Consider the following 72,089-nt stretch of genomic DNA (forward strand, 5'->3'; position numbering starts at 1 on the left):
GGGATCTTCTTCTCTCTTGTCCAGCCTGCCCACAGCAATAACAACAACAAAAAAAAAAGGACTTTCTGGGCCGAAGCCCAATAACAAAATAGGCTGCCGCAGCAGTCCAAAATGGACTGTTCCATTTGCTCTTCTTTCCTTCTATCTTATTTTTTGTTATGTATTTCTTATTTACCTTGTATGATTAACACTTTATTTTTGCCCTTTTAGTTTATACGAATTATAGAGAATTAGTACGGGTAGTTGTAGAAACAATAAGAAGTCATCTTAAGGAAGAATTATTAATAATTCCATCAGTTTCTTTTTCTTTTTATCTATTTCTAAGATTATTTATACTACTTATAGTATTCACTTATATTACACAATTGATCTTCAAAGACGCAAAGTCGCGAACATCTATTTTGAATTAAGGGTACGTACTATTCTTATTATCTTAGAAAATTTTGAAATGTCACTAAGATGTAAGTATGAACACATGTATACTTTATCAACAACTCTTCAAGTTTGAATCAATCATGCGCATTGAGAAGGAAAAAATCCCTCTTATCTTTACTTTTAAAACAAAATAAGTTAATGTCTTCCCTTTTGAGTTATTTTCAAACATGTTTAAAATATTACACCATCCCACGTTTTTCTTCAATTTATTTTCTTTTATTCAAATTATTATTTTCTACAAGTCTTATTTTAAATAATCATTCTTACACGGCTATTTACCACTTTAGGTATATTTAAAAAATTATTTTTTCTTTTCTATAACATTACATTTACACTTAGCCTAATTAATTATAAGTCCGGTCGGTTAACCATTGTTAATGGGTCTTAAAGGATGCCTAGTACCTTCCCTTTAGACTAATTAAACCCTTACCTAGAATCTTAAGTTTCGCAGACCTTAAACAGAGTTAACTTTAAACATAACTTTAATAAACTCTAGGTGTCCTAATTCACCATAAATAATTAGGTGACGACTCCTTAAAAACAACAAAAAACAGGAATCTCCAATACGTCATACTTCTAACTTTAACCTCCGGGTTAAAATGGGGTGTGACACATGAGTTGTTTTGATTTGTTGAATTTTTGGTACTTTTAAGTAATAAATCACTGACTTTTATGTACATGAGTTGTTTGATTTGTTGAATTCTTGATAATTCTAAGTAACGAATCAGTAACTTTTATGTACATGAGTTGTTTTTATTGGTTGAATTCTAGATAATTCTAAGTAATAAATCAGTGATTTTTATGTACATGAGTTGTTTAGATTTGTTAAGCTTTTGGTAATAAGTAATAAATCAATGATTCTCATATACATGAGTTGTTTTGATTTGTTCAGTTCTTGATAATTCTAAGTATTAAATCAATGATTTTTATGTACATGAGTTGTTTTGATTTGTTTAGCTTTTGGTAATAAGTAATAAATCAATGATTCTCATATACATGAGTTGTTTTGATTTGTTCAGTTCTTGATAATTCTAAGTATTAAATCAATGATTTTTATGTACATGAGTTGTTTTGATTTGTTTAGCTTTTGGTTATAAGTAATAAATCAATGATTCTCATATACATGAGTTGTTTTGATTTGTTCAGTTCTTGATAATTCTAAGTATTAAATCAATGATTTTTATGTACATGGGTTGTTTTGATTCGTTGAAATTCTTGGTATTTCTATAAGTAATAAATCAAATTTTTATGTACATCAGTTGTTTTGATTTGTTGAATTCTCGATAATTCTAAGTAATAGATCAATGATTTTTATGTACATGAGTTGTTTTGATTTGTTAAATTCTTGGTAATTCTAAGTAACAGATAAGTGATTTTTGTGTACATGAGTTATTTTGATTTGTCGGATTCTTGGTAAATCTAAGTAATAAATCAGTGATTTTTTATGTACATGAATTGTTTTTATTTGTCGAATTATTGGTAATTCTAAGTAATAAATCAACGATTTTTGTGTACATGAGTTGTTTTGATTTGTTGAATTCTTGATAATTCTAAGTAATAAATATGTGATTTTTATGTACATGAGTTGTTTTTATTTGTTGAATTCTTGGTAATTCTAAGTAATAAATCAGTGATATTTAGGGTAAAAACAATAGATCAATTGTTTTAATTAACAGTTTCACCAATTTTGAATGCACTAGTCAAAATTTTCACTTTTAGCTCAAACTAAGCATTGGTTTAAGGTGGATGAGAATGTAGCTAATCACACTCATCCACCTAACCCCTACTTATATGTATGTATGTATGTATAAATGTAATAGCATTACTAATGTTGTAACTCTAGTTACCTAAATTTAGTAACATGTGAAGAAATTACTGGTCTTTATTGGAATTTAAGCTCTGATCTCCCATAATTTCATCCACTTCATATACTGTTAGACTACACCCTTCTTTACGCAGCAATGTTATCTGAGTGGCTACTTATGACTGTGGTTATGATGTATATGACTTTTTTCCTCTTGGATGAATCAGTAATGGTCAATCACAAGTTCCTAAAAGTGGTTTGGACAGAGGAGGTGGCAGCCGCAGCCGAAGTCGTAGTCGTAGTGCTGGTAGAGATAGAGCTGGTGCTAGTGATAGTACCCAAAGCTTCCAAGTAGTGATGCATGGTCTTATTTAAAAGAAGTTAAGGACACGTTTTTAAACCAAATGGAGAAGTATCACATGTTTCTTGAGGTTATGACAGACTTTAAGAATCAAAGGTTTGCTACTTTTCCCAGTGGCATCCTTATTACGTTTATACTGATTTGGTGATTTATGTGAGACTTAAATGCACATTTTTTCACAGAATTGATGCTGGTGGTGTCATAGCAAGAGTGAAAGACTTGTTTAAAGGGTATCCTAATTTGATCCTTGGATTCAACACTTTCTTGCCCAATGGCAATAAAATAACCTTCAATGATGATGATGATGATCCTCTGACGAAATCAATTGAGTTTGAACAATCTGTCAGTTTAGTGAAAAAAATAAAGGTTAGATTTATGTTACCTTATATGATTTTAATAACAAAGGTCTACTTTTTTCTTCTTTTTCTTCAGAAAAAAAAAACTTTAGCCCTAACATACTGGCTTATCACTTCTTGCAGAAACGTTTCAGAAATGCTGACCATGTGTATAAATCCTTCATAAACATTTTAGGCATGTTTAGGAAGGAGAATAAGGACATCAAAGAGGTGTACGATGAGGTGATAAAACATTTTTAGTTTGGATACGTAGATATTGTAGACGACCATCATGTTTTTGTTTCTTACTATTTTTCTATATGTGTAGATTGTTGTACTTCTCAATGGCCATTCAGATTTGCTAGATGAGTTGAGTAAATTCTTTCCAGATTCAGCTACTGTCAATCCGTTTCCGCTAAAGTGCTTCCCTCTGGGTAGCACTATTGGTCCTCATGCAGAAATAGACCGTAACATGCACCATCACACCGATGAAAAAAAATCTGTTCATATGGTTAAAGAATTTGGAGGTCCTCATGAAGGTAAAGATGCCCTAAAGTGTGAGTCCATGATTATTATTTTCTGAATACCTATATATGATGTGTTGCATTAGAATCTTCCACCATTAGCCCTATATGGTTTATCACTGATTTGAAGGCCATTTATTAGTTAGTATGTGTTGATTCATGGTAAATTAAAAGCGCTCAATTTTAGATTTCATTCATGCGATGAAACCTAAAGGGTGAGTATTAGTATTATTCTTCGCTAGAAGTTGCTAAATGTTTACGGAATTTCTTAGTAAAGCTCTTGATATATGCCTTAATTTTTAGCATAGTGTTGATGAGGGTTAATAACCTTGTTAATATGTTTTGCTTGATCTTTCCAGATATGTATAACACTTTTTGTGAAAAGGTAAAGGAAAGACTACGAAGTCCAGGTGATTATCGGTCATTCTTAAAATGTCTTCATATTTACAACAAAGGAAAAATTACAAGGAAGGAGTTACAAAGTTTGGTACGTGTCTCATGCATCTAATATATCTTTTTTGCTCCTATAAACAGTAATCTTTGTTTACAACTTTTGGTATCTGTGGTTTGGTTGATGTTCATGCAAAGCATGGCCCATACAAGGGGTACACTGAACGCCAATCCAATTGTGAGAAAAAACTTCTTACAACTACGAACAATACAACAATCTCCGTGAATAGTTGCTTAGTCAGTTCATTTATTATATAGCTTCAATTCAATAATTAAGTAAAGAAAGTTAAAAGACTGAAAAAGCACCATTGGTGTGGGTTCCGCTGGGATAGAGCTTCAATTCTTTTGGTCGATGCTGCAAAATGGTAATGGCGCCTGGGATAGAGCCATTTATGCTAAATATATCCTCACTGAATCATATTTTTACAGAATTTTGTGGTACTAATGTATTTGAAATGATATAGAAGTCGGTCCGGTGGTTTTTGTTTAAGCATCATAGATTTGAAAGCATGCTACTCATATCAGGTTGCTAATATACTTGGACAATATCCTGATCTTATGGAGGGCTTCAATGACTTTATAGATCGTTATGAACGAGTTGGTATGTCCTGAAATTTCATTATGGTAATTGTTGTGTCACATATATATATTTGATTCCATTATGATCGGTTTCTACTTTGCAGTTGTACTTCTTGCAGATGAGAGTAAGGAAGTACGGAATGAGAAGAAGTGTAAAACTGAGGCTCCAACAAAAGAAGCTATCAGCTTTCTGAAGAAAGTAAAGGTTATTCTCTTGCCTTCTTATTTCATGATAAACTTCTACACTTTTTTATTTTTCTTTTGCTAGTTACTATCTAAATGCATTGCAAGTTTATCTCATAAGCGTCTGTCTTATAAAAAGTTAATATAAAGACTAAAAACAAGAAAATGTGTATTTCAAAATGTTACTCCTTTCGAATGTGAACTTAGAGTATTGGAATAAAAATTTGGATACTTTAAAAAGAAATTCATTGCTGCTATTATGTCATCATACGAGTAAATAGTGAAGTTCTTATTAATTAAAAGCTTACCGGATCCAAGGGAATACTGAGGTTCTTTAATTAATTGAAAATGGTTAAATAATGGGCATGTTGTTGGCTTATTAATGAATAAAAGGAAATTATGAACTTTTTAAGCAATATGTAATTATTACGATTTTATCCAACATGAAATGCACTTATGAAGAACAAAAATTTGATCAACATTTCTATTGGAGTCTCGTGCATTTATAATAGTATAGATATAGATAGATAAACCTAAGTAGTAATTTAATTGTTGGGGTTATCACTTCATGCAGGAACATTTCCAAAACGATGATCATGCTTACCAATCCTTCCTAGACATCATAAAGACGTACAAGGAGCCCAGAAGCATCTATGAAGTCTACCGTGAGGTGATTAAATATATTTTAATTTGTATACACACACACATATATATGATCTTCATATTTTTAATTTATCATTATTTCTTTTATTTTATGTGTAGGTTGCCAAACTTCTCAATGACCATCCAGATTTGCTTTCCGAGTTCACTAAATTCTTGCCAGATTCTTAAGTTATTTCCATGCTTAGGCAATATCTTGATCAGTAAACCATCCTCTTTAGTTCCTTATAATGCTATTGCCATGATTAAATCTTGCTAATTATGAGTTGTACTTTATATTCTCAAAGAACTCTCAGGGAGATTGGTTGGTTGCTTTGGAATTCCTTGTCCCGTTTTTTATGAATAGAGATTTTGTATTATTAGCGTTAGTTATTGCTAAATGGTTTATTTAATCATATCATAATATCATATTCCCTTCTAGCAAATCAAGAAAATTTTCATTCATCCTTTTATTTATTTATATTATGTGTGTGTGTGGGTGGGTGGGTGGGGGGGGGGGGGGGGGGAGAGCCATAGAGGGTCCTTATGTAATTAAAAGAGGATAAATTTGTGTTTCCAAATCTTGTACCTGTGGGATAAAACTTGTTCAAAGCAAAGTTGTGACATTTGCCTAACATTTAATAATTTTGCTATAAAAAAAAGTGATAGGCATCGATCTACCTCTTTGATGATGCTCGAATGAGATAATATTTAGTTAGCTATCGAAATAACTAAGAGAATTTTCCTTACTTTGTTAGTTATTGCATTATAGACATGTTTATCATACCGTATTACTTGCGTTTAATCGTATGGGTCTCAAATATCAATTTATTAGAGCGAGATATTCTCTGCTGTTAGCCAAAAACAATCATAAAGTGAAACAACTAATTTGTTTTCGTGTAGATAACAACATAAGAAAATAATTTGCGACTCAAATAGTCCACGTATCATGCAGTATCATGCACTATATACTAGTCTAATATATATTTACACATAATCATTTTAACCTTATAAATAATTTAGTTTTCTAGGGAAGCAATTCGGATTAACCCTTTTGCATCCTCTAATTTCCGCTAATGTGTGTGAGTTTCTGGATGAGATTGAATAAAAGGAATTCAACTTATATAAATGTAACAACCCTCCCGGTCGTTATGGGAAAATCTAGGATCACCCTACCAAATAGAACCTTCCCAAGGGTAGAATGAGCTAATAGAAACTCGAATGTATAAGTCTAAAAACTGAAAACTTGCTTTGTGTGTGATTATTGTTTGATTGTGTTGAGTCCATTGGGGGTGACGTAGGAAATTAGACCTCCGTTGGGAATTCAGAGGCCATGGTGAGTCCGTATGGTTTTTTTATATCAATGTGCATGTTTTGTTTGTGTTTGTGAGGCCACGGATGAAGTGTTGGGTGGTAGAGTTGAAAAATTATGAAATTAGCGAGCCTACTGGCTCAAGGGTACCGCTGCGGCGGGCTTCTCCCCACCGCGGTAATCTGGGATTTGGAGCGGGCACTGGAACGCTGCAGCAGGACCGCTGCAGCGGGACCAGGCTCGCCACAGCGGAGGGTTGGTTTTGGTTTGGTTCGAATAGCGAGACCGCTACAGCGACGGCTGGACCGCCGCAGCGGTCAATGGGGATAGAATCTCGATTTTTAAACACTTAGTTCCGAATTCTTTGTTCATAAAACTCTAAAACAGTTTCCCAGAAGTACCTAGGGCGAAATTCTAAGCTAGGGCATGAATATCCTTGAGAGGTAAGTCTCAACCATTCCTTCCATCATTACGCTTTCATCTCTATTATTATCATCCCTTTTATGGGTCTACAATGGTGAATTGGGAATAGTAACCCTAGAACTTAATAGATTTTCAATAGTTGGTGGGTTATGAATATTATTGTGTATTATTCATGTAATATCTTGGGTTATCACTTTCTAGTCAAGAATTGAACCATTAGAGACATGAACTAAGTGAATTGAGACTTAGGGTTTCATAAAAATGGTAGCTTGACCAAAGAAACTATTTGTAAGAGGTAATTTGATTAAATAGCCTTGTAAATTGATAGTTCGTGGTTGTAAGGCCAATGTTAGATTGATTTACACCTAGTAATAATCCAACCATTAGACGGGGGTAAGGTGGAAGGGTGTTCATTGAATTGATATTATTGACTAGAGTAATTGTGACTTATTTAGCATCTTAATTGCTAGACTTTGAGCGTTCCGAGGCTTTACGGAAGGGAAAAGCTATAGCGGAGTAATCTACATTGTTCCAGTTCTACAGTTGAGGTAGGTTACGGTCTACTTGAGTTAGACTTTGATTAGTTGATTGTATACGTTGTGAAATTGATAGAAGAAAGCATGTCTTGTCTTCAAGCATAATGTGTGTGGTTGAAATTCCTATATGCTATTGATTAGTGATTATGTGGGCTTAGTGGCACCATTTGATATGTTGGGACCTACAGGTTGATGATGTTGTGGTGAGAAGTGATCTTCTTGGTGAAATTGAGATACAAAATGATAAATCGATTATTGAAAGCGATGTGACAATAAATATGTATACATATGAAAAGGCTTATTTGATTGGGGGTGAGGATGAGACCTAGATATGAACAGGCACATTTGATCGGGGGTGAGGATGTGGCCTAGTTGTAAGCTCGGGTCCGACGAGTGAATCTGGAACTGGTGGTACGTGGACACCATGGGTCCTCTACAGGTCATGACTACCGGGCAATGACTCCAGTTAGCATGTGTTTACAGCGTGTATTTGGTCGTTGTTGGTAGACTTATTTCTGTTAGTTTGCTTCCGTTGACTTGATTTGATATCATTGGGTGACTTGCTTGTTACTATCATTGGTTGACTTGTTGTTGGGCTATTTGATTATGTGTTGTTGATTGGTCTGTCTATTTTATTGATTTTATGATTTATGCATGAAACTAATCTTAATCAGCCTATGACATCTACCGGTATATAGTGTTTGTACAGATACTACCTTGCTGCATTTTTTCGAGTGCAAATTGTGATCCAGAGACTGCTACCCGACCTCATATTTAGCGTTGAGGCCACTTGCTGATAGATTGAGGGTGATCTTTTATCCATGCCAAGCCCCCCGAAGATCTTCTTTTTCTAATGTCTATTTCCATTCCAGACATTGATGGTTAATTATTTCAGACAATATACATTCCTTAGACATGTTTTGGATTAGAATCCTTGTACGGTGACTTTCGGATTTTGGGGTTGTAATAGTTAGGACTTCCGCATTTACGTTATTATTTTATGGCATGACTAAATTTTGATTTATCTGGTGCTTGAATGGCTATAAACTGATTGAATTGGTTAATATAAAAAATGAACTTGAATGAGTAGATGGTTAGGATTATTGGCTCGCCCACTAGGGGTTAGTGTGGGAGCCTGTCATGGTGGATTGGGTCGTGACAATAAACCAAATAACCAATAGTTGCCCGATGTATCACCGGTCAAATTATTGTATGAATATATTATTTATTTTATTTTATTTTATACAAATTCTATTATAAGTATATTACACTAAGAAACAAGATAACAAGTGAAATCTCGTTAAAATAATCTCTAACAAGACATATTGGAATTCATCATAATTAATATTCTTTAACATAGTTCACGTATCGCGCGAGTGCTAGTCATAACTAATAGAGTCCGGAACCAAAATGCCCCCAAAAACATTTTGAACCAAAATACCCCAATAAAAAAAAGTTATCAAAGTACCCATAGCGCAGTATTTTACTGCGCTATAGCACTAATGGAGACGGAGCGGTTAAGTGCTATAGCGCAGTATTTTACTGTGTTATAGAATTTTTTTTTCCCAATAACGCAGTAAAATACTGCGTTATATAAACAGTACAAAAACAAAAATTGGCCAACTTTATTTTTTGCAACACTTAGTGTTATTTTCCATACTTTGACCAATAATTAGTCGTGTGTCAAGACTCCGAAACGTCAATATTTTATATAGAACCTGATATTTTTTTCTGCTTACAATAATGTAGGCCCAATACATCAAGGATACGTAGACGTTCGGATCGTCATTTTAGGGGTTGAAAAGGTGCCCCAAGTAAGTTTTGTTTGATAAAACTTAGTGTTTTTTATAACGCAGTAAAAAAAAATCTATAACGCAGTAAAATACTGCGCTATGGGTACTTTGGTAACTTTTTTTTTGTTGGGGTATTTTGGTTCAAAATGTTTTTTTTGGGGGCATTTTGGTTCTTGACTCTAACTAATATGAGGTAACTTTTTTTTTTTTTGCGCTACCATGAATAGTCATTAAGAAATTTAAAATATCTACGAGAAAACTAAAAAAAAAAAAAAGAAATAAAAGACAATTTTATCAAGGCATAGGAGTTATAGCCAGACAAAACAGATGAATTTATGGTCATGTATTGTGTTTGCTTGGGGGTATAACGTATTAATTATAGTTTTCATTAAAATTGTTGGTTTTGTATACGGTAAAAACCGGATATGAGTCAATCCGGAGAAACTATGGATCGGAGGAAGAAAAGGGCCGGGAGTTCGCACGAGGGGCATCACACCTTTCCGGATAAGCGCTTTAGTCGAAGCTGAGCAGAGGCGCCATTTGGCCCGGTCTCTATGCCACCGATGGTTCGGGGACTCTTCCCGAGGGTTCATCACCGTTGATCCGGACAGCCGTTTGTCCGTGTATCCGTTGGTCTGTTATGACCGTTGTTGAAGCGCATCAGTGGTGTCACATCATGGTCAGCTACCAACTATGCGTGTGTCAGACGACGCCGTTAGTCCAATCCCACCAAATCCGTGCAGGGGCTGTCCTTTTTATTGCTATTTTATTAATTCATATTGTATGAGGCCCACGGGCTCACTGCTATAAATAGGGTATATCCTCCTCCCTTAAGGGGGTTGACTCTTCTTACTTTCCAAGAACATTTGTAGTAGAAGAATTCTTATATACAAATTCTTTCATCATTTAATTCGGCCAAGGCCGCCTGTTATTGTTATTATTGCATTTCATCCATCAAGTATCATACATTGCTCACAAACCTTTGTATCGCTAGCCAACTGTCGTCATTAGCCGTTCTACCCAGGAACCTTCAAATATTTTGTTTTCTTTGTCTAGCACACATCAAGAACAGAGCACATATCCTATACCCACCTATAAATTTAATTGATTACCCGAATCCGGGGTAAACAATTTGGCGCCCACCGTGGGGCGAGGATAATAGTGGTCTTTGGCCTTGATTTCTACCATATTCATCAAAGCCAAAAGCGTCCGTACCCATCTCTGTGAAAACGGTCCAAATGGCTGACGTCGAACAATCCGGTCATGTCAATAATACCGAGATTGTGGCGGAAAACGAAGGGAGCGGACTGCGGGCATTGCCGAACCCCGTTGATTCAAGGGAAGGACTCAACCGGCAAAATGCCGTAGATCAAGAGAACGCCGTCCCACCGGCCACCGATCCCCTAAACACTCACCATTCCGTTACATTGTCCCGGGATAGGGGCCGGAGAGAACCGGACGCACCAAATGATGGCATTAACTTGCGTTTAATCTTTGAAATGTTGCAGGAACAAAGGGCGGCAATCGCCGAGCAAAGATTAGCAATTGCCCAACTGCAGAGCGGAAAGGGTGAAGCTGGGCCTGAAAAGGCTAAGGGTACAGTGGAAATCGGAAGGAACGAGCCACGGGCGGTCGAGAGTAATGATTCTGGAGCCGGTTCCTCCACCGAGGTTCTGAAGATGCTCGAAACTTTGGCGTAGCGAGTGGATTCCACCGAAAAGAGGGTCGAGACGTACAACTCTCGGGTGGATCAGATACTGGGGGCTCCACCTTTGCTAAAAGGGCTAAACTCAAAAAGGTATATTCAAAGGCCTTTTCCTCCGAGTGCGGCCCCCAAGTTGATCCCGAAGAGATTTAAGATGCCGGATGTTCAGAAATACGACGGCACCACGGACCCGCATGAGCACGTGACCTCATACACCTGTGCTATAAAGGGCAATGATATGGAAGAAGATGAGATAGAGTCGGTATTGTTGAAAAAATTTGGAGAGACTCTATCGAAGGGGGCATTGACGTGGTACGACCATCTACCCGAGCATTCGATCACTTCTTTTGAAATGCTCGCCGATGCCTTCGTAAAAGCCCATGCCGGTGCCATAAAGGTGCAGGCCCGTAAGGCTGATATTTTCCGGATAACCCAAAGGGACGACGAGCTATTGCGGGAGTTCGTCACCCGGTTCCAGAGAGAACGGATGGAACTCCCCCCGGTGCCAGAAGAGTGGGCCGCGCAGGCTTTCACAAAGGGTCTCAACATGCTAAGTTCGGTGGCTTCGGCAAAATTGAAAGAAAGTTTGCTAGAATACGAGGTCGTAACATGGGCTGACGTCCACAATCGGTATGAGTCGAAGATTCGGGTGGAGGACGATCAATTCGAGCTCCCACCGGTAAGGATCAAAGTAAATAGAGGTTTCGAGGCACCAAGGAAGGGATACGAAACGAAGTCCGAATCATCGAAAGAGAGGTTTCGGCCATATCCCCATTCAGAGAGACAAAATTTCAGGTCGGAAAAATTAATCGATAGTCCAAGCCATTTCTCTGGACGGGGCAGCAAGCGGGTTGAACGCCCGTCGAACAGTCGGGGACTCTCGTTTAGGAGCGATGCCAGAAGTTCCGCCAGTAATAAAGTTTCGCCAAAAATTTCGGAGTACAACTTCAACGTTAGTACTTCGGGACTTGTCTCGGCTATTGGACGTGTCCCCGATGTAAGATGGCCTAAACCATTGAGGTCGGACCCGGGTCAGTGGGATCCAAGCGTAGTGTGTGAATGTCACGGAACCCACGGTCATAGAACCTAAGATTGCCGCCAATTGAGAGAAGAGGTAGCCCGGTTATTGAAAAATGGTCACCTCCGAGATCTGCTGAGCGAGCGGGCCAAAAATCATTATAAGGAAAGAGAATCTTATCAAAGGCCCGAACCTGTCGAACCCCAACATACGATCAACATGATAGTGGGGGGCATTGACGCCCCTAGAGGGCCGGTAAAGAAGCGGACGAATATTTCTATTGTTCGTGAAAAGCGCACTCGAGATCATTCGACCGAGGGATCTATCTTCTTTAATGACGAAGACGCGGAGGGCATCATCCAACCCCACAATGATGCGTTGGTAATTTCTATACTTGTCTTTAAAACTAAGGTCAAATGTATTTTGGTTGACCCAGGTAGCTCGGCCAACATCATCCGATGGAGAGTGGTTGAACAGCTGGGACTGCTCGGTCAGATCGTACCAGTGGCCCGAGTATTAAGCGGGTTCAATATGGCAAGTGAAACCACGAAGGGGGAGATCTCGTTGCCCGTAAACGTGGATTGCACCATTCAACAAACGATGTTCTATGTGATCGAAGGGGACATGAAATATAACGCGTTATTCGACAGACCCTGGATACATGGTATGAAGGCAGTTCCTTCAACACTGCATCAGTTGCTGAAATTCCCCACTCCGGAGGGGGTGAAAACCATCCGGGGCGAGCAGCCCGCAGCAAAGGAAATGTTCGCAGTAGATGAGGCAGCTCCCCGGCCCGAGAAGCCGGCTCAGGAAGAGAAGGGTACAACCGGAGGGGAGGTCCCCCAATAGCAACTAAAGTATACTGGACCGGATCAAGTGCACGAGGAGGACGACTTCGGGATGCCCAGATCCTTTGTCATGCCGGATGATTCGGACGCGACCAAGTCAACCGTGGAGGAGCTGGAGCAGATCATCTTGTTCGAGTTCTTACTGGACAGAAAGGTATACCTGGGCACAGGGCTCACCCCGGAGCTCAGGCGTAAATTAATTGAATTTCTTCGAGCTAACGCCGTTTGCTTTGCATGGTCGCATATAGATATGACAGATATATCATCGGAAATAGCATCACACAAACTCAACTTGGACGGGAAGTTTCTCCCGGTCAAGCAAAAAAGAAGGCCCATGTCAGAGCCAAAGCACGCCTTCGTGAAAGACGATGTAACGAAGCTTTTGAATATAGGTTCCATCCGGGAGGTGAAATACCCGGATTGGCTTGCTAACGTGGTGGTGGTGCCCAAAAAAGGTAATAAATTTTGAATGTGTGTCGATTATAAAGATTTAAACAAGGCATGCCCGAAGGATTCATTTCCATTGCCTCACATCGACAGAATGATCGATGCGACGGCCGGGCATGAAATGTTAAGTTTTCTCGATGCTTACTCCGGGTACAACCAAATCCGGATGCACCCGGAGGACCAAGAGAAAACATCCTTAATCACCCGTTATGGGACTTACTGTTATAACGTCATGCCTTTCGGATTAAAAAACGCCGGTGCAACTTACCAACGCCTAGTTAATGGAATGTTCGAAGAACAAATAGGGAAAATGATGGAAGTTTATGTTGACGATATGGTTGTTAAATCCCTGGAAACAGAGGACCATTTAAAGCATTTGCAGGAAACCTTCGATGTACTCCGCGGCTCAACCCGGAGAAATTTGCCTTCGGCGTCAGGTCTGGTAAATTTCTGGGATTCATGGTGTCAAACCGGGGAATTGAAATCAACCCGGACAAGATCAAGGCCATCGAGGACATCGAGGTCGTGAACAACATAAAGGGGGTACAGAAGCTCACCGGGCGGATAGCGGCGCTGAGTCGCTTCATTTCGAGGTCCTCGGACAGGAGTCACCGTTTCTTCTCTTTGCTCAGAAAGAAGAACGACTTCGTTTGGACACCGGAGTGCCAAGAAGCCCTAAGGGAATTGAAGAAGTATTTATCCAGCCCCCCGTTGCTGCACACACCGAGGTCCGATGAGCCACTCTTCTTCTATTTAGTAGTCTCCGAAATGGCGGTAAGCGGCGTTTTGGTCCGAGAAGAATCAGGTACGCAATTCCCTATCTATTATGTAAGTAGAACTTTGGGGGATGCAGAGTCCCGTTATCCCCATTTGGAAAAACTGGCATTAGCATTGGTAAGCGCTTCCAGAAAGCTCAAACCTTATTTTCAATGCCATCCCATATGTGTGGTAACCACTTACCCTTTAAAAAACATCATGCATAAACCTGAGTTATCCGGTAGGTTAACAAAATAGGCTATAGAAATTAGCGGTTACGATATCGAGTACAAGCCTCGGACGGCCATCAAATCCCAAATCTTGGCCGATTTTGTGGCAGACTTTACCCCGGCCATGGTCCCCGAGGTCGAGAAGGAACTTTTGCTGACCTCGGGAAAGACCGCGGGCATTTGGTCTCTACATACGGACGGGGCCTAGAATCTTAGAGGTTCCGGCCTAGGGATTGTCCTTAGGACCCCGGCCGGGGAGGTCATCCGACAATCCGTTAGAACTGCTAGATTGACTAACAATGAAGCCGAGTATGAGGCTATGATTTCAGGTTTGGAATTGGCTCGAAGCATGGGAGCCGAAACAATCGAGGCAAAGTGCGACTCGCTTCTGGTCGTGAACCAGGTGAACGGCGTATTCGAGGTAAAGGACGAACGGATGCAGCGGTACCTCGAAAAAACACAGGTGGTACTTCATCAATTTAAAGAGTGGACCATGCAGCACATACCGAGGGAGCAGAACAGCGAAGCCGATGCATTAGCAAACTTGGGATCCTCGGTTGAGGGGGAGGAAATCAACCTCGGGGCAACGGTGCACTTATCAAACACGGCCATAGAAACCGGGCACGCCGAAATATACACAATGGGCTTGACCTGGGATTGGCGCAATAAGTACATCGACTACTTGCGTGATGGTAAGCTCCCAAAGGACCCGAAGGAGTCACTATCGCTACGGACCAAGGCTGCCCGCTTTTGCTTGGTGGACGGTCAACTGTATCGACGCTCCTTCCTCGGTCCTTTAGCTAAGTGTTTGGGCCCCGGTGAAACGGAATATGTGATAAGAGAGGTGCACGAGGGAACCTGCGGCAACCACTCCGGTGCAGAAGCTTTGGTTCGAAAAATCGTCAGGGCCGGTTATTACTGGAACCGGATGGACGAGGACACGAAAAGTTTTGTCCAAAAATGTGACGGGTGTCAGAAGCATGCTCCAATGATTCACCGGCCCAGGGAGTTGCTGCATTCGGTCATCTCGCCTTGGCCTTTCATGAAGTGGGGAATGGACATTGTTGGTCTGTTACCTCGGGCACCAGGTAAGGCCCGTTTCATTTTGTTTATGACTGACTATTTTTCTAAGTGGGTTGAAGTGCATGCCTTCGAAAACATAAGAGAAAAGGAAGTCATCGACTTCATATGGGACCATATCGTCTGCCGCTTCGGCATCCCGTCTGAGATAACCTGTGATAATAGCCCCCAGTTCGTGGGTGGCAAGGTCAACAGTTTCTTCGAAGGGTTGAAGATCAAGAAAATCGTGTCAACCCCGTATCACCCGTATCATCCATGGATGGGCAATGCTTGCGCAACAACTGGAACATAGCCCATCTAAAAAGATACTACTGCTAAGGTATGATCTTCCCGTATACTTTTTGTTAACCGTATTTTTCTTTTGCAGGAAACCGTATTCTAATCCTAAAATTAGAATTTAGGACTGAAAGCACGTGTTGCACTCTTTTCCTTAGTGCGGTTTTGTCCCAAAATGAGTTTTCCGATGAGGTTTTTAATGAGGCAACAAGTACAACGTGCTACGCAACAAAGATAAAAGGCCAGCACTCGGACACCCGAGGTCACACCTTCCGAGTGGGGGCTTGATAACACTCACCCGACCTCGAAGCTCAAATCAGTGTTAGGGGGGCACAGTACCCACATCGAAGCATGCCACGATAAAGAGAAACAAAGAAGCTCAGCATTTGCCACGGAAAAAACAAAGGCCGGCCACCGGCCAACGCCTTCGATGTAAGGACTAAACGATCATAATGAATCGTGTCCCATTCAGCATTTGCCACGGCAAAAACAAAGGCTGGCCACCAGCCATCGCCTTCGATGTAAGGACCAAACGATCATAATGAATCGTGTCCCATTTAGTGTTTGCTGCGGCAAAGATACAAGAAATGAAAATTCTCATATGTACAAACACTTACAATACAGAAACCATTGCAATGGTCGTATTTCGGCATTGTTCAATTTATACGCCCTACACCGGGCACTATGGTTGAAATTCGACAAGGCCAACGAGGTCATTGCGATTCGGCCACGAAAAATGCCGGTCCTAAAGAAGCGTCTATCATGGGCATGGAAAGATCCGAAGTCACAAAACATTTGGTAAGTCCTACGGGCAGAATTAATCAATGACTACGGATTATCTTGTCCGAAAAACGGACCAATAATTCAAGGCAAAATAAAAACAAGCACTCAAATGAAGAAACAAGAAAAGTGCAACTTTCATATATACAAAAGATACTTTTACAACGAATACTTTTACATCAAAAGTCAAAAGGCCGGCAAAGGCAAAAAGCAAAAGCCAAGTAAAAATCCTATGCTAGATGACTGGAGGCAGAATGATCGGACTCGGTTCGTTCAGAATCATCTGAGTCGGACCCGAGGGCATGGTTTGCCTCCTCCTCCATCTCTTTGGCCTGGTTTATCCGTGCTCGGCTTCTTCAAGGGTGAGCCGCCGAGACTTCCACTTCTCGTACTCGGCGACGATGGCAGTATAAGCCTCGGCCGCCTCCACACCTTTCCAGGCTTCTTCGAAATCAGCCTCGACTTTAGCCAACTTAGTCTCCAGCTCGGCCCGGTTTGCCACAACAATATTCCTCATGTGAACAGCAGCTTCTAGCTCGGCCTTAAGAACATCGTTGGCGCTCACCGCCTCCTCCAGCTCGGCTTTTAAGCCCTCACATATCCGAGACCGCTCCTCGGCTTTCCCTTCGAAAACTCTCATACGTTCTTTGTACAGAGCGGTGTCGGATTCCAGTAGCCGGTTCCTTTCGGCTAGGCTCGTTGCATCGGCCTTCACCAAATCCAGTTCCCCCCGGAGTTGGGATACGGTGGTCTCCAACTCGTCCAGCCTCGACGAAAATTAGGCTTTGTCTCGGCTAAGGCCAATCTTCTCAGTCTCGAGGCTTCGATTATAATCGGTCATGGCGGCCAATTCACTCTTCAAGCGACGATTTTCGTCCTTGGCCGCATCGAGCTCGGGACGAAGGTTGGCAAGAACAGCCGCCCGACCCAACTCTTCCTCTTTCTCTCGGAGGAGATGCTTATATTTCTTCGTTTCTCAGCCTTGGGCATCTAGTTGGCCTCGAAGATCGTCCATCTCGTGTTGGGCACGGATGAAGGCCTCGTTGACCAGTACCACACTCTGCAAGAAAAACAAACATGAAGAATCAAACAAAGTGAGCATAAAGTCTACTGAAATACAAGGGTGGCTGAGGGTCTTACCCGGTTGCCCGCGTGCATGCCTTCGTTCATAAGGCACTGCCAGGTGACCCCGGTCATTTTACGCTTGTCCGAGTCGGAGACAAGAGGCCGCAAATAGCTTGCTACTCCTACCGGGCGCGATAGAAAGCCGCAATCCTCGGGGATGGTGATTACGGCCGATCTGGTTCTTCTTGGTTCTACGCTCAGGAATGGAAAGATGGTCACCAGGTTATCTCTAGAACCAGATTCTGACTGTCGGTTAGCCGACCTCGTGACCCGAGGAATTGGAAGATGGCTGAAACCCGCAGCGTCACCGGTAGCAGGAGAAGTGGTTGAAAACATATCTTCAAAATCTTCAGCCCTCGGAGCCGGGGTAGATGAACTTGGCATGGACTCAATATTTCTGGAAAAGACCGGGGGATCCGCAGTAGAAACAGGTTCATGGTCGAGAGACGGATGAGCGTGAATGGGGGCTTCGGTCTCCGAAACTGGGGCAGTCCTTTGATCAGCTGCAGTGACATCCGTTTCCCCGGGTCCCTTTCTCCTCTGCAGGGGAGTATCTTCCGAAGAAGTTTCACCTGAAATGTCGACAAAGTCAACCGACCGAAGAGGAGACGGGGAAAGGATTTCTTCCGCACCTGAAGGAAGAACGGGAATCAAGAGACCTTCGTTGATAGAAGGCAAAGGCGGAATGGAGGCAGTCTCCTCGGGTACTGGAGCCGTTGACGGAGCTAGGTCGACCCTCCGAACTATGATGTTAGGCTCCGCTTCTTCCCTCGGGGGCCGGGCAACACTTCTTGCCTTCTTCCGTTGGGACGGTTGCCCCTTTCGGAGGGGCGTTTCCTTTTGGCAGCTTCGGCAAGAACACGGGAAGAACCCGCCGTGTCGAACGCGGATGCCGGTGCAGGGGAAGCGACCCCCGACTCCGATCTGGATGCCACCGAGCCCTTCGGCAAACCTGAACGACAAAGACATAGGCAGGATTGAGAAAACTGACGACCACGAATGGCTAAAGATGCAGCAAAAACGAAGGAAAGTCAAACGTTACCATGATTTTGAGCGATCCATCGACCGCGTGACAAATGGGCCCATGTTCGGTCCTCATAGGGAATATGGCTGAGGAGTGTCGTGACCCATTTGTTATACCCCATTTTAACCGGGTTGAAGTAGAGTACAACATGTTGGAGATTCCTATATTGCTTTGTTTTAAGGAGTCGCCACCTAATTAGTTTAATGGTGAATTAGGACACCTAATTTATTAACTAAGGCAAAGCTAACTAAACCTCCGTTAATAGTCTGCTTGATCAGTGTGATTCTAAGTAAGGGTTCTATATTATCCTAAAGGGAAGGGGTTAGGCATCCTCTAGAATCCGTTAACTACGGTTATCCGGCCAAACTTAGGTTAGTGAATTAATGTTTAAGACGTTTGAATTTTTTAAGGGCTAAGAAAGGTTGTTAAGGTTTTAAGGAAAATACAAGAATGTTGCTCAAAATAGAATTTAAATATAACAATTTGCATAAAAGAAGATTTTATTTTTTAATGTCATTTAACATAAAACTTATAAGGTTGCTAAGGCTTTAAATAAAAAAGGCTATTCAAAATGAGATTTGTAAAAATGTAATAATTTGCATGAAAGGAACCTTCAAATGACATTTAAAATAAACTTATAAAGGTTGCTAGGGCTTTAAATAATAATGCTCTTTAAAATAAGATTTACATATAATATATAAGTAGAGGAAAACGCGGGTTTGTACAGTATTTTAATAAATATTTGAAACAAACTAAACGATGACATATTAATTGACTTGACGTTTTCAGAAGTATAAACAAGATTATGTTTTATTAACTACGTTTGGCTAAAAATATGCATAATTTGAATAAACCTTGAAAGATGTCCACAAAATATTTTAATTCCTATTTGCGGGTTAATGGCGTTTTGAAAATTCTCAGGATAATAAAATATAATTCCTTTGACTCAAAAATATGAATTTACGCTATCGAAAATCAGTTATTCTAAAGTAAATATTATAAATACTATAAATAACTTTAATATGAAAGAAGAAAAATGAAACTTATGGAACTAATTATTAGTTTTCCTTAAATTAACTATTCATTACTAAAACTAAACCCACTAAGTTCTCCTATAATTCGTCTAAGCTAAGGGACAAAATAAAATCAAGTGTTAATTAAACAACACAAGTTGAATGCAATAAAATAAAATAGGGGCACAAGAAATGTAAATAAATAGGCTCAGCCCATTTTGGGCTGGTGTGATCATGTGTGTTCTTGGGCTTAGCCCCAGAAGTCTTCTTTTAATAGCTGTTGTGGACTGTTTCTGCTATTGGGCCCCGGCCCAAAATTTTATTTGCTGTGGACAGAGGGAGAATATTATATTGTTGGGCTTTGGCCCAACACCGAATGCGGAAGGTGACGACGAGTCCCTTGGACTCATATGCACGGTTCATGCAAAAAAGTGAAAAGACGCAATTAGTATGCGATCAATGAATAATGCTAAACAATGCGCAATATAAATTCAAAACAAATCAGCAAATTATGCATATTCTAAAATATGCTAGTCATATACATATATAATCAAATATGGCACGTATGAAAGCATACAAAATCTTAAACAAATGTCGAAAATAAAACATACTATCAGTGCAATGCGAGGGGAAGAAAAGGTTTAGCATGCCACATAAATCAGCCATTGATTCGGTCTTAATCATTAATATCATGCTACGTTTACCCATCAAAGGACCATAAATAGATCAAGAGAATCTTATTTCATGGAATCAACTAGCCTAGCATATGCAGTTACATGGAAGGAAGTTTAGTGATGAATTAAGAAGGCTGTTGTTCAAGCAATTGGGAAGTCTAATGAACTTGATAAAGGTTATATTGATATCCCATCCAATTTAATTCATAACACAGTAACTGAAGGCACAACTGGAGACTAGCTTAAACCAAAACACAGATTAACTAGACATGGAAAGGAGACCTACCTCTAAACATATTTCATGCTTTAATACTAGGATAACAATTGAAGCTCTAACTATAAGCATGTAAATACGATACATAATTTAATGGTAAGTTTCGATCACCTAGACTTCTGGTTTTAATAAACAGCTTTTAAAGGGAAGCATACTCATCCCATACAGTTTAAGAGAGCAATAGATTAAAAGATTGCTAAACCAAAGTATGAATTGCTAGTTCTGTTATTTACATTAGTATAAACATGCCTTTAATCCAATACCTCGGTAACTCATAGCACGAACTCAGAATTCGAACGTAAATGACCTCGCATTAAGGCAACAACCTATAGCTAAAACGTTATTCTAATCCATTTATTCACTTAACATGCTAGATTATTGATTAAGAACAGTTTATACTAGCATAAGTCATATGAGCAGTGGCTAAATGCCCTTAAAGGAATAAATTAGGCTTGGCTAGTATGATTTAACAGGATTTGTGCTCAACGCATATCTATTACATGATTACACTAACAGTTTTAAACTAACAAGATACTAAGGAAGCAAACTAACCAATGAGATCACAAGATCACTTAAGCTAAACACGTAGACTAACACTAATCATGCATACATAATCTTTTAAGCAGGTTAATCTAGATTAACAACTTACAAGCTACGTGATTGACGTACTAAATAGAGCTACTCAATTAAATTAGGCTTAACTAATAGAAGAATAACTCATATAAACAGCAAAAGCATAAATGAAAATAAACTAACAGGGAGGGGAATTATGCAAGGTCTTTTAAACACAGCCAGTGGTTTAAATTTGGCACTTTCCTGAGCATATTTAATTCAAAACATCCAAACCAGCATCATTTGCGCTATTGCATAATGGATCTAAATAATAGAAGAAAATTTTTGACAACTCATGCCTGCCTAACTTCACTTTACACTTCTCCGAAATAAGATACAGGGGCAACAGTGGGATAGGGGGGACAAGATGAGGATAACCTCTGTGATTTCCATTATATTCTAATATTTACCATTTAATGGGAAGAAAACAGAGGAGAAACCAGGCTCTATTATACAGGCTAGACACTTAGCCTTAGGCAACAGAGTTTCAGAGATCGAGTTAGGTTTAATATGCGAATTTTAAGCTAACTTCATGTATGATTTCTCCTCATTATGCTTATGTAATATGCAGACATGAATTGACTAGGAATAATTGAACATCTCAACTAAATGTGGATGGTATACACGATTACATGATACGCAAATCAAACATGGCAAAATGGGAGTGAGCAAGCATGCTTTAAGAGTTAATATAAACTTCAACAAAGCAATGGCATGACACATATGACCTCTTTCAGCATATTAAGGCACTTGATTAGTTTAAGGACTTATGCTACATTAAACACAGAAGGGGAACTTTGTCATAACTTGTTTGATATCAGCTCAAGATCTGAGCCTCAAAACATGCTCATCAGATTATCAAACAACTAGTTTAAACATTTTTTAAACAAACAAATATACAATAGCCTCTAATATGATGTTAAGCCAAATTCAGCATGCTCGGGTCCCATTTTAAACTAACTCTTAAGTATACATAATGACACTATATGTCAGTATCGCAAATAGCACTTTAAGCTTACTCCAAATTAGACCAGGATTTCTCTTAATCATATTACACTCTATCAGTCTAAGTCAACAAATAATCAAATAGGCTTTATACTAATCTCAGATAATTCATCACTCATTTAACTGAACATTTGATTCAACTAATCATGTTTAGGTAAAAACACCAGCAGACAGGCCTATTCCTATACTAAACACACACATGCAATTCGGATTACACAAACTTATCTTTAGCACAGGCTAAATTTAAACAGGATAAACTGCAGCTAGAAATAATTTTAAAACTGAGTTAACACAAGCAGGGTCCAGTTCCACATAATAGAGACTCAGCCAACAAACACAAACTAAAACTAAACTAGAGGGACTAAAACAGGAAGCTAACACTCATAAACATAACTAACAAGATTTGAACATGATCGAATATAACTAAGCTGGATTCAAATGGACTTAAAACCAGCGACTAATAAACATGCTAGGCGAGAATAGTAATTAACATGTGCGAAGAACAACTAATATAGCAATTAACGCTACTACACTAAACAATCCAGCACATATAAGCAGAAAATAGCTAATAAATGCTAAAAGAAATAAAAAAAAGAGGGGGGGGGGGGGGGGGGGGGGGGGGAAGATTACCTTTTTTGAGTGCAGCGAAGTGGGTAACGAATCCTCGATCTACACTCGCAACACTTTGAATTTCAAACTTTCGTATGCTCGGATTCGCAGCAGCAATAAGGCAAATGAAAACAGAAAATTGATTCGGGTATTCTGGACTACTAAAGGCTAATATTTTTAAGGAATTCAAGGCGGCTCAAACTTTAATTCTTGGGGAATTTTGTGACTCAAAAAAGAACCACCCAATTCTATGGAATTTTTCAGGCTAAAGGATTCAAATTTTCGAGGGATTTGTGCGGCTGAGAACTTAGTTCTTGGGGAATTTCCTCAATCCAAAAAAAAATCCCCCCTAAATGGATGCAAGGACTGGTATTTATAGTTGCGAGCTAGGGTTTCTCGTGTGAAGAAGAGAGAGAGGGGCGGGGGACAAGACGAAGTGGGGAGGCGGGGAACAGGGCGTAGTGGAGGGACAAAGTATGGTGGAAGGGGCAAGAGCGGCAGAGGGGAATGGGGGTAACGTGGGTGAGAGAGTGCGGATGGAGAGAGAGAGAGAAGGGAGGGAGACGAAGCGGCGTGAAGAGAAGAGAAAAGAATAGGGAAAATGGGGGTGATTAGGTTTTAGGGAAAGAATGGGCCGTCCGGGTCGGGTCAGTGGTATGGGCTGGTTTAATTTCTTTTGGACTGATATTAGGTGAATGGGCTGGCCAAAATTAAAAAGATGGGCTGGTAAGAAATGTTGGTTAATTATTTGGGCTGGGGTGAAATAAAATGTGGCCACGTAAATTAAAATGTGGACTGGTTTTGTGAATTTGTCCGCAAATAATATGAGTCGATTGGGATATTACATTTAAATAAAGGACCTATTCAAATAACTTGTATTAAAATATTATTTAATATAAAATATGCAATTATGAGTGTTTAGATAAAAAAAATGGCGTTGTAATAGCCGTGCAATAATATTCTAAAAATCCACAGTAAAATAAATACTATTATTCAATTATGCAAAGATAAATGCGATGCATGTGCGTAAGCTGGTAAAATACCAAAACGATAATAGTAATAAATAATAATAATAATAATAATAATAATAATAATAATAATAATAATAATAATAATTGTAATAGAATAATGAAGTGCCAGTATTGATAAAGAGGCTAATAATTATAATATATATTTTTTTATTTTTTTTTTAAATATTAGAAGCGTAAATAGGTATTTCAGGAGGAGAGGCGGGACAAAATTGGGTGTCAACACCATTCACTCAGATTGCGAATAATCGGGGGAACAAATCCGTTTGCTGCAAAAAAAAATAAGGGAAGGGCAATGAGAAAACAATACCAAAAGCGACTGAACAAGTAAGAACGATTGCTCAAAGGATCAAACTTACGCTTGTCGTTCCATTTCTCCGGAAAAGGTAGATGGGTGGCCGGGATTATGTCCTCGGTTTTTACCCGGACGTAGCGTTCTAGCCATCCCCTGTCTCGGTCTTCGTCCATCTTCGAGAAGAACGGGTTCCGGCTGCGCTTGGTTAGTTTTATGACACCGCCCCGGAATATTCTCGGAGAATACAGGCGTATTAGGTGGCCCAGTGAAAGTTCCTTCGCCGCTCTGTTGGCCAGCAACCGGAGGCAAGCAACGACCCTCCAAACGATTGGGCCGATCTGTGACAAAGTCACGCCATAGGTCCGGCACATATCCAGTATGACCGGATCAATCGGGGGGTCGAGTTTAAGGGTAAAGAGATAAGTGTACACGTACAAGAACCCTTCCCGGTGGTCGGTAATGGATTCGTCCGGCCCGGGTGCAAAAACCCTTACCGGGCGTGTGTTCCACCCACAGTCTGCCCGGACTATGTCAAGCTTATCCTCGGTTATGGAGGAAGGATACCGCCTCACGTCGTATCCCCGGTCTGAGACGGCAGAGGGCTTTTCCGCCTCAAGGTCTTTATTGAAGTAAAATTTGGCCGGTATAATATCCGAGGCCGTAGTCTCGGGATTACTCTTTTGTTTAGCCGGAGACACAGCCTTGGCCCCCGGGGATGAAACCGAGGGAATTTCTGGATAAGTAGTTTCAGACATGTTGAAGGAATGAAGGGAAGGGGATTTCGGAAAATAATGCAAAAGAAACTAAGGAAATGGTGATTTGAAGAGCAACTGAAGCAAAAGGCAGTTGGCGAGAATGGTGACAAAATTAATCCCCCTTTCACGTAAAAATAAGCGAAGATTTGGCAACAGATTTGCTGAAGAAAGGATGAAGATAGAACGTAGAGGAGAGAAAAAATGAAAGAGCAGATCGTAAAAATGAAAAAATGAGGAAATGAGGGGCTTTATATAGGCATAAGGAGGGGAACGGTTATCGAGGATGGCCAATCGGGGATCTCCACGTGTCCCATCATTAATGCGAAGCGACCCGAAACGACGTGCAAAAGACGGTTGACAGGAGCGGACCATCTGGAGCAGGACACGTGGCCGGCAAAGGGGAAGACGTGACGCAACTATTCCCGCCAAAATAAGGAGATAAGGATAGGTCATTCGGGCGGTCGGTTGTATGATTCATTCACTTCCCGTTACTCCGATGGATCGTTGGTCCGGGAAGTGTGGGGGCTATCTGTATACGGTAAAAACAGGATATGAGTCAATCCGGAGAAACTATGGATCGGAGGAAGAAAAGGGTCGGGAGTTCGCATGAGGGGCATCATACCTTTCCGGATAAGCGCTTTAGTCGAAGCTGAGCAGAGGCGCCATTTGGCTCGGTCTCTATGCCACCGATGGTTCGGGGACTCTTCCTGAGGGTTCATCACCGTTGATCCAAACAGGCGTTTGTCCGTGTATCCGTTGGTCCGTTATGACCGTTGCTGAAGCGCATCAGTGGTGTCACATCATGGTCGGCTACCAACTATGCGTGTGTCAGACGGCGCCGTCAGTCCAATCCCACCAAATCCGTGCAGGGGCTGTCCTTTTTATTGCTATTTTATTAATTCATATTGTATGAGGCCCACGGGCTCACTGCTATAAATAGGGTATATCCTCCTCCCTTAAGGGGGTTGGCTCTTCTTACTTTCCAAGAACATTTGTAGTAGAAGAATTCTTATATACAAATTCTTTCATCATTTAATTCGGCCAAGGCCGCCTGTTATTGTTATTATTGCATTTCATCCATCAAGTATCATACATTGCTCACAAACCTTTGTATCGCTAGCCAACTGTCGTCATTAGCCGTTCTACCTAGGAACCTTCAAATATTTTGTTTTCTTTGTCTAGCACACATCAAGAACAGAGCACATATCCTATACCCACCTATAAATTTAATTGATTACCTGAATCCGGGGTAAACAGGTTTATCTTAATGTCTACTTGATCTGCTTATGTACATGAGTCTTATTTTGGAGATTTCAGGAAAACACTAATAGAAAATTAGTGAAGATGAGTATGAAGTTCTATAATTTTTATCATGAGAATAAGGGTGTCAAGTGGGCCGGGCCAGCCCGAACCCGACCCACCACCGGCCCGGCCCAAGCCCACTAATAGGTGTAAGGGGCTGGGCTAGGTGGGTTTTATTAGGGGGTTGGGCCGGACAAGGTGGACAGCCCACCAGCCCGGCCCACCATAAGCCCGGGTGATGGCCCACCGGGGCACCGGCCCGGCCCAGCCCGGCCCACTTCAAATTAAAAAAAAAAAGATAAGTATTACATTTATTACTAATAATAAGTATTTTAAAAACATTGTATCCCAATAAAATAGTTGTAGCTATAATTGTGGGATTCTTAAAATTTTGGAAGCAAATATATGAAATATTTATTAATTATTCAAACCATAGTTAGAATCTTACTTTAGTTAATTAAAACTTAACCATTAATTTTAACTCATGTAATGTGTCTCTTATTCAAGTAAGAACTTGAGAAAAATGGAGACAATAAAAATGAAGAGGAATCGAATTCGTTAATATTTAATTGCTACTAAATGAAAAATAATTTACCTCTGAAATTGCTGATGCGTGAAATAAATCAAATACCCCTTTTAAGTTACTATCTTGCTGTTGGCTTACACAAGTTCAAAAATATTTCAATAGGTTATACAGTATACTATATAATAATATAAACTATTAGTTATATATATAATAATATATTAATATAATCTTATTAGTTTCAAATATTTTATATATAATAATAATTAAATATTTTTTAGCATATTGAAATGTCTCCACCGATGATGGAGACATGACAATCTGCACATGACATTAGGACTTAGGATCAGATGAGATAATTAAATTAAGAACTTTGGTTTAGTATCAAAACTCATGTGCATTGTTCCCATTTAGTTCCCATTTAGATGAGTAGGAAATTTAGAGAAAGAGGAGAGTAGGGAATTGTGAGATAATATGGAGAAGAATGAATGGTATTTATAGTTTGAAAATAGGGCCAAAGTATAATTTAAGGAACTTGAAGGTTAAAATAAAGTTGACAACAACTAGATTTTAAAGTATTAAACTTAATAAATTTTAGCATTAGAATTTTTTTTTAAAATAATTAAAATCCGGCTCGGCCCACTAACTAAAACCCGGCCCGGCCCACTAACTAAAACCCGGCCCGGCCCACTAACTAAAACTTGGCCCGGCCCACTAACTAAAACCCATCCCGGCCCACTAACGGGCCCGGTTAGCCCGACGTGTAGCCCCTATCCGAGGTGGGCTGGGCCGGACACCCTTTCCCTCTCCAAGCCCGGCCCCCAGCCCGGCCCACTTAACTTACAGCCCGGCCCGGCCCACTTGACACCCTTATGAGAATGCGTTCAAATTTTATCACGCGAACGCAATTATTTACCTTAAGAAATAAGATTATGAATTTTTATAAATTTTATCATGTGAACGCAATTAATGCTACCAATTTATTTCTGGTCAAATTACTGGATGACTTTATATAATTTACATTTAATTTCATAGAGATTTTGTAATAAATATATTTCATTAAGAAAAAAGACGATAGCTGAAATCTCCTTGAAACAATCTCTAACAAGACATATCAAAATTCGTCATGATTAATATTTAATATTCTCTATTTTAGGTCACACATCTCGTGGGTATAATACTTATCTACTTTATATATATAATACAAAAAATTGGTCGTGGTGAAAAAAGATTGTATCTTCAGCAGCCGGGTTATACTATATTGACATAATAAATAATTTCAAATTCAGCATATTAAATCATGTCAACGCATGAGCCATAATCCTGCATGTTTGAACTTCGACATATGACTAAAAAGCGATTGTATTTGCCACCTCTAACAATTTTTGTCAACCTCTAGTCATTTTGTACTTCCGAGAAATAAAGTACAAAAATTAGCAGCGTAAAATATTATCAAAAGACTAAAATACTCCCAATTTGACCTAATTGTCTCCCTCTTATTAATAATATACTACGAAGTACTTCATTCGCTTCATTTTACTTGACCCTTATACTAAATTTAGATTTTTCATTTTACTTGTCCATATTAGCAAATCAAAAGAGGCTTATGGTTTTCTTCCAATATTACCTTAAATATCAAATAATTACATAAAGAAATAATAGTCAAACTTAGATTTGCCAAGCATAATTAATAAGGATAATTTAGTAAAATAAATAAATAGTTTCTCAATTGGAGTGTCAAGTTCGCAAAGATCAATTAAAATGAAATGGAGATGTTATCAGAGTAATTACATGAATAGAAATGAGATTACGATCATCCAACAATATGAGTAGGCATGTTACTTGACATATTTACTCTTCATTTCTTTATACTTCTCCAACGTTGGGGGAGAGAGAGAAGAAGGGAAAAAAAGGTATGAATAGCGATTTAATCCAAATATTGATTAATTTCTCTTCTTATTTATTAATAAGAAACTTGTTCTTGCTGTAATATTTTTGCAGCATGGGGCGATTGAAAATCGATGCATATGGTACAGCTCACTTTAAGCGGAGAATTAGTCCCTCTCATACAAAATTGTAAGTTCTTTTCCTGGCGAGTTTTATGTACATGAGTTGTTTTGATTTGTTGAATTTTGGTACTTTTAAGTGATAAATCAATGACTTTTATGTACATGAGTTATTTTGATTTGTTAAATTCTTGATAATTCTAAGTAACGAATCAATGACTTTTATGTACATGAGTTGTTTTGATTTGTTGAATTGTTGATAATTCTAATTAATGAATCGGTGATTTTTATGTACATGAGTTTTTTAGATTTATTGAATTTTTGGTAATTCTATAAGTAATAAATCAATGATTTTTATGTACATGAGTTATTTTGATTTGTTCAATTCTAAGTATTAAATCAGTGGTTTTTATGTACATGATTTGTTTTGATTCGTTGAATTCATGGTATTTCTATAAGTAACAAATTAGTGATTTTTATGTACATGAGTTGTTTTGATTTGTTGAATTCTTGATAATTCTAAGCAACAGATCAGTGATTTTTATGTAAATGAGTTGTTTTGATTTGTTGAATTCTTGGTAATTCTAAGTAATAGATCAGTGATTTTTACTTACATGAGTGGTTTTGATTTGTTGGATTCTTGGTAATTCTAAGTAATAAATCAGTGATTTTTATATACATGAGTTGTTTTGATTTGTCGAATTCTTGGTAATTCTAATTAATAAATATGTGATTTTTATGTACGTGAGTTTTGATTTGTTGAATTCTTGATAATTCTAAGTAATAAATCAGTAATTTTTATGTAAATGAGTTGTTTTGATTTGTCGAATACTTGGTAATTATACGTAATAAATCAATAATTTTTATGTACATGAGTTGTTTTTAATTGTTGAATTCTTGGTAATTCTAAGTAATAAATAAGTGATTTTTGGGTAAAAACAATAATTCAATTGTTTTAATTAACAATTTTACCAATTTTGAATGCACAAGTCAAAATTTTCCGATCTTTATTGAAATTTGAGCTCTAATCTCCCATAATTTCATCCACTTCATCTATTGTTAGACTAGACCCTTGTTTCTGCAGAAATGTTATCTGAGTGGCTACTTATGACTGTGGTTATGATGTATATGATTTTTCCTCTTGCATGAATCAGGAATGGTCAATCACAATTTCCTAAAAGTAGTTTGGGCAGAGGAGGTGGCAGCCGCAACCAAAGTCGTAGTCGTAGTGCTGGCAGAGATAGAGCTGGTGCTAGTGGTAGTACCCAAAAGCTTACAAGAAGTCATGCACGATCTTATGTAAAGGAAGTTAAGGACACATTTCTAAATCAAATGGAGAAGTATCACATGTTTATTGATGTTATGAAAGACATTAACAATCAAAGGTTTGCTATTTTGCCTAGTGGCATCCTTATTATTTTTATATTGATTTGGTGATTTATGTGAGACTTAATTACATATTTTCTCACAGAATTGATGTTGGTGGTGTCATAGCAAGAGTCAAAGACTTGTTTAAAGGGTATCCTAATTTGATCCTTGGATTCAACACTTTCTTGCCCAATGGCTATGAAATAACCTTCAATGATGATGAAGAGGCTTCTCTCACGAAATCAGTTGAATTTGAACAAGCAGTTAGTTTAGTGAATAAAATAAAGGTGAGATTTATGTTACCTTATATGGTTTTAATAAAAAAGGTCTATTTTTTTCTTCTTCTTCTTCAAAAAAAAAAAAAAAAAAAAAAAAACTTTAGTCATAACATACTAGCTTATCACTTCTTGCAGAAACGTTTCAGAAATGCTGACTATGTATACAAGTCTTTCATAAACATTCTGGGCAAATTTAGAAAGGAGAACAAGGACATCAAAGAGGTGTACGATGAGGTGATAAAATATATTTAGTTTGGATACGAAGATATTATAGACGATCGTCATGTTTTTGTTTATTTCTATTTTTCTATATATGTAGATTGCTGTACTTCTCAATGGTCATCCAGATTTGCTAGATGAGTTGAATAAATTCTTTCCAGATCCAGTTACTGTCAATCCGTTTCATCTAAAGCGCTCCCCTCTATGTAGCATTATTGGTCCTCATGCAGAAATAGACCGTAACATGCTGCATCACACCGATGAAAAGAAATCTGTTCAGATTGTTAAAGAATTTGGAGGTCCTCATGAAGGTAAAGATGCCCTAAAGTGTGAGTCCATGGTTATTATTTTATGAATATCTATAGTTGCATTAGAATTTTCCACCATTAGTCCTATATGGTTTATCATTGATTTAAACTTGTACTTTTTGCAGATGAGAGTAAGGAAGAACGGAAAGAGAAGAAGTGTAAAACTGAAGTTCCTCATAAAGAAGCTATCAGCTTTCTGAAAAAAATAAAGGTTATTCTCTTGCCTTCTAATTTCATAATAATTGTATGCACTTTTTCTTTTTCCTTTGCTAGTTACTATCTATCTGCATTGCAGGTGTATCTCGTGATAATTATTACAATACATTTTTTTTATCCGGAGCGATAATATTATAAGCGTGTGTCTTATAAAGTTAATGTAAAGACTAAAAAAAAGTGTATTTTGAAATGTTACTTGTTTCGAATGTGAACTTAGAGTATCGGAATAAAAACGTGGATACTTTAAAAAGAGATTCACTGCTTTTATTATGTCATCATACGAGGAAATAGTGAAGTTCTTATTAATTAAAAGGTTATCATATCCCTAACGTCATTAAAAGGGAATACTGAGGTTCTTTAATAAATTAAAATGGTTAAATAATGGGTACGTTGTTGGCTTATTAATGAATAAAACTAAATTATGAAGTTTTCAAGAAATATGTAATTGTTATGATTTTATCCAACATGAAATGCACTTATGAAAGATAAAAATGTGATCAACTTTTCTATTGGAGTCTCATGCATTTATAATAGTTTAGATAAACCCTAAGTCATAACTTAATTGTTGGGTTATCACCTCGAGCAGGAACGTTTTCAAAACGTTGATCATGCTTACAAATCCTTCACAAACATCATAAAGACGTACAAGGAGCCTAGGAGCATCTATGAAGTCTACCATGAGGTGATTAAATATATCTTAATTTGGATATACAAATACTATATATATATATATATATATATATATATGTATATGTATATATATCTGTGTGTGTGTGTGTGATCTTCGTGTTTTAATTTGTCTTTATTTCTTTTATTTTATGTGTAGGTTGCCAAACTTCTCAATGACCATCCAGATTTGCTTGCTGAGTTCACTAAATTCTTGCAAGATCCTTAGGCTATTTCAATGCTTAGGCAATACTCTGATCAGTGAACCACCCTCTCTATTTCCTTATAATGCTATTGCCATGACTAAAGCTTGCTAATTATGAGTTGTACTTGATATTCTCAAAGGACTCTTAGGGAGATTGATTGGTTGCTTTGGAATTCCTTGTCCCATATTTTATGATAGAGATTTGGTATTATTAGCGCCAGTTATTGTTTGGAGGGGGGGGGGGAGGGAGTCAAAGAGGGTCCTTATGTAATTACAAGAGGGTAAATTTGTGGTTCCAATCTTGAACATGTGTCATGGGTGGCTTTACCGCCATGCCCAATGACCCCTTGGTCGCACCCCATGGCCCCAGTGTCATGGACGACCCCGTGGTCTCGGTCGCACCAAGCGACAAGAATGCCTATTCCAATGTCGCCCCATCGTTTGCTCAGGACCGAGCCCACCAGCCGGCATTGCCCAAAGCGCCCACCAGCAAGCAGCGCCCTCAACGCTCGCCTGCAGTCAGCGCCCAGGTGCCCATGCCAGGCAGCCCGCGCGCAGTGCCCGACCCTCTGCGCCCCAGCGCGCCCGATGCCAGCGCCTGCGCGCGCACGACAGTGCCAGCGCCCCAGCGCCTGCGCACGACAGCCTGCGCCCAAGCGCGCCCGACCGTGCCCGCACCCCGGTGCGCACGGCAGTGCCATGATCCGAAGATGCTGTAATGGACCTGCTCTAGTTTAGGTCACTTTTGATGTAAATATAGAGTAGTTTACTTCCTGTTCTTGTATTATGATTTTCTAGCTTTCTTATGTCTACTCCTGTAACTTGGGTTATTTTTTTTAAAGCATTATTAGGGGGGATATAGTCGGTGAAATCAAAAAGCATTCAAATCTTCTGCAAAGGTGTTCTCTCCCCCTCGAACACCCCAACTCTCTTGTAATCAATTCTCTGTTAATACAAGCAAGCAATTTTCGTTTTCAATTCTCTCATTGCAATTGTTGACGACACGGTTTTCCTACACGGCATTGACAGTCTAGTCTAGCGTGTAGAGGGGACCTCAGGTTGGCGGATAGTGATCACACGGAAGTCGGATTACTTAGCCTTACGTCGCCCTTCTAAACATCTAAAGAAGGCGCCGCGTAACAGTTGGTATCAGAGCACAGTTTTGGACTGGCTAGAAAACGAAGGAAAAAGTTTCGACGGATTTTGTCACCAGCCATGGTGAGGACTCAAGGGGAACGTATTACGGACCTCGAAGCAGCTGTCGAGGGACTGAGACAGCTGAATGATACTGTGCCCGCTCTGAGGGCCAGTATGGGTGAAAAGATGGATGACCTGGACCGAAAGACAACGATGGCTAGCAACGACATCGTGCACATGAGTCGTGATTTTGAGGGAACACGACTGATTGTGGAGGAGTTGCGACAAGGAAGGACTGAGGATGCAGCTACCATAGCTGTAATGCAACAAACTATTGATCAGTTGACGGGCCAGCTTAATATCTTCCAAGTGGCCCTAAATGGAGTACTCCGAGGAGGAGGAAATCAGGGTGGGGGCGCTGGGAATCATGTGCCTGCGCCCCAGAAAATCAAGATACCGGAGCCAAAGGCCTACCACGGTGCTCGAAATGCCAAGGAAGTTGAAACTTTCATTTTTGACGTTGAACAATACTTTGAGGCCGTGGGGGAGCTAGAGGAACCAAAGAAGGTAGCAACTGCTACCATGTATTTGCAAGGTGATGCTAAGCTTTGGTGGCGGGTAAAGTTTGAAGCCATCAGGGCCGGGGAAGAAAATCTAACGACATGGGAGGAACTAAAGGCGGCTATCCGCTTGCAATTCTTTCCAGAAAATGTCGAGTACAATGCGCGCAGGAAGCTCAGGGAGCTGCGCCAGACCAAGTCAGTTAGGGATTATGTGCGTGAGTATTCCGCTCTCATGCTGAGTATTCGCGACATGAGTGAGAAAGACAAGATTTTCACGTTCATGGAAGGACTGAAGCCTTATGCTCGTGCAGAGCTGCAAAGGCAACGGGTGGACACAGTGACAAGGGCCATGCAAGCTGCTGAGTGCCTTGTCGACTATCAGGTGGAGCCTCGAAAGGACAAGCCACAACAACCTCCTAGGGGAGGGAATACAAGAGGGGGCCAACACAATAACTATAACAACAACAACAAGGGTGGCCCTAGTAGAAGTGGGGGAGACCGAGGGTCTAACCAATCTAGGGCCTCCTCGTCTGGCAGTGTGAGTGTTGCGTCTCCAAACAAAAATCGTGGGAAAACGCCCTATGTTCCAAAGGGCGGATGTTTTGAGTGCGGTGGACCGCACATGAGGGCTGATTGTCCTCAGGTTAGAAAGTTGAATGCTGCCCAGCAGAGCCAGGCAGAGGAGGAAATCGAAGAAATAGAGGAAATGGAGGAACCCATGGATGCCTTCACTCAATTTCTCAATGCCATATGTCAAGAAGAGGGCGAGTCTAGTGCCAGCCTTCGCAAGAAGAAAGATCCTACTCCTGCTGCCACAAAGAAGGCCCCAAAAGAGAAACTCCAACGCTATGTTAGTAAAAGCAAAACTTTGATGTTCGTTGATATGCGGGTGAATGGTAAGCCCGTTAGGGCCATGGTGGACACAGGTGCTACCCACAACTATCTAGCTTCCACTGAGGTGGAGTATTTTGGACTTGTGGTGGAGAAAGGCCGGGGTCGCGTCAAAGCAATCAACTCCCCCGCCATACCAGTTGGGGGAGCGTCAAAGGGAGTGTCGTTCAAGTTGAGTTCTCTAGAGGGAAAGATGAATATGTCCATTGTCATCATGGACGACTTCAAGCTGATACTGGGATTGGAATTCATGCGGGAAAATTATGTCATCCCGTTTCCATTTGCGGATGCACTGTTGGTGTTGGGAATAAATGGGGCCAAGACTTGCCTCATCCCTGCATTACCAGGAAAGATGAAGGACGGGAACATCTCCGCATTTCAACTGAACAAAGGAGTCAAGAGACAAGAGCACACGTTCTTGGCTACCTTGTGTATTGAGGATATAGAGCGTTCTTCTGGCCCTATGCCTATGGTCGTGAAGAAGCTCCTGAAGGAGTTCGAAGACGTGATGCCACAGGAGCTGCCAAAGCGCTTGCCGCCAAGGAGGAATGTGGATCATGAGATCGAGCTGGTGTCGGGCGCGAAGCCTCCTGCTCGTGCACCTTACAGAATGTCACAACCCGAGCTCACCGAGCTTCGGAGGCAATTGACGGAAATGTTGGACGCGGGGATTATAGTGCCATCAAAATCTCCGTATGGTTCACCAGTGTTGTTCCAAAAGAAGCATGATGGTACCTTAAGGCTCTGTGTTGATTATCGAGCCCTAAACAAGATCACGGTGAAGAACAAGTACCCTATCCCGCTGATGGCGGACCTATTTGACAGGTTGGGTGGTGCCACGGTATTTACAAAAATTGATCTTAAGACAGGGTATTGGCAAGTGAGGATTGCCGAGGGTGATGAACAGAAAACGACCTGCATGACACGATATGGGTCGTTTGACTTCTTGGTCATGCCGTTTGGCTTGACAAATGCTCCTGCCACGTTTTGCACCTTGATGAACCAGGTATTCCGCGAATATATCGACGAATTTGTGGTGGTCTACCTGGATGACATTGTAATCTATAGCAAAACATTGGCGGAACATCTTGGGCACCTGCGGAAGGTGTTGACTCGGCTAAGGGAGCACGAATTATATGTGAAGCTGTCCAAGTGCTCTTTTGCCCAGAAACAGATTGACTTCCTTGGTCACGTCATTGAAGAGGGGCGGATCAAGATGGACCAGCAGAAAATTCGGGCGATTGCAGACTGGCCGCCGCCCAAGGATATTCATGGCTTGAGGTCATTCCTTGGTTTGTGCAATTTCTATCGCCGGTTCGTGAAAGGTTATTCGCTCATTGCTGTGCCGTTGACAGAACTTTTGAAGAAGGTCACGCCGTGGGATTGGTCTCCCAGGCGTCAGGAGGCCTTTGATTTGCTGAAAAGGGCTATGTCTAGCAGCCCAGTCCTGGCCCTTCCTGATATGGCCAGGCCTTTTGAAGTACAGACTGATGCCTCAGACTTCGCCTTGGGTGGGGTGCTGTTGCAAGATGGGCACCCGGTTGCTTATGAGAGCCGGAAACTGAAGGATGCAGAGCGTCGCTATGCTGCCCATGAGAAAGAGCTATTGGCTGTCGTCCATTGTCTACGCCTTTGGAGGCACTACTTGTTGGGGACCCCGTTCGTTGTGAAGACGGACAACACGGCTGTCAGTCATTTCATGACCCAGCCAAAGCTGAACGGGCGACAGGCCAGATGGCAGGAACTTCTCGCAGAGTTCAACTTTAACTTGGAATACAAAAGCGGGAAGACTAACCAGGTTGCTGATGCGCTGAGTCGAAGGACTGACTTAGCGTCGGTGTGTTTACTCGCCGCCCTTAGGGGAAGCGAAGTTTCCACACCCATAAAAGATCTGATAAGGGAGTGGCTCCCCAAGGACCCTGCTGCTCAACATTTGATTAGCCTCACAGAGCAGGGAAAAACTCGCCAGTTTTATATGGAAAATGGGTTTCTCAGAGTCAAAGGGAACCGTCTTTATGTACCTAAGGGAGGTGACTTGCGGAGGACCCTTCTGAAGGAATGTCACGATACTCTTTGGGCAGGCCATCCGGGAGAGGAAAGGACCATGGCGCTGCTGCGCCGTGCATATTATTGGCCCCAGATGGCGGATGACGTCGCTCAGTATGTGAGGACTTGCTTAGTGTGTCAGAAAGACAAGTCCGATCGCTTGACCCAGGCGGGTCTGCTGCAGCCTCTAGCTGTCCCAACAAGGCCTTGGGAAAGTGTCTCGCTAGATTTCATCACTGGCTTGCCCAAGGTCGGAGATCTGACCACCATTCTGGTTGTGGTGGATCGGTTTTCCAAATATGCTACTTTCATTGCGGCCCCTAAATATGTTTCAGCAGAAGAGACGGCTCGACTCTTCTTTGCCCACATTGTTAAATATTGGGGTCTGCCCAGGGATATTGTTAGTGATCGCGATTCTCGCTTCACTAGCAACTTTTGGACCCAGCTCTTCAAGTGCATGGGTTCCAAGTTGAGCCACAGTTCGAGTTTTCATCCCCAATCTGACGGCCAGACGGAACGGTTCAATGGCATGCTGGAGGACTATCTTCGGCACTTTGTGACTGGTTCTCAGAGGAATTGGGTGAAGCTCTTGGATGCTGCTCAGTTGTGTTTCAACGCCCAAAAGAGCTCGAGTACCAACAAGAGCGCTTTTGAAATTGTTACTGGGCAGCAACCACTCCTCCCACATACCGTTGATGCCCCAAATGTGTCTAAATCTCCTAGAGCTGCTAGCTTCTCTAAGGAATGGAAGCAGAACCTAGAGATAGTGCGGAGCCACCTCGAGAAGGCCCAGAAGCGGATGAAGAAACATGCTGATCAAAATCGCCGTTTCGTGGAGTATCAAGTTGGTGACAAAGTGATGGTGAAAATCCCAAAGCGGTACCTATTTGCGGGGACTAACGACCCTCGCCTGTTGCAAAAATATATTGGACCTTTGTCCATTGTGAAACGCATTGGGGAAGTGGCTTACCGTATTGATGTCCCAGCTTGGTGGAAGATCCATCCAGTTTTCCATGTTAGCCTATTGAAACCTTTTCAGGAAGACAAGGAGGATCCCTCAAGGAGCCAGCTCACAATACCCGGTATTCGAGCAAACAACTCATCTGGCAAAAGAACAGTAGAAGCCATACTTGATGATCGGGTGATTCATGCATCACGGAAAGACCACCAAGAGTTCTTGGTAAAATGGAGAGGATGCGATGCTGAGGAGAACACATGGGAAAGGGTGAAAGACTTGAAGGCCTTCCAGGATCTGATTGATGATTATCTTGCAAAGAAGGCTCCGAGGACGTCGCCAAATCAGATGGGGGAGAATGTCATGGGTGGCTTTACCGCCATGCCCAATGACCCCTTGGTCGCACCCCATGGCCCCAGTGTCATGGACGACCCCGTGGTCTCGGTCGCACCAAGCGACAAGAATGCCTATTCCAATGTCGCCCCATCGTTTGCTCAGGACCGAGCCCACCAGCCGGCATTGCCCAAAGCGCCCACCAGCAAGCAGCGCCCTCAACGCTCGCCTGCAGTCAGCGCCCAGGTGCCCATGCCAGGCAGCCTGCGCGCAGTACCCGACCCTCTGCGCCCCAGCGCGCCCGATGCCAGCGCCTGCGCGCGCACGACAGTGCCAGCGCCTGCGCGCGCACGACAGTGCCAGCGCCCCAGCGCCTGCGCACGACAGCCTGCGCCCAAGCGCGCCCGACCGTGCCCGCACCCCGGTGCGCACGGCAGTGCCATGATCCGAAGATGCTGTAATGGACCTGCTCTAGTTTAGGTCACTTTTGATGTAAATATAGAGTAGTTTACTTCCTGTTCTTGTATTATGATTTTCTAGCTTTCTTATGTCTACTCCTGTAACTTGGGTTATTTTTTTTAAAGCATTATTAGGGGGGATATAGTCGGTGAAATCAAAAAGCATTCAAATCTTCTGCAAAGGTGTTCTCTCCCCCTCGAACACCCCAACTCTCTTGTAATCAATTCTCTGTTAATACAAGCAAGCAATTTTCGTTTTCAATTCTCTCATTGCAATTGTTGACGACACGGTTTTCCTACACGGCATTGACAGTCTAGTCTAGCGTGTAGAGGGGACCTCAGGTTGGCGGATAGTGATCACACGGAAGTCGGATTACTTAGCCTTACGTCGCCCTTCTAAACATCTAAAGAAGGCGCCGCGTAACAGTGTGTGCGCGCGGGCGCGAGAGTCAAAAAGAGTCCTTGTAATTAAAGGAGGGTAAATTTGTGTTTCTAAATCTTGAACTTGTGGGATAAAACTTGTTCAAACCAAAGCAGTGACATTCGCCTAACTTATTGCATTATAGACATGTTTGTCGTACCGTATTACTTGTGTTTAATCGTATAGGTCTCAAATATCAATTGATTAGAGAGAGATATTTTGTACTGTTGTCCAAAAATAATCATAAAGTGAAACAAGTAATTTGTTTTCATGTAGATAATAACAACTTAGGAAAATAATTTGCGACTCAAATAGTACATGCATCATGAACTATATACTAGTCTACCATATATAATTGTATATACACACATTAAAAATAATCATTTTAACCTTATAAATAATGTAATTTTCTAGGGAAGCAATTCGGATGAACTCTTTTGCATCCTCTAACTCCGCCAATGTGTGAGTTTCTAGCTTTGCATCCCCTAACTTCGTCGATGTGCGTGAGTTTCTGACTGAGATTGAATAAACGGAATTCAAACTTATATAAACCAATAGTTGAATACATTGACTAAGATGATTGTGTACTTTTATTTGGTTAACTAAATACAATCAATAATCATCATTTTCGAAAACTTATATTCATTCCTTTAACTTTTATTTTATAGTTCAATCATGATTTTTAACATATTATTTATTTGAATTTTTAAATTTTATACTCATTGAAATGAGATAAACGCGCAGCACGTTTACCTGATTACTAATTTTATAAAATACCTAAAAAAGAGAAGTGATTAAAGATGAATAATATGCGGCTGTGGTGAAAAATATGCGATAGCTTCTAAAAAATAGTAGAAAATAGAAACAGCGTGTATCTTGATCCGTCGTATTATAGTACTTTAACTTAATTTTAAATTCAGCATATTGAATCAAGTTAATGTATAAGTCATAACCTAGCCCATTTAAACTTAGGTGTATGACATAAAAAAGATTGCTTTAGACACTTCCAAATAAGTTTGTCAACCTCTGGTCACTGTGTACTTCCAGAGCATGAAGTACAAAAAGTTAGCAGTTATATAATAATGAAAGACTACAATACCCCAAATTCTTGGCCTAATTGTTAACACTCAGCAAAACGAGGAAGAGGGCATTATTCCTTTTTTTAGAAAATTTTAATGGTAGTAAACCAATAGTAGATGCATATACATGAATAGAAGGTAAGTAGCTTATGATTCTGGGATAAACTTCACGGATGGTCACGTAACAATCATTTTTAAAAAAATTAAAATTACTATTTTTTTTTACACAAAAGTCATTAAACTTTGAGTATGCTAACATAAAAGTCACAAAAGTGAAAAGTACTAGTTTTCAGTGGATAACTCATTTTTACTCTCTTTTATTTAATCTAATAAACAACAATTCAATTAAACAGCTTTGACCCTATCCGACTCAAAACGGTTTGACAAAGGCGTCGTTGCAGCTTCTATTTGCTAGGCTATCTATTTCTTTACAACCTTAGGTGGGAGAACATCACCACCTCCTACAACCTCAGGCCAGTGATCTTCGGGGCCAGTTGGATTTATACAATAATAGTATACATTCTTGTATGTTTCCACTTTATAATAGTCCATGAAATATAGTCTGTTTGGCCGAGCTTTTAAAATCAGTTTATTTTAAAAAGTGCTTTTCAAAAAAGTACTTTTGGCAAAAAGCAATTTGTGTTTGGGCAATTAATTTTAAAAGCATTTTTGGGCAGCAATTAGTATTTTGCCAAACTTTTAAAAAGTGCTTTTAAGGGTATTTTTCTCAAAAGTGCTTTTAAAAAAAAAAAATTTAGGCAAAAGCTATTTTTTCATCTTCTAGAAAATTGCTTCTGCTACTCCCAAAAATACTTATTTTCTTCCAAAAGTTTGACAAAACACCACACTTATTAAAAAAAAAAAAACACTTATTGAAAAAAATAAGTACTTTGGGAGAAAAATAAGCACGGCCAAACAGGCTATTAATCCTTAATTAGCTCATTGTTGCCAAGAATGTTAACTATAGTCGAAGCTTTTAATTGAACTTTTATTTATTAGATTTAACCAAAAAAATTAAAAGAATGAGTTATTCACTGGAAAGTTAGTATTTTTCGATTCAGTGACTTTTGTGTTAGGCTATTCAAAGTTTAGTAATTTTTGTGTTAGAAAAGATACTTAAGTGACGTTTATGAAAATAAGTGATAGTTACTTCCATATTTGAAATTTACCTAGAATTCTCCAACAATATATACAGTCACGTTACTAGGTATATTTACACATCAATTTTTTGGTATACTTCAACGTTAGAGAGACAGTATAATCTGATATGACCAAAAACAAGAAGGCAAGAAAACGTGAAGGAAAAACAACAGGTATAAATAGAGATTTAATGATCCTTTGTATTGATCCAAATATTCATTAATTCCTCTTAAAGATTCTTATTTATTCGTAAAACTTGTTGGTGTACTATTTTTGCAGCATGGGTCGATTGAGAGTCAATGTATATGGTAATGATCAATTTAAACGGCCAAGTAATTCTTCCCATGGAGAATCGTAAGCTCTTCTCCTTATGTTCACTTCCTTGTTATTTTAATTTGTTGAACTATTGTTAATTCTAATAAATCAGTGATTTTTAGTTGCTACATGGTGATTGGTGTGTTATTTGTGATCACAAATTGTTAGATGTCCGCTGGAGTTAATTGTTTGGCACATGGAAGTCTGAGTAGTACGTGTAGTTAGCTATCTATTTTTTTTTTACAATCTTAAAAGTGTATGCGGAGCGAATCATAGTTTTTTGAAAGTGTAGACTCTAACAACCGATATAGATAGGGGAAGTTCTCTAGGTGAGCATATTTAGCTCTATCGGCACTTGGATATGCGGGCCAGATCTTAAGGCAAATCCGATGACCACATTGTTTGTTATTGCTTTTTTTTTTTAAAATTACACAGATAAATACAGAACAATAAATTTTTGATGCTTATGATATATGAATTTACTTCTCTACAATGTATTTTCAGTGTTAGTGTTACTTCTGATCATAACATACTGAAGGATTGCTCTGTTTGCTCTTTCATCCCTCTTTTACTGTAAAACTGCTGAGTTTACACATATATTTTCTAATATTTGGACGAGCTTCGAGTTTTTTTCACATATATGGAGACACTTCAGTTATTGGGTTTTAGTTCAGGTTATCTTCTTCAATTTGATTTTCCGTTCATTTTAGGATTTCGCGGCTAAAAATCCCTCCAGCGTTGTCTCGAATAATTTCTTTTCATTGTTGGTTCCAATTTTAGTTCATTTCTTTAGGCTTTCTCTGTTCCTCTTGCCCAAAAGGTTAGTTTTTCCCTTACTATTTCTCTATCTGGGTTTCTTTGTATTTGTTTCAGTTAAGTTTTTAGCAGTGTCCAAGAATGTTGGAATTGGACTTCAGTGTTAAAGTTTGACAATCTTGGAGGTGTACTTTGCTACTAGCAAGGGGCGCTCTTTACCACTAAAGTTGCATAATGTATGATAATTAAGAATATGACACGGGAATTGTGAACTTACCTTAGGAGTACTCGGAGAGTGAGTTATAGAAGAGAAGAAGGAGAGTCCTCCTAAGCCCCCTGCCAAAGCCATATGGGCTACAGAAAGAGATCAATGACTCAAGGACGTAAAATTCAGAAAATTGACTACAAATGGAAACGTCACTTAGAATGTACATAAAAATGCAAGGTTAACTATATTCTTACCATTTCAGCAAATTAATAGTAACAGGCGAGGTTTACTATCATTTTTGTGAGACAGGTAACATATATTATATAGTAAGACTATACAAAGACTGTATAATCATCCATAATTACAAGTCTGTCTTTTTACCCGTGCTGCCTTTGTTTGGGTGGTCTCGTTTGGTTTTTTCTTTACTTATTTGGTTCTGCCCTTTTAATTGGGTTTTACCAAATATTTTTCACTTTATTTGGTATTTTGGAGTTGGAGTTGAAGAAGGAGTTGTGTTTGGTTATAGTTTTTGCAAAGAGTATTTGTTTGTTTGAATGTATTGAAAGTGAAAACAAGTCTTTTGGTGTTTTCCAAATTCCAAATACAACTTCAAGTTGTATTTGGAATTTTCATGGTCAAACATTGATTTGCTAATAAAGTGAAAACGTTTTCCCGAAAAAAGTGAAAAATTTTCATGGCCAAACGGGCCCTTAAGTTAACCACTACTTGTATGTATGTATGTATGCATAGTTTTAATAACAGTACTGCGAACACAAGCTTAATTACGTGCATATTAATTATTCCACTTGCTATCTCTGACCACCACATGTACTTGGTAAATCTTCCTACCAAGATTTAGTCATGTGTGAAGAAATCACCTAGTGTTTTTGTCTTTTACTTTATTGGAATTTGGGCTATGACCTCCCATAATCTCGCCTGCTTCATAGACTGTTAGATCACACCTTTGGTTCTGTAGCAATGTATTTGAGTGGCTACTTATGGCTGTGGTTCTGATGTATATGGTTCTAGCAGAGATGGAGCTGTTGCTAGTGGTAGTGGTAGTACCGTAAAGCTAACAACTAGTGATGCACTGTTTTATTTGAAGGAAGTTAAGGACGTGTTTCAAAGCCAAAGGGAGAAGTATGACTTGTTCTTTGATGTTATGAAAGACTTTAATGCTCAAAGGTTTGCAACTTTAATTTGCCTAGTGTCATCTCATTAATTTCTATTCTGATTTGGTGATTTACGTGGGACTCAATTACATAAGTCTGTGATATTTTCTCACAGAATTGATACTGCTGGTGTCATAGCAAGAGTGAAAGTCTTGTTTAAAGGGCATCCTAGATTGATTCTTGGATTCAACTCTTTCTTGCCCAAGGGCTATCAAATAATCCTCAATGATGATAATAAGGCTCCTCCAAGGAAAACAATAGAGTTTGACGAAGCAATCAGTTTTGTGAACAAAGTAAAGGTTAGATCTCTGTTACCTTATATAATTTTGATAATAAGGGTCTGCCTTTTTCTTCTTTATTAAACTTTAGTCCTAACTTACTGGCTTATTATTTCCTGCAGAAACGTTTCCAAAATAATGATCATGTGTACAAATCCTTCCTAGACATTTTGAACATGTATAGGAAGGAGCACAAGGGAATCAATGAGGTGTACCATGAGGTAATAAGTTTTTTTTAATTGGGATACACTGATATTATAGATGATCTTTATGTTTTAGTTTGTTACTATTTTTTATATGTGTAGGTTTCCATACTTTTCAATGACCATCCAGATTTGATGGATGAGTTCACTAAATACTTGCCAAATTCAGCTATCGCCAATCCGTTCCCGCTGGATAGGATTATTGGTCCTCTGAGAGACCCAGACTTGGATGACGATAAAACATTGATAAAGTTGCATAAAGAGCAAAAAGAGACGTGCTGGAAAAGATAGCAGAGACGAAAGAACTCATGATCAGGATTATAAAGAACCTGATAATGAGAATGAAGGAGATCTAAGCATGCAGTGTCTCACTGATAAAATGAAATCTGTTCTGAAGGTTGAAGAATTTGGAGGACCTCATGAAGATAAAAATGACCTGATGAAATGTGAGTTCATGGTTATCATTGTTTTAATGAATATCTGTATTTCATGTTCTGCATTAGAATCTTCCACCATTAGTGCTATGGTTTGTGATTGTGATGACACCAATGTGAAGGTATTGATTCATAGAGAATTACAAGCCCTCGTTTTTAACTGCTAGTCACACGCTGAAACCTAGAGGCTGAGTTAGTACTATTCTTCACTAAATTTGCTAAATTTCATGTATGCATTTGTTTTTGGCATAGTGTTGCTGAGTTTGGTTAGTAACCTTCTTAATATGATTTGCTGGATCTTGCCAGATACCTATAGCCAAGGGTCCGGTTTCTGCGAAAAGGTAAAGGAAAGACTACGAAGTCTAACTGATTATCGCACGTTCTTAGAATGTCTCTATATTTACAGAGACATAATTACAAGGAAGGAGTTACAAAGTTTGGTACGTCTATCATGCAATTAATCTCTCCTTTTTGCTTCAATGTCATGGTAATCTTTGTTTATATTTAGGGATAGCAAGCGGTGAGGTGCGGTGCGGTTGCGGGGCAAGCCCGCATAAAAGCCCGATGACTTCAACCCGTCCCACCCCATAGCATAATTTGTTGTTTTCAACCCGCACCACCCTGCCTCCCATAAACCTGCCTTGCCCGCCCCGCCCCGCACCGCTGAACTTTCTTTTTAAATTGTTGGATTCTGATGTCTTCATCGTTGTTATGCATGCAATATTCTTCATCATAACCATGTCAGTATGTTTTTTTCTCCTACATTTCACTACTTTCACTCTAGTACTTCAATAATAAACCCGCCCCGCCCCGCCCCACATAGCATAATTTGTTGTTTTCAATCCTCACCACCCTGCCCCGCATAAACCCGGGCCCCGTTGCTTAACTTTCTTTTTTTAATTGTTGGATTCTCATGTCTTCGTCGTTGTTATGCATGCGATATTCTTCATCATAACCATGTCGATATGTTTTCTGTTTCTTATATTTCATAACTTTCATTCTAGTACTTCAACCATACATATTGTACGACTTCCTCAAGCTAGCTGAATTGTTCATTCTGAACAGTTTTGAGACGATTTTAGATATAGAGAACCTTGTGCAGTTTAACTTCACCTTATTGAGGAATACTATGTTCTTATACAGTTTACGAACCAAAAAACTAACGATAATAAATTATGTTTTTTGGTTTGTTTATTTGGTAAGTTAAAATGACACAAAATATAAAAGGAATTATGATGAGAGTGAAACCCCGGCATACACAGGAGTAAACATGGTTAGTTACCTAGTCAAATTTTAGGTGCGACTACGATTTAATTTACTTTTGAGGAGATGACAGAAAATAGTTTTGTTATAAATATATTTAGATTAGATCTAATTTTTTATGCCATTGCATTACCTTAGGAAGTTTGAGAACTTAAATTTTTTAGCTTTTGTTTTGTTTAATAGTCCCGCAACCCGCCCCACCCCGCATTAGTTCAAAAAACAAGTAATTTCAACCCGCACCTGCATAACCTTAAACCCGCTCTGCACCGTTGCCATTCCTATTTATAATTTCCGATGTCTACGGTCTGCTTGGGCTCCGTCGGTAGGCAGTATTAGAGCCATTTATGCTAAACATGTCCTTTTCTTTTGACAAACAAAGGGAAAAACTGGGTACTAAATCCTGTTTTTACAGGATTTTGTGGTACTAATGTCTTTTGAATGATGTACGAGTTGGTCTGGTTGTTGTTGTCTAAGCACCATATATTTGAAAGCATGCTACTCATTTCAGGTTGCTGATGTGCTTGGAAAATATCCTGATCTTATGGAGGGTTTCAATGAATTTATGGAGCGTTATGAACGAGTTGGTAAGTCTTGAAATTTCGTGATGGTAAAATTGTTGTCACATAGATATGTGATTCCATTTTGATTGATTCCTTCTTTGCAGTTGGATCCTTCGCAGGTGTAATAAGCCAGAGAAAGTCTTGAATAATTTTGTGATTCATCATTTAATTTCATCAGATTTTGTTATAACTACATTTACATTAAGAAACAAGATGGCAATTGAAATTTCGTTAAGACAATCTCCAACAAGACATATCAGAATTCGGCATGATTAATATTCTTTAATATTTTGTTAGTATGTGTTAATTCAGGGTGAATTACAAGTGCTCATTTTTAACTTCCAGCCGCATGCTGAAAGCTAAAGGATGAGTATTAGTACTATTCTTCCCTAAAAGTTGCTAAACGTTCACGGTTTATTTTCAGGCTGTTTCACTTCAATTTTTTGTAAAGTTCTTTACGCATGCATTTGAGTTTAGCATAGTGTTGCTGAGATTGGTCAGTAACCTATTTAATATGATTTGCTTGATCTTTCCAGATACGTATAGCCAAGGGTTCGCTTTCTGTGAAAGGGTAAAGGAAAGACTACGAAGTCCAGCTGATTATCAGACATTCTTAACATGTTTCCATATTTACAGCAGAGAAATAATTACCAGGGAGCAGTTACAAAGTTTGGTATGTGTATCGTAAGATTAATCTCTTCTTTTTGCTCCTATGTGACAGTAATCTTTGTTTATAATTTCTGCTATCTATGGTTTGCCTGGGCACTCTGTAGGCAGTATTAGAACCATTTATGCTAAACACGTCCTCTCTTTTGACCAACAAAAGGAAGAAACAATGATATTGAATCCTGTTTTTACAGGATTTTGTGGTACTAATGTCTTTTAAATGATATACAAGTCGGTCTTCTTCTAGTTGTTTAAGCATCATATATTTGAAAGCGCGCTACTCATTCAGGTTGCTAATGTGCTTGGAAAACATACTGGTCTGATGGAGGATTTCAATGAATTTATAGAGCGTTATGAACCAGTTGGTAAGTCTTGAAACTTATATGTGTGTGTGTGAGAGAGAGAGAGAGATTCCGTTCTGATTGGGTACTTCTATGCAGTTGGATTCCTTGCTAACGTAATGAGCCAGAGAAAGTCGGATGAAGGGCATACCTCCAAGTTGGTAAAGCGAGAGGAGAAAGAATACAAAGGGCACAAGTGTAAAACCGAGGCTCCTCCAACTTATCAAATAAAAGAAGAAAATGAAGTTCCTCTTGAAGAAGCTATCAGCTTTGTGAGGAAAGTAAAGGTTATTCTCATGCCTTCTGATTTCAATAATAATTGTTTACATTGCAAGTATATCTCGTGATAATTAGTACAAAACAAAATTGGTATACAAAGTGATAATATTTTAAGCGTTCATCTTATAAAGTTAACGTAAAGACTAAAAAATACTGTATTTTGATATATTTCTCGTTTGTAATGCGAACTTTGAGTACTGGAATAAAAATTGGAAACTTAAAAACGAGACTTACTGCTTTTATTATGTTATCATATGAAGAAATAGTGAAATTTTAATTAATTAAAAAGTTATTGCATTCCTGGTGTCACCATGCAAGGAAATAATGAAGTTCACTGGGATTGTACTCCAGTTGAAATTTGAAAAAGTTGTGGCGTCCGGTGCTTTTATTCTTAAAATATAAATATAGATAGACAAAACTTAAGCTTTACTTAATTGTTGGTGTTATGTAGGAACGTTTAATAAATACGTATCATGTGTAAGAAACCTTCTTAGACATTTTGAAGAGGGGCGCAAGAGCATCTATGAAGTCTACCATGATGTGATAAAACATCTTTTAATCTGGATACACAGAAGAATAATTATAGACAGATGATCTTCATATTTTAAATTGTAACTATTTCTTTTTTATGTGTGTAGGTTGCCATACTTCTCAATGACCATCCAGATTTGCTTGATGAGTTCACTAAATTCTTGCCAGATTCTTCAGCTCTTTCCGTGTTTAAACATTATTTTGATCAGTCAATCATCCTCTTTAGTTCCTAATAATGTTATTGCCATGACTAAAGCTTGCTAATTATGATTTCAAGTTGATATTTCTCAAAGAACTCTTACGGAGATTGGTTGGTTGCTTGGAATTCTTTGTCCCATTTTTAGTGGGTAGTAGAGATTTAGTATTATTAGCAATAAATTTTACCAAATGGTTTCTTGAATCATATCCTCTTCCCTTCTAGTATATCAAGAAAAAGAATCATTTATTCATATTTTTTTTAACTATAAGAGAATAAATTCGTTCGTAATTGTTTATACATGTGAAAGATACAAAGAAGGCCCTTATGCAATTAAGAAGGGTAAAAGTGCTTCCAAATCTGGAACTAAACTTGTTGAAATCAAAGCAGTGACTTTTGCCCAAGAGAGTCTTTTCACATCTTTAATGATGCTCGAAGGAGGTAATATTAAGTTCAATATTTATTGAAATAACAGCGAATGTTTTCCCTAACGTTGTCAGTTCTTGAATTATAGATATTGCAAAAGAATATATACTGTTATTTAAAAATAATCACAAAATGAAACAAGTGAGAATTTGCAACTCAAATAGTTGAAATCAATTTTAGTTTTCTTGCTTTTTGTGGGGTTAGGGAGTCGGGAGGGAAAAAGAAGGGGCAAAATGGAAAACATTACAAAAGAAAAAGACTATCGCTGCTTCAATATACACTTCTGTCGTGCTCTTTGGGTCAAAGCTACAGCGTTGCTACATGGATTTAATAGAAAAACATATTTCAAATTGTTTTATTGAAAACTTAGATTGTTGTATTCATCGTTTTGTTTTCATCTAGCCCGGCCTAATTAACTTGATACTAAAATTTTGTCCATATGTGAGGCATATTTCTTTTTTCTTTTTCATTTTTATGTTTTGGTAAAGAAACTGTTAGAGATATACAATGTTTGTATCAATTGTGTGTAAGGGTTCTAACATCATCAAATGTCCTCTCATAATGAGACTTGGATCACATAAAATTTGTAAACATGAGTGATATTGGTGAGAAGAAATCTCACTACATGACCTTCTTGCCATTTGATGTGGATTGCATCGACTGCAATCTTATCACTTGACGAAAATATACTAACAAAAATTCAATTCCATTTGGTGAAAATCATTTAAATAAACTTCGTAATTGTCATCTAATTCAATATTCTAGAGTCATTAGTATATAATACGGAAAAGGGTCAAATATACCCTTTTCCGATAGTACAAGGGGTATATTTGGCCCTTTCCCGAATCTTATAATTGTCATCAGATGTAACCTAGAATAATGCAATGTAGTCTAATTTTCGGTCAAGAAACTTGATAAGTATAATTTCATAATTTATCGTCTTAATGTCTTATTTATGCGACTCAGTTACATCTAAAATTTGCAAACAAACATAAAGGAAATTTATGCTATATACGAATAAAGAACAACCAATCGTCGTTTGTAATGCTCTTCGAGTAATATTTATTTTAAAAATGAATATTGTTTCAAAGATGAAAAAACTTACTTGTATGCAATAATTTTACAATGACAAATTCATAGCGCAAACCAAATAAATTTCTATTGATCACTCGAACACATTTTGTTTGTCGTGTTACTCGGAAAACAAAGAGGAAGGTCTCTCCTCTAACTTGATATGTCGTTTTGGTGACATAGATTTGATATCTAGTAAGTTACTTAGGAATATATGTATATCTTCATCTCAAATTGTTTGTGAATTATCATTTTCGTTACCATCAATTACCCTTTTTTTTTTAATGCATCAGTGAAACCAATTCTAGTAAATGTGCGACAAGTTGCATATTCACAATAATTAGTTGTTAGTAAATCCAGATTCAACTGGGTTAGGCTTTTTAACAGAATGTAAGAATCTTCGGTGTTTTTTTGTCGTTACTCTATGCATAATTTGGACATATTTTATTGTAGTATTCGTGATTTTAGTTACCAAAGTAAATAAGGAAACATGACTTGTAGTAATACGATTATTATAGTGCATAATTACGTGAAATTACATATTATTCCTCACGCCATTAGGTCATCACATGTATTATACAACCTGCACAGTTTACGATTATCATTCTACAAATTATTACCTATAACCTATTACAATAGGTCGTTAATTCTATCAAAACTCAAAGTGCATGCTTTTTCACTTTTATGCAAACACATTTTATTAGGTTAAACTCTAAACACGATCATGAATGTAACTGAAATATTAAACATATCAAACCAAAATTAACAAACAGTTCAGCCATCAAATAGGGAATGTTGATTGACAAAGGAGATTGGGGAATAACAAATAAAAAATTGGGCTCATTCATAAACTTCAAAATGTGCACACCTGTCACTAATATTAAGCCCAGAGGGAGCCGTAGGTATTTGAAATCACCAACACGGAATAGCCAACGTACAGGGCAAAAGAATTTCAAAGCTATACCTTTTTTGCATCAATCAATTTCTTACCATTTGAGGTAGATTGCATCCACTAAAAACTTATTACTTAACCAAAATACTAACAAAAAAAAAAAAAAAAAAGTAATTGCCTTTTTATGGAATATTAGTAAATCTTACCCTTGTCATCAGATGTAACCTGGAGTAATGCAATATAGTCTAATTTCCGGTCAAGAAAATTGATAAGTATGATTTCATAATTTATCGTCTTAGTGTCTTGTTAATGTGACCTCATTACATCTCAAATTTGCAAATAAATGTAAGGGATTTTTTTATTTATTTTTTACATACGAATAAAGAACAACTAATTGTTGTGGCCAATGCTCTTTGAGTGATATCTATATTTAAAAGAATATTGTTTCAAAGATAACTAACTTACTTGTATGTAACAATTTTACAATAACAACTTCATCGTTTAAATCAAATAAATTTCTATTGATCACTCGAATACATTTGTTTGTGTAATGTTACTCAAAAAAAAAAAAAAAAAAAGAGGAAGATCTCTCCTCCAACTTAATATGCTTGTTCTTATCTATAATATAGATATATGTCCTTCTAGCGATATAGGTTGATGCCTAGTAAGTTACTTAGGAATATATGCATATCTCGTCATCTCAAATTGTTTATGAATTATCGTTACAGTCAATTATCTTTTATTTAATGCATCAGTGAAACCAATCTAGGTAGATGTGTGACACGTTGCATATTCACAATAATTAGTTGTTAATAAGTCCAGGTTCAACTGGATTAGGTTTTTTAGTAGAATGTTTCGGTGTTTTCTTTTTGTCGTCACTCTATGCATAATTTGGACGTGTTTTGTTACAATATTTGTGATTTTAGTCACTAAAATAAATTTAAGACGACTATAAACACATAATTGAGCCAAACTACATAATATTCCTTACGCGGTTAGGTCATCACTTGCATTATATAACCTTCACAGATTACTACTCCATTATTTTATGATAATAGGTCATTAATTTCGTTAAACTGCACCGTGCATGCTTTTTTACTTTAACGTAAACACGTCTTATTAGGTTAAAGTTTAAACTTTAAAGATGATCATGAATATAACTCAAATATCAAACCAAAATTAACAAATCAATTACTCCAAAAAAATAACAAACAAATTACTCCGTCAATCAAATAGGGGAAACTGATAGACAAAGGATATCGGGGCATAACAATTCAAAATTTGGGCTCATTCATGAACTTGCAAAATATGCACACCCGTGACAAAATTTGAGCCCATAGAGAGCCGTAGGTTTTTGAAATCACTAGCAAGGAGCAGCCCACGTAGAGGACAATATTTAGAAAAAAATTCAAAACTACACCTTTTTTGTATCGACCATTTTTTTTTGTGACAATATAAGTATGTGCATCGTCTGATATTTGAAGTACATATATAAAAAATTGAGTCACGTTACATAAGATATACAGCAACTTTTTTTCTTCTCTTCACATTAATTCATTTTTTTTTTATTTTTTTTGCCTTACCTCTTTGCCTTTTTACCTCTTTGTTTCTCAAACTTGTGTGTGTTGAAGTTCTTCCCAGAGGGGGGAAAAGGAAAAGGTAGAAAAGAATGAATAGATAGAAGAAAATTCTTTTTTTCCTGATCTAAGCCATTGAATTAACTTCTTTTTTTGTTGTTGTTGTTTTTAGATCTGCTAAGACTTTTGGTTTTCTTCCTCAGAAAATCTGAGGAAAAACCTCAAAAAGGTGACCTAATGAAGCATGTCTTTTTTTTTTCTGTTTTTTTTTTTTTTTGCTTCTTTTGTATTGTAAACTGTTTTGTTTTTGCAGCATGAAGCGATTGAGAGACGATGTATATGGTAACCCATCATCTAAACGACCATTTGGTACTTCCCGTGGAGAATCGTAAGTTTCTTCTTACCTTAAAAAAAAATCAGTTGTTTTGATGCAGTTTTTTTTTTTTTTTTTTTTGAATTTGTTGAATTATTGTTAATTCTAGGTAAATCAGTGTTTTTTAGTTGCTATATGGCGTGTGGTGTGCGTAGTTTTGTGATCAGAAAATGTTAGATGCTATTTTCTGTCATATCTAATGACTTGGAGTAGGTCTAATCAGTTATCTTGTAGAACTGAAGATAAAGATTGGATCTTTACCCATGTTGTGTTTGTTTGGGTGGGTCTAGTTTGCTTTTTGTTATTTCATTTTTAGGGAAAAGACTAGAAATTTACCAGTAGAACCACTATTTATTTGGTTGTATCATATCAAGGGTTTTGTCAATTTTGAATGAAACTATGAATTTGCTAAGGTTTAGGTAAATCAGTGATTTTTATTTGCTATATGGTGTGTAGTGTGTGTGATTTTGTGACCAGAAAATGTTAAATGTTATTTTCTGTTATATCTAATGACTTAGAGTAGGTCTTATCAGTTTTTTTTCTACCACTCAGAATTATCAGGTAGAACCAAAGATAAAGTTTGGATCTTTACCCATGTTGTGTTTGTTTGGGTGGGTCTAGTTTGCTTTTTTGTTTGTTTGTTAATTCAGTTTTAGGGAAAAGACTAGAAACTTACCAACAGAACCACTATTTATTTGGTTGTATCATGTCAAGGATTTTGTCAATTTTGAATGAAACTATGAATTTGTTGAATTCCTGGTAGTTTTAGGTGAAGCAGTGATTTTTATTTGCTATATGGTGTGTGGTGTGTGTAATTATCTGATCAGAAAATGTCAGATGCCACATTCTGTGATATCTAATGACTTAGAGTAGGTCTTATCATTTTTTTTTCTACCACTCAGAATTATCAGGTAGAACCAAAGATTAAGATCGGATCTTTATCCATGTGGTGTTTGTTTGGGTGCGTCTAGTTTGCTTTTTGTTTGTCTGTTAATTCATTTTTAGGGCAAAGGCCAGAAACTTACCAACAAAACCACTATTTATTTGGTTGTATCATATCAAGGGTTTTGTCAATTTTGAATGAACTATGAGTTCGTTGAATTATTGTTAATTCTAGGTAAATCAGTTGCTATATGGTGTGTGCTTGCGTGATTTTGTGACCAGAAAATGTTAGATGCCATTTTCTGCCACATCTAAAACATCATAGGTTCTATCATATTTCTTACAACACTCAGAATTATCAGGCACAACTGAAGATTAAGATTGGATCTTTACCCATGTTACTTTTGTTCGTTTGGGTCTAGTTCATTTTTTTTTTTTTTTTGTTTGTTAATTCATTTTTAGGGCAAAGGCTCTAACTTAGCAACACAACCACTATTTTATTGGTTATATCGTATCAAGGGTTTTGTCAATTTTGAATGAACTATCAAAAGCTTTTACTTTTGGTCCAAAAAAGCATTGTTCAACGTGGATGAGAGTATAACTTAACCCTATTAAGGAGTATATGGTGGGTTTTTTTTTTTTTGGGGGGGGGGGGGGGGGGGCGGGATCCACAACAATAAATTTAAGTGGCAAATTTTTGCTGTGGTTCTGATGTGTAATGTTTTTCTTTTTCCTGGATGAAGCTACAGTCAATCACAAGTTCCTGGAAATGGTTTGGGCGGAGGAGTAGGTGGCAGCAGCGCTGGCGGAGGTGGAGCTGGTGCTAGTGCTAGTAACCCAAAGCTGACAACCAGTGATGCGTTGTCTTATTTAAAGGAAGTTAAGGACATGTTTCAAAGCCAAAGGGAGAAGTATGACTTGTTCCTTGATGTTATGAAAGACTTTAAGGCTCAAAGGTTTGCTACTTTAATCTGCCTAGTGTCATCCTTGTTCGTATTCAGCTTTGGTGATTTATGTGGAACTTATTCCATAAGTCTGTGATATTCCTCACAGAATTGATACTGCTGGTGTCATAGCAAGAGTGAAAGACTTGTTTAAAGGACATCCTAGGTTGATCCTTGGATTCAACACTTTCTTGCCCAAGGGCTATGAAATAACCCTCAATGATGAAGATGAGGCTCCTCCAAAGAAAACAGTTGAGTTTGATGAAGCTATCAGCTTTGTGAACAAAATAAAGGTCACATTTCTGTTACCTTCCAGTTTTAATAATAAAGGTCTGCCTTTTTTCTTCTTTAAAAAACTTTATTCCTAACTTACTGGGTTATCATTTCCTGCAGAAACGCTTCCAAAATGATGATCATGTGTACAAATCCTTCCTAGACATTTTGAACATGTATAGGAAGGAGCACAAGGGAATCAATGAGGTGTACCATGAGGTAATAATTTATTTATTTATTTGGGATACATTGATATTTTAGATGATTTTTATGTCTTAGTTTGTTACTACTTGTTATATGTGTAGGTTGCCGTACTTTTCGATGACCATCCAGATTTGCTAGATGAGTTCGCTAGATTCTTGCCAGATACTTCAGGAACTGCATCAGCAGCACAAACTTCATTTGGCAGGCCTTCTTTCCATCGTTATGATGAGAGGAGCTCAGCTGTTCCCATGCTTAGGCAACCCCACATGGACAAGGTTTTTTCTTTTTGCTTTTCTTTCCTGGTTTTTTACTCCGTCTATTAGTGCTGGTTGCCCCACAACTATACCCACCTCCTTCAATCGTTGTCTCTGAAGCGTTTCCGCCGCGATAACCTTAGCATTGAGCGGGCTGATTTGGACGACGATAAAACAATGATAAAGTTGCATAAAGAGCAAAAAAGACGTGCTGAAAAAGAGAGCAGGGACAGAAGAACTCATGATCAGGATTATAAAGAACCTGATAATGAGAACAATGAAGAGCTAAGCATGCAGCGTCACACTGATAAAAAGAAATCTGCTCGGAAGGTTGAAGAATTTGGAGGACCTCATGAAGATAAAGATGCCCTGAAAAGTGAGTTCATGATTAGCATTGCATGAATATCTGTATTTACTAAATGTTGCCAGTTCCTTTTCAGGCAGTTTCACTTCTCATAATATGATTTGCTTGATCTTGCCAGATATGTATAGCCAAGAATTCAATTTCTGTGAAAAGGTAAAGGAAAGATTACGAAGTCCAGCTGATTATCAGGCATTCTTAAAATGTCTCCATATTTATAGCACAGAAATAATTACAAGGAACGAGTTACAAAGTTTGGTAAGTCTATGATACAATAAATCTAACCCTTTTGCTCCTATGCTACTGTAATCTTTTTTTTATAATTTCTGCTATCTATGGTTTGCTTTGGTTCCGTTGGGTTTCTCCGTACTCAGTATTGGTTGCTCTACTGATGCTGCAAAATGGTTCTGATGGTATGCCGCCTGGGATAGAGCCATATATGCTAAACATGTCCTCTCTTTTGACTGAGAAAAGGGAGGAAAAGGGATCCCCTCTTGTTGAGGTGGAAAATGAACTGAATCCCGGTTTTACAGGATTTTGTGGTACTAATATCTTTGAAATGATATACAAGTCAGTCTGATATTGAAAGCATGCTGATTTCAGGTTGCTGATCTGCTTGGAAAATATCCTGATCTTATGGAGGGTTTCAATGTATTTCTAGAGCGTTGTGAACAAGTTGGTAAGTCTTGAAATTTCATGATGGTAAATCTGTTATGTCACGTATATGTGATTACATTCTGATTGGTTTCTGCTTTGCAGATGGACTTCTTGCAGGTGTTATGAGCAAGAGTAGGTGGAATGACGGGCATGCTTCCAAGTTAGTAAAGGAAGATGAGAAAGACAAAGAGCAAAAGCGTGAAACTGATAAAGAAAAGGACCGATACAAGGAGAAATACTGGGGAAAGTCCATCCAAGAACTTGACCTTTCAAACTGCAAACGCTGCACACCCAGTTATCGGCTTCTCCCTGAAGATGTAGGACATTAGTCCTAATTCAATCATATATAGAAGAATCTCAATCTCTATGGATTATGTCTTGACATAGATTTGTTAATATCTTTGTTTTGCAGTATCCAATACCTACAGCAAGCCAAAAGTCAGAGCTTGGAGCTCAGGTTTTAAATGACCATTGGGTATCTGTGACTTCAGGGAGTGAGGACTACTCTTTCAAGCACATGCGCAGAAATCAGTATGAAGAAAGCCTGTTCCGTTGTGAAGATGATAGGTATGTCCTTTTGTATGAAAATATTATTAGAAATAAAGAGATTCGGGTCAAATCTCTGAGGAAGAGTTCAGACAAGCAGCTCTTCTGGATATATCTTAAGGTCTATGAGCTCACAACTCCTTTTGTAAGCTACTGTTTTCTTGACAAATCGGAAGCAGTGAGCACAAATCATCTGCAATGATTCTCTTGAAAATTGTCTTTGTGATTTTGCTCTTGCATTTTGTCAGTGATGATTGGAGTCTCTTAATAATTCAGGTTTGAGCTAGACATGTTATTGGAGTCAGTGAGTTCAACTGCTAAGCGTGTAGAAGAGTTATTGAATGCCATTAACGATAATTCAATTGATGGTCCACTCCGTATTGAGGACCAGTTTTCAGGTTTGTCAGTATTGACTTAGATGTTAGCAGGCTGCTTTCACCATTCGGTTTCAGTCGTTTACATAAAAATACATAACTATGTAGCTTGTTGATAATTGATGTTCTACATTTTGCAGCCTTAAACTTGAGATGCATTGAACGACTCTATGGTGATCATGGTCTGGATGTTATGGATATTCTGCGCAAAAACCCACCTCTTGCACTGCCTGTTATACTGACCCGCTTGAAGCAGAAACAGGAGGAGTGGACCAAGTGTCGCACAGATTTTAACAAAGTTTGGGCTGATATCTATGCTAAGAACCATTATAAGTCACTTGACCATCGAAGTTTCTACTTCAAGCAACAAGATTCAAAGAATCTTAGCTCAAAATGTAAGTCTAGTATTTGTTTTATATGCGATGATCTTTCTTTAGCCGTCACTTTGTTTCTATTCTCTGTAACTTTTGAGTAACTCTAAGTCTTATGTAGCTGAAAGATCATTTCATCGATAATATGTGCTCTTCTAATATTGCAAATCTTTCTCTTCCTGACGTTACTTTACTTTCCGTCTTCAGCAACATCATCAGATTTGATGAAATCTGATTCCTCCAAATCACGTTTCAAGCTTTGGTTATCGTATTCTAACTGACTTCTTACATGCTAGTCTTTCTATCTGCAATTCCTTCATGTATATAACTTTGGGATTTCTCAGCTATTAAGAAAAAAAAAATCCTGCCTTTCTTTTCCAAGATAGACACTTCTAGGTTATGTAGCAAGCCTAAGACGCAGTTCTTTGGATTCTTGGTTCCACTTCTGCATGTCTTAGGATTTCACTATGAGTTTAGCAGAAGGAAATTACAGTATACGTATTTCATGAATAGTTGGTGTATCTATCTTCCATTGAGCAGTTGCTGTGGTTCTTGCCTTTTTAACTTTCACGATTCTGATGAACAGCCTTACTGGCGGAGATCAAAGAAATTAAGGAGAAAAAGCAGAAAGATGACGGCACGATTCTGTCTCTTTCTGCTGGAAGTAGACATCCTATAACCCCGAATCTTGAATTTGATTATGCTGACTCTGAGCTTCATGAAGACTTGTACAAACTTATCAAGTATTCGTGTGAAGAGGTTTGCTCCTCCAAAGAGCAATTAGATAAAGTACTGAGGTTATGGACCAACTTTCTTGAGCCAGTCTTGGGTGTTCCTTGTCGTCCTGATGACTCAGAGGCCACTGAGAATGATGTCTTACTGAAGCAGCATGGTCCAAAAAGCAACGGAACTGGCATTGTTGAAAGTGATGGCAGTCCTAGTGCAGATGCTACTACTAGAAATTTCAAACAATCAAAAGTTATGAGCAACAGGGATGCTAATGCTTCCCCCGGACGAGTAAATTCTTCTAGGACAAGCTTTTCGAATGCAGATGCTCTCCCCAAAGAAGATGGTTTGGCAGTGATTGGTGAGCACCTAACTAGTTCTGATGCAGCCCCTGCAATGGGAGCAGATACTCATGGAAGAGTGGAAATAACTTCAGGTATATATGTACCTCACCAAGTCTAAGCCTATTTCATTATATTGAATTATTTGGTTTTTAGCCAAAAAATAGAATAGCTATTCTAATGCTTTTTTTATCCAGGGCGAGGCGCAAGACGGGGTAATGGTGCTTCTGGCGATGGTCAAGTATCCAAGTCTAACATCGATAATGTTCCAGCATCAGAGGTATGAGATACTCAACTGTGTCAATTTGGGTTGGTGCTAATCATCGTGACTACTCATTATTAAGGCATGTTTTCTCTTTGTGAGACAGAGTGGTACCTCAAGATCGATTCCGTTGGGTAATGGAGGGTTTGCAGAAGGCTCTAGAATTAATGGGTACAATGACGATTCAGGTGATCCCTGTAAAAATGAGAAAGAAGAGGGTGAATTATCACCTAATGGTGATTTTGAAGAGGACAATTTTGTTGCCTTTCGAGGTGGTGCCTCGGACAATGGAGGTGCTGAAGAGATCGGTTGTCAGGATGCTGCTGGTGAAAATGATGCAGATGCTGATGATGAAGATAGTGAAAATATTTCTGAAGCCGGAGAAGATGTTTCTGGCAGTGAGTCTGCTGCTGATGAGTGCTCTCGAGAAGAGCACGAGGAAGAGGATGATGGTGAGCATGATGATCTTGATGGTAAAGCTGAGAGTGAAGGTGAGGCTGAGGGGACGAGTGAAGCACACTATGTTGGTGGTGATGGCAATGTGTTGCAAATGTCTGATCGGGTTTTGCTTACTTCAAGGCCACTTACAAAATATGTGGCTTCACCTGTATATGGGGGAGTGATGAAGTCCCCGCGGGTGTTTTATGGAAATGAGACATTCTATGTGCTTTTTAGGCTACACCAGGTGAGGAGATTCACCTTCAAGTTCAATTTTCTAGTTTGCAGTGGTTTAGCTGTGCACCACACTCTAGTCAATTGTGAAGCTTCCCTGCAAGCCACACGTCTTCTGTGTAATTTTGACATGTGGAGATCTAAGCTTTGTTCTTTATCTTCTTTTTCTTTTTCTAGATTCTATATGAAAGGTTATTAATAGCAAAGCGGTATTCAGCATCGTGTGAGTCAAAATGGAGAACTGGACAGGATACTGGTTCTATTCCTTATGACAGGTAGATAGCAATTCTTTTTCGCGTGCAGTTATACTAGACTTTCAGTAAGTTTGTTTTTGAGGACAATGGATGTGCTTGTGCAGATTCATGAGTGCGCTGCATAGTTTGCTCGATGGATCTTCAGATAATTCAAAGTTTGAGGATGATTGCCGATCAGTCATTGGAAATCAGTCATATGTGCTATTCACGTTGGACAAGTTGATATATAAGCTGGTCAAACAGGTATCCTTGTACTAGCTATCTGAATATTAATTGGTGTGCTACAACTTGGTATTCTTTGAATGTAATTTGCTTTGTCTTTGCTTCAGCTTCAAACAGTCTCGAGTGACGAGCTGGATGGTAAGCTGCTTCAGCTATATGAATATGAAAGATTAAGGAAACCTGAGAAATTTGTTGATTCAGCTTATTATGAAAATGCTCATGTCCTCCTCCTGGACCAGGATGATAGCATTTACCGGTTTGAAAGTGTAAGTTTCTGGCAAGTTACGTCTGCAAGCAAACACACACACACACACACCCTTTTTTGCTTTTTTGTTGCATATGCTGAAGTTCACGTGCATTAAAACAGTTTTTTTTTTTTTTTTTTTTTTTTTTTTTTTTTTTTTTTTTTTTGTGTTGTAGACGTCTTCACCTGCCCGGCTGTCCATCCAGTTGATAGATGATGGAGGTGACAAGTCTGAAGTAGTTGCAGTTGCTGTAGACCCCAATTTTGCAGGTTATCTGCACAATGACTATCTGTCGGTTAAAAATGGGAAAAAGGAGTCTTCTGCTGTTCTGCTGAAGAGGTAATTAGGTAACTGTCTAATATTCAGTTTAGAAATGCAGTGAGTTGGGGTGGGTTGTGGATTCCTACCACATGCTCTTCTAGTCCTAATCAATTTGTTTGATTTTCCTACGCACTTGTATAATGAATTACTGATGATGTTTGTTAAACAAATTGTAGTGCTCCTTATTTCCTTCTGCTTGGACCCACCTTCGACTGAATAACATTAAATTTTACTAGTAAATCATGGTCACTGTGAGAATTGAAAGAGAATTGAAAGAGTATTGAAATGACGTGGTTCTGGTTCTGTCCTAAGTATAGTATATATAAATAAACTAAGTGGACAGAGGATCTTTTTGGAGAGGTGTTGGGGATGCTCATCAGTCTGCCTTATGATTGGGTGCTAATTTGACTCGACATCCACTGCTTTCCGTCTTTGATATTTTTGTTTCCATAATCCTCAGAAATAAGCGGAAACGTGCCGACGATGATGAATCTACTGATTTTAGCATGGCAATGGAACATGTTATTCTTGTAAATGGTCTGGAATGCAAGATGGCTTCAAATTCATCAAAGGTAAATGAGTTCTTCTTCGACCATCTGCTGCAATTATAACATCTAATAATCCCACTTGGACATCCAAGTTAGGAAGCTGGGTGGTCCCCTAAATAAGGGGAAAATCTAATAATCCTCCTGAATTTATGTGCACTCTTTCACGAGCTTTCTGCACTGTATCATACATGCACTTACACTTGAAAAGATACTAGAAACAGAACTGAAAGAATGGGTTCCACTTCATTAATTCCCAACTATACTTCTCTTATATAATATTTTTATAATAGTTCGCTGTGAAGATTCTTTCTTTGACATGATAAATCCGTGCAGATCTCTTATGTGCTTGACACAGAGGACTTCTTTTTCCGTCGGGGTAGTGAAAGAAGAAAAGTGTCAGCTGGCAGTTTGTCATGTCATTACCAGGCTAGAGTAGAACGGTTCCATCGTGTTTTGATGTCCTCTTTATGATGATACAGAAACTTCTCTCTGAACGGTTCACATCCGGGATTTAGTGTCACTTCAAAGAACATCTTCTCTAGCCGACTCCAACAGGTTTTTATACTCCAGTATTGCTTGGGTTATCGGTCCAACTACTTACTCGGGCAATTGGTCTAATGCTTTAATGGTGGCATTCTCTTGAACTGACTTCACTCTAAGGAACAAGAATTCGCGAGTGGGGTTTCTCAGTTAAAGTGTATTATCTTGTGAGCATATGTCTATGGCATTTGAGCCATTTCCTTGTAAATATGGTTTCCGCCATAAATTGTTCTTGTAACCTGCGTTTATTAAATCTGCTTGCTTGGGTCACAAAGGAGCCATATTGCATTTCCTCCTCGGCAGTAAACTCTGTGCTAGTGTCCCTGTGAGCTGATCAAGTTTTCTAGCAGCTACAGCCTTGCTGGATTATGTAAGAAATAGTGATAAATTAGTCGAATCTAGTATAGGTGAAAAGGCTTTATACAGTGGGTTTCTTGGCCCTGGTTTTGTACAGAGCATACATTTGGATTCCTATACTTTTTGCTGAAACATAAGAGGTTTATTGCCTTATTTACAAGGTTTTTTCATTCAAAATATTCCTCTGTTATTGGGGTTCTTTACTTTTTTCTTTAGTGACTTAGTATTTTCCAACTTGTATAAATATTGGTTTTGACAGCCACATGATCCGTGATGATTCGTATAATCAACTTGCTTGGGGTTGAGGCGTACTAATACAGAGGTTCTTTAACATGAGAGCTATCTTCTCTGGTCGAGGTATTTATCTGAGGTGGTAATCTATCACTATTATTTCTTTGTTTGATGCTTTTTGTTCACTCGATTCTCACAAGAAAAATCCAATAATATCAACGTGATAAGCTATATAGTCATTTTGAAAGGGACAACAATGAGAAAGAAAAGGCCGCTGCATCGTTTTTGTCAATGTGCGATCCAACTTTTGCCACCACAATCTTGAAGAAGAAATCATAGAAACAGTTGACAAAAGAAAAGAGCAAAGAAGCTCTTATAATATTACTAGATGGCGTACACCCGTGCTGCGCATGGCTCAATATTTTGAATTATAGTGTATCTATGTGTATGTAGTTGTGTTTGAGTAGTAATAATATATATATATATATATATATATATATATAATAAACATACATAAATTTGCACTGTTTATGTATATATATTACATTCAAAATACGATTAATATAACATTGTAATTTGTGCTCTGTATCCAAAACTTTATTATATTAGTGTTTGCTACGAATAAAAAGTTTGCAAAAATTTATTAATACTTTTTAAAAGAGAAGACTTGTTTAAAAAGAAACTATTTTCCTTCTTTGAGACAAAACAATATTAATATTTAAGCATCAGTTGATACTTTGAATTTTAATTCGATTAATTTACAGGTGTAAAATATTCTATTGTTAATGTATGTAGATTAGACCTAAACTTATATTTGCACTGTTTTTATGCATATATATATATATATATACACACACACTATGTTCAAAACACGATTAATATAACATTATAGTTTGTGCTCCGTATCCAAAGTTTTATTATATTAGTGTTTGCTACGAATACAAAGTTTGCAAAAATTTATTAATACTTTTTAAAAGAGAAGACTTGTTTAAAAAGAAACTGTTTTCCTCTCTTTGAGACAAAATAATATCAATATTTAAGCATCAGTTGATACTTTGATTTTTAATTCGATTAATTTAAAGGTGTAAAATATTCTATTGTTAATGTATGTAGGTTAGACCTAAACAATACTTCTTACTTTTTATTCAATTTTGATTTGGATAATTCTAATTCTAATTATTAAGTTAATTTTACATGTTTAAAATGAAACAAAGTAAAAATTTGATTTTCTATTTAAACGAAGAACTACTATTTTTTAATTTTTGGTGAATATTCTTGGTTTAGCTCATTTTACTTGTCATGTTATGTTTTGCGCCTTTTTTTTTAAAGAAAACGTCAATTAGAATTAGAATTTAACTAATTTACCTTATTTATTATTTGATATCCATTTAATATTATTTTTCTTTTACGACATTAATCACTTTTCACATTTATTAGAGTAAGGATAAAAATGAAAAAGTAATTAAATTCTATCTTATTTTAAAATATAAATATTTTAAGTATATTTATTTTAGTAAACATAACAAATAAATGACATGGCGGAATAGCAAATACAACAATTAAATATCTAAATTAGATCTCAAGCTAATATAAGAAAAGAAAGGAAATTGTATAGTTTGACTACTTAACCTTTTAAAGAAAAACAATAATATGGGGTCCACGTTTTTTGCTCTACAATAATTTCATTTGCTCCCACTAATGGGTTGATACACATGTGGCAATGAATCCACTATTATTGACTTAATGGGGATACTTTGAGAATTACATAAATATTGTTTGATTTTTTAATATGGGGTGCACATTTTTTTTTTTGATATTGCTTGTTTTTTTAATGTGAGGTCCACTTTTTTTTTTTTTACATGAGTTTGGAGGTGGTGGGGTCTACTTTTTAGATATCTAGATTAGATCTCACGCTAATATAAAAAATAAAAAAAAGGAAATTGTATGGTTTGACTACTTAACCTTTTGAAGAAAAGTAATAATATGGGATCCACATTTTTTGTTGTACAATAATTTCATTTGCTCCCACTAATGGGTTGATACGCATGTGGCAATGAATCCACTATTATTGACTTAATGGGGATACTTTGGGAATTACATGAATATTGTTTGATTTTTTAATATGGGGTGCAAGTTTTTTTTTTTATTTTGATATTGCTTATTTTTTTAAAATGGGATTTTTACATGAGTTTGGAGGTGATGGAGTCTACTTTTTTTCTTTTTTTTTTTTGTACATGAGTTGGAGGACGGACGACGATCCTCCTCCAAACTCATGTTTATATAATAGTACTAGATGGCGCATGCCCGTGCTGCGCACGGGCTCACACTTTGAATTATATAGTGTATTTATATGTATGTAGTTGTGTACAGTTGTAAAGATTTATGTATTCGATAGTGATAGTATATATATTTTATATTGCTAATAAACATACCTAAATTTGCATTGTCGATGCATATATATAGATGAACATTAATACATATACACAAATGTGATTTGTCTATTAAGTGAAATTATGTGAGCATGACAAAATAGTGAAAAGTAAAAGGAGGGTAAAAGTGACACATGACAAAAAACATAATTAATACCTGCCACTTGAAATGACATCATCTGTTGTGATGTAATTTTTATGAGCAGGGGCAAAATAAGGAAAGTACAAATATATTTAATACCATGCTACAGTAAGATTCTACTTTTAACTAATGGAATTATTCAATGGCAAGTGCTTTGACCAAATTGCTCTTGGTTGCCTTTGGTTGACGATCCACTTCTTCAACTCATGTTTTTATATAGTTTAGTTTTAAAAAAGGAAATTTGTCTATTAAAAACTAAAAAAATGGAAGAAATTGCACGAATTGTCCTTCAAATGGGCTGGTATTTAATTTTGCCTTTAGCAATTAATTTTAGGAATAATTTCAATAATATACAATCCAACATAAAATATTATATCCACGTAGTTATATTTTTAATTTACATATGTATAGCCAACTTTTTTTACAATAGTGTTTATACACACGATATACAACATTATGCACTTACTGTAAATAATGTAGCGATCTTATATAAAAGTGTATAATAATGTATAAAAGGGTTATTTTGGGTAATATTAAAAATATGAGTCATTTCAGGTAAATATTTTTTCCAAATAGACATAGGCTGTTATTTTTCCTAAATTTTATGCTTAGTGGTCATAAGTTTTTAATGGTGCGGAACTATTTTTTATTTTTTACATGAGTAGGAGGTGAATCTCCTAATTCTTCACGTGGATCTACTATTATGGAAGAGTGGGCCTCACCTTAAATTTATTTTTTTAATTGGTACTATTATGGAAAAGTGGGTCCAACTTAATTTTTTTTAAAGATTTTTCTACTATTATAACAGAGTGGGCTCCATCTTTTTTTTTTTAATTTACTATTATAGCAGACTGTTTATTTTTCGTCTTCTTGAAGTTATTGCTCATTGTTGGTGTGAGACGTATGTGTCTAAATTTTAAATCTTTTGGTTTTATGACTTCTTTAGCAGTTTTTGTGTTCAATTTAAATCGTTATTTCTTTTTTCCCGAACTTCTCTTCTTTACATTTTCTCTAAGCATACCTTTATCATTTTCTGAACTTATTATCATTATTTAAATATCCAATTGTCTCCTACTTTTTCACGTGGACTCCACCTTAATTTTTTTCCTAGCAATTATCTCTTATTTCTTCACGTGGACCCTATCTTAATTTATTTTTTTTGCAATTATCTCCTAATTCTTCATGCGGACCCCACCTTAATTTTTTTAATCTCTACTATTATAAAAGAGTGGGCCCCACCTTAAATTTGATTTTTTTTTCATTCCTACTATTGTAGAAGATTGGGCCCTTCCTTATTATTGTTTTTTTTTTTTTTACAATTTTTCTACTATTAAAGAAGATTGGGGTTCACTTTTTTTTTTTTTCAAATGTCTGACGACCAAACTATATAGAAACTCATGTTTTTTTTTTTACAATATTTCTACTATTAAAGAAGATTGGGGTTCACTTTTTTATTTTTTTCAAGTGACTGACGACCAAACTATATAGAAACTCATGTTTCTATATAGTAGTAAAGTAATATAAATAATAGATAATGTGTATAATTTACTTCTTTTGAGAGGATTACGAATAGTATCATGAAAGAATATTATAGGAAATAAAATCTGGAAACCGAACTTACACTATTGGAGAACCATTAGATTTATTAAAGGGCAAAGGTGCAAATATATACCCCCAATTTTACGATTTAGAGCAGATATACCCTTCGTTACAAACGTGGTGTATATAACTTCTGCCGTTACAAAATGGTGCAAATGCACCCTTTTCGCTGACGAGATTTTTTTAGAAAATCATTTAGGTTATGTTTTAATTTAAAAAAAATGCCACATGACTTTAAAAAAAAAGTTTACCCATTTTGTTTTAGTAGACATACTTTTCTAAAGCCACATAGTAATTTTTTTTCTGGTGGGTCAGGGCTGGTTCTAGGGATGTGCATGTTAACAGTTAAACCAATAACCCGAACCGATAATTGGGTTACTGGGTTAATGGTTCGAGTTAGTGGACTAATGGTTCGGGTATCGGGTGGTGTTCTATAGTTATTGGGGTATCGGTTCGGGTCTCGGGTTCACCACTTTTGTTAACGGGTGAACCGATAACCCGATAACTATTTATTTAATTACAATTATATCCTTTCATATATAACGTCATATATAATTTATGGAGTCCAGCCCAGTGAATTCATTCCATTATTACCCTTCCATATATAATTACTTAGTAAATCCTAAGTCAATTTATTTCTCACTGGTGAAGTCAGCTGTAAGGTTTTGCAAGAACTTAGCCCGAACGTCAAAGCTTCTAATTGCTTCCAAAGGTGTGAAACAAACTTTACCAAGCATCAAGTACCAAATGCTTGTGGAAATAACTTGCAGGCAGCTAACAGATCCTCTCTACAATTTTCTGCCACTGATGCAACTGGTAAAGAGAGCAAAAATGAGGAGAGTTGTTGAGGACTCGGATGAAGAAGCATAAAAAAGACAACATTGTCAAATTGGAAAGATGTCAGCAGTGGTCTGGGTACTAGGATTCATGTAAATATGAAGAAAAGGTTTCAAGTTTTTAACGTCTTGGAGATGCCAGCCAGCTTCCAGTTTCAAACTCCATTTATGGCTAACTGTTGCAGACACTTTCTTTTGTAGCTACTTTATTCATTTTGCATCTCGTTAATTCGTTTCTGATTCTGCTTTGAAGATGGGTTCTTTGTTCTTGAAAAAATCTCGTGTGATATCTTAACGGTTCAACCGATAACCAAACCGAGAACGATAAAAAACCGATTAACCAATAACCCATTAACCGATATCTTAATGGTTCTTTAACGGTTTAACATGTCTACAAACCGATAACTGATAATTTTAACCGATAACTTTCAAACCCGAACCGAACCACCCGATACGCAGCCCTAGCTGGTTCATTTAAAAAAATGGGTAGACTTTTTTTTTTTAAAGTCACGGAGATATTTTTTTTAAAACGAGCCAGACCAGACACAAGAGAAAAAGAAATTACCATGTGGCTTTAGAAAAATATGTCTACTAAAAAAAAAATAGGTAGACTTTTTTTTTAAAGTCACGTGATATTTTTTTAATTAAAAAATAACCTTAATGATTTTTTTAAAAAAATCTTGTCAGTGAAAAAGGTATATTTGCACAATTTTGTAACGGCAGGGGTATATTTGCACCATTTTATAACGGCAGGGGTATATATACACCACTTTTGTAACGAGGGGTATATCTGTTCTAAATCTCAAAGTTGAGGGACATATTTGCACCTTTGCCCTTTATTAAAAGATGAAGTTGAACACTGATGGTAGTACTAAGATTTAAATTGGAGATGTCGATCTTTAAAAATGATCTAAGAAAAATAGATGTTTGGATATTCCGGTAAGATGAAGTCCACCTCAAATCATACACAAAACTATGAAGCATTAAAAAAAAAAAAAGGTTAAAATCAGCAAGAAAATTAGCAAGAGAAACGGCATACAACAATTTAGAAGTGGAAACGAGCTGCTCACTTACTATCAAGCTTATCAATGAGGAAGACATGCAATGTCATCATGAGGGCTATTGTATGCGATTGCAAATATTTGTTGGAAGCTACCAAGGCTACCATTCAACATATATGGAGGGATGCAAACAAACATGCCGACAGAAAATTTGCTAATCTTGAGGATAAGACTAAGGATATGGAATGTTTTCTCCTAGCAAATTAAGTTAGGTAGCTTATGAACAACTTCAAAATTTTCTAGCCTTTTCCAGTGTACAAAAGAAATTAGGGAAGAATGAGTGAAACATATACATTTCCTTTCGAACATAGTACGTAGAAGGAAGCAAAAAGAATAAAAGAAAATTATCATCTCTGGCTCTGTGCACATAGGCACGAGACAGACTATGCCAAGACATGAAGCATGGAGAGAATAATCACAAATTTTAGACCTACTATACCCTTCTACTTTAGTTTATTAGTCAACTTTGTCATCCGTTAGTCAAAGTGTACACATGTTGATAAGAATTGATTTGGGGAAAACACCAAATCAAAACCTAAACGCGAAATTAAGGATAAACAAGAAATTGGGGATGAGATTGAAGAAAAGGGATGAGAAATAGAGGGATAGAAGCTAGACCCTAATGATAATGAATCTATGAACAAACCTAAGTTTATGAAACCTAGACCCTTCCAATCGGGTTCAATCAATAGAACCTAAGCTATTTGAAATCAAGGCAAGGGAAATTCAATTGAAAACCACAAATGAACAACCCTTCATGAAATCAATGGAAAAATGGTTCACAAACCAACAATGGAATCCACCATTAACTAAGCTAACCCTAAACAAACTATCACTCCTTAGAGTATTCAATACATAATTCATCCAATCTAAGTAAATGAAATGAAAGACAAGCTATATATACAAGCCAAGCAAAGAAGACTAATAAGCAATTACAATGCCACCCTTAATGAAATAAGGGCCTTGTTTGGTTAGTCTTCTTAGTGTAGTCTTCAATTCAAGGATTGGCCTTCAATGGCCAAACACGTCCCTCCTTGCATAGATGGCCCTCTAATCAACCTTGCATGCATAGCCTTCTTGCAACCATAACCCTCTTTGCGCAAAGTAGCCACTTGCACAAATAGCCCTTTGCGCAAATAGCCATCTTCTGGCCTTGAATCACCCAAGCTTGCAGTTGTAGCCACTTTAAGAGGCAAGCCTTGGGCCTTGTACTCTTGACTACTTCTCCCATGCTATCTCCCATATCTTAAAGGCCCTCCAATGACTCCATTTAAACGCTCCCAAAGCTTCATCCTCCATGAATCCGCTTCCAACACAAATCCTTGGAGAAGTTTGAGTAGTTGAGTCATTTGTGCCATTTAGGATCATATCACATGTAGCTTTAAGTGGAAGGAAATCCCCAATTCAGCCAAGATTAACAATTTAACGAAAAATACCCATGCCCCAACGGTTGACCCTCCCCCCCCCCCCCCCCCCCCGGACCCATCACCAAATAAATTCACCCTTGTGACGAAATGAAGAAGATGGGTTTCTCTTTAGTAGTTGGGCCTTCGGGTCAGTAAGGCGAGTCCAGTGGTCAGCCCATTTACTTATCAGCCTTTTAATTACCTAAGCCCAGTGGCACGTGTCGCCATCTGATTGGGCAGAACTTAATGATAGCAAATATTGTCCTTTTATTCCGGATTGTAACGGTTTGCTCAGTATGCTTTTGATGAATGAATGTTTTCCTTTTCCTGTCAATTATTTAATTTTCCAGTTAATTATCAGAAAAATACTCAAAAATAGCTTGTTGGCTGGAAGGGGTCTGAGCTCATAAATTACCCACAGAGGAGTGCCCCTCTTCTAAAGACAACGCTCTGTACACTGTCGCGGTGGCCCTAGGTGGATTCGACGCTGGAACTGACGTTTTTGTCCCAATACCTATGTTCATCAGCATTTCTTCCACTCTCTTAAAAGACGCAACAAATTCCTTCATCTCATCCAACTTGTTACTGAACTGGTCTTGTTTCAGTTGTATTTCTTCAAATTTCTTGCCTGTTTCTTCGGTAAATGCAAGAAACTTGCTCTCCAATGTTCGTAATCCTTCAACCGTCTCCAATGCCCGAGTTACGGTGTGTTTATCCCCCATAACTGAGTCAAGATCTGGGCTCTGATACCAAATGTGAAGATTGAAACTATTTTTGAGTATTTTTCTGATAATTAATAGCAATGACAGAAGTAATAGCTACATCAATTTCTGTAATCTAATAATTAATCTCACAGACCTAAAAGCGTATAGGGGTATATTTGGGTGGGGTGAATTTATTTGGTGATGGGTCTAGGCGGCTCAACTGTTGGGGCATGAGTATTTTTAGTTAAATAGTTAATTTTGACTGAATTGAGAATTTTCATCCACTTAAGGGTACATGTGTACACTTTGACTAAGGGAGGGGTATATTTGACTACTTTCGCTAACGGAGGGCAAAGTTGACTAGTAAACTAAGTAGAGGGGTATATTTAACCCTTTCCCATAAAACAATGTATGCCTCCACAATAAGAAATTAACAAAATAGTAAAGACTTCGAACTTCTTTTTAGGTGCAAACTCTTACGAGAAGCAGTTCTTACTTGTCATCATTGTTCTGTTAACCTTTCTTACTCCTATAGTAAACATGAAATTAATAAAACAGAATCTTAAGTGGTTCAGAAAAACGCAGCTTGCATGTGAACTCGTTAGATATTAATAGAAATACCCACATATTTTAACTGCACATACCAGTAAGGAATAATGCCCCTTCTAATAAAAAATGTTTTAGGTGCACTATAGTTGTTGGTATTTCTGTTTAAATGAGCAGAAGCATCGAGGATACAAGCTCACATGTACGTTCACTATATTAAAAGGATTTAACTTTTATAATGCATCTACAATGTGTAAATAATGTTTTTGCTAAATTTAACTTGATATAGCAGGTTGTTATTGTACATTAGCATATCCAATTAGGAATAATACGTAGATTACCCTCCGAGTTTGTAATCAAATTCCTTTTACACACCCCAGTTTTACGGATTACTTTTAACACGCAACGTTTATTCGGCTGTGTACAATACATACAACTTTGTTCACATGATCAACGTGTGTTTTACCAAAAAAATATAATAAAATGAGCGTGTAATCTGATGCCTTAGTTGAACGATTCTAATTTGATAAACTTGATCCAATGGTCTAAATTAATTTTCTTTATTTCCTTTTTCCTTTTTCATATTTTTCCTTTCTCTCTTTTTTTCCCTTTCTTTTATTTAATAAAAGTTTTTTCACCATCGAGGACCTCTGAAAAGAATTCTTTAATCTTGATCGAATATAAGTTGCTCAAATTGATTGAAGAATGATCGTATTGTGTGTTGAAAGTTACTTGTTGAATTGGAATCTAACTTCTACTAATACTTGGTATCGATAATCGAATTTAAAGTGATAAACGTAACTCACCATTAATAAGGAATGGAAGCTTCACTTTGAGCTGAAGATTTCGAACTGGAATTTGATTTCATAGTTATTGCTTTATTGTTTAGCTAAAATTTGTCAAAAAAATCTGCTGAAAATTGGTGATTAATTTCGATAAAATTCGAAGACCACAGTTGAAACTTTTTGAAAATGGCCTAAAAGAGTTGAATTTAAAATTTGGAAGAAAGATAGAAGGAGGAGTGATAATATAGTGGTGGTAGAAAAGATGATCAAAGGTGGGGGTTGGAGGAAATGGGAAGACTAGGGGTGGAAAATTCTTTTGTAAAATGCATTCAATTGGGGACACATGTTGTAGAAGTAATTATGCATGAAAGTGATGTATGTTACTCCCTCCTCCAAAAATAAGTGTAAGCGTC

General features: G+C 37.8%; 3 protein-coding genes across 6 annotated transcripts; all 3 read left to right on the top strand.

The window, feature by feature from the left end:
* The first annotated feature begins 2,643 nt into the window (after positions 1-2,643).
* Positions 2,644-5,502, top strand: LOC132624753 (paired amphipathic helix protein Sin3-like 2). The gene is made up of 9 exons (XM_060339481.1): positions 2,644-2,696; positions 2,783-2,966; positions 3,080-3,178; positions 3,264-3,474; positions 3,819-3,946; positions 4,435-4,510; positions 4,608-4,693; positions 5,246-5,341; positions 5,434-5,502. Exons 1-9 carry the CDS (start codon positions 2,644-2,646, stop codon positions 5,500-5,502), a joined length of 1,002 nt encoding a protein of 333 aa, XP_060195464.1.
* A 23,032-nt stretch (positions 5,503-28,534) lies between these two features.
* LOC132622925 (paired amphipathic helix protein Sin3-like 2) lies at positions 28,535-32,248 on the top strand. 2 transcript variants are annotated; one of them, XM_060337614.1, is made up of 9 exons: positions 28,535-28,666; positions 28,755-28,829; positions 29,914-30,144; positions 30,231-30,414; positions 30,541-30,639; positions 30,725-30,953; positions 31,058-31,143; positions 31,735-31,830; positions 31,975-32,248. In XM_060337614.1, the coding sequence occupies exons 2-9, from the start codon at positions 28,756-28,758 to the stop codon at positions 32,041-32,043; spliced, it is 1,068 nt and encodes a 355-aa protein (XP_060193597.1). In that variant the 5' UTR covers positions 28,535-28,666; position 28,755; the 3' UTR covers positions 32,044-32,248. The 2 variants fall into 2 exon arrangements, with proteins under 2 accessions (XP_060193597.1, XP_060193598.1); XM_060337615.1 differs by having other exon boundaries at positions 30,725-30,935.
* A 19,873-nt stretch (positions 32,249-52,121) lies between these two features.
* LOC132622995 (paired amphipathic helix protein Sin3-like 2) lies at positions 52,122-62,114 on the top strand. Of its 3 annotated transcripts, none has more exons than XR_009576067.1 (23): positions 52,122-52,292; positions 52,383-52,439; positions 52,524-52,598; positions 54,209-54,421; positions 54,519-54,702; positions 54,803-54,901; positions 54,988-55,161; positions 55,261-55,516; positions 55,623-55,759; positions 56,105-56,180; positions 56,261-56,475; positions 56,571-56,725; positions 56,981-57,102; positions 57,219-57,473; positions 58,036-58,611; positions 58,714-58,796; positions 58,885-59,463; positions 59,628-59,725; positions 59,809-59,947; positions 60,034-60,192; positions 60,347-60,518; positions 60,953-61,064; positions 61,374-61,415. XR_009576067.1 is itself a non-coding variant. In XM_060337697.1 (23 exons), exons 3-23 carry the CDS (start codon positions 52,525-52,527, stop codon positions 61,509-61,511), a joined length of 4,008 nt encoding a protein of 1,335 aa, XP_060193680.1. In that variant the 5' UTR covers positions 52,123-52,292; positions 52,383-52,439; position 52,524; the 3' UTR covers positions 61,512-62,114. The 3 variants fall into 3 exon arrangements, 2 of the variants coding, with proteins under 2 accessions (XP_060193680.1, XP_060193681.1); XM_060337697.1 differs by having other exon boundaries at positions 52,123-52,292; positions 60,347-60,510; positions 61,374-62,114; XM_060337698.1 differs by having other exon boundaries at positions 52,123-52,292; positions 54,215-54,421; positions 60,347-60,510; positions 61,374-62,114.
* Positions 62,115-72,089: the final 9,975 nt, after the last annotated feature.

The sequence above is a fragment of the Lycium barbarum genome, chromosome 12 (assembly GCF_019175385.1).
Source record: "Lycium barbarum isolate Lr01 chromosome 12, ASM1917538v2, whole genome shotgun sequence".
NCBI lineage: Eukaryota > Viridiplantae > Streptophyta > Magnoliopsida > Solanales > Solanaceae > Lycium > Lycium barbarum.

Excerpts from the sequence above, each read along its gene's own strand:
- LOC132624753 (XM_060339481.1), top strand. The coding sequence starts at position 2,644 with ATGGAGAAGTATCACATGTTTCTTGAGGTTATGACAGACTTTAAGAAT. Across the intron at positions 2,967-3,079 it reads GTTTAGTGAAAAAAATAAAG|AAACGTTTCAGAAATGCTGA; the intron begins GTTAGATTTATG and ends CACTTCTTGCAG. Across the intron at positions 3,475-3,818 it reads ATTTGGAGGTCCTCATGAAG|ATATGTATAACACTTTTTGT; the intron begins GTAAAGATGCCC and ends TGATCTTTCCAG.
- LOC132622925 (XM_060337614.1), top strand. The coding sequence starts at position 28,756 with ATGGGGCGATTGAAAATCGATGCATATGGTACAGCTCACTTTAAGCGG. Across the intron at positions 28,830-29,913 it reads AGTCCCTCTCATACAAAATT|GAATGGTCAATCACAATTTC; the intron begins GTAAGTTCTTTT and ends TGCATGAATCAG. Across the intron at positions 30,415-30,540 it reads GTTTAGTGAATAAAATAAAG|AAACGTTTCAGAAATGCTGA; the intron begins GTGAGATTTATG and ends CACTTCTTGCAG.
- LOC132622995 (XM_060337697.1), top strand. The coding sequence starts at position 52,525 with ATGAAGCGATTGAGAGACGATGTATATGGTAACCCATCATCTAAACGA. Across the intron at positions 54,422-54,518 it reads AAAGACTTTAAGGCTCAAAG|AATTGATACTGCTGGTGTCA; the intron begins GTTTGCTACTTT and ends TATTCCTCACAG. Across the intron at positions 58,797-58,884 it reads ATAATGTTCCAGCATCAGAG|AGTGGTACCTCAAGATCGAT; the intron begins GTATGAGATACT and ends TTTGTGAGACAG.